The sequence below is a fragment of the Semicossyphus pulcher genome, unplaced genomic scaffold, assembly GCF_022749685.1.
Source record: "Semicossyphus pulcher isolate SPU_LCO1_2020_fin unplaced genomic scaffold, fSemPul1.0.p SCAF_22, whole genome shotgun sequence".
In the NCBI taxonomy this organism is placed as follows: Eukaryota; Metazoa; Chordata; class Actinopteri; order Labriformes; family Labridae; genus Semicossyphus; species Semicossyphus pulcher.
This window is the reverse complement of record NW_027211696.1, coordinates 18,475,095-18,547,012: the sequence shown is the minus strand read 5'-3', so window position 1 is coordinate 18,547,012 and position 71,918 is coordinate 18,475,095. Positions and strand designations below refer to the sequence as shown.

Sequence of the window (71,918 nt, the reverse complement as noted above, 5' to 3'; positions counted from 1 at the left end):
CATCATTGATCAATATTTGTAGTCTCTTCTTTAACTCTCACCCTGCGTTCTCATGCATCACCCCCCTGTCGCTCCTGGACGCTTAATCAAACATGAGTCCCTGTGAGGAGCGGTCAATACTTCACAGTGCTGCTGTCACTCTGCGCTCCATATTTCACCCTGAGGGGTGCGGCCTTCTTGACCGAGCTTTTGTGAATAATACCTTACGGTAAAATAGATCCTATTCAATTGTTGAGCAGTCATCGATATTCAGTCATTGTTACTGAAGCTCTTGTGATTGTGAAGTGAGTATGATCTGTGTACAGATGTGTGGTAAGGGAACAGCTACTATTTAAAGCTACAGTAACAACATTAAATTGAAATGATGTTGATTTCTGATCGGTGACTGTGAGCGCCCGCCCCCTTTGTATTTAGTTTGTTAAAAATGTGTCTGGTCTGAATCAAACAACCAATCAGGGTTTGCTTTTCCATAACCAGCCAATCACGGCGACTCCGTACAAACTAGCGCCATCCGGTTTCCACGTGAATTTCCTGCACCTCCTTTTCCGACAACAAAACTGCTAAAGAAGCAAAAAGAAGAAGGAAGAGCGGGGAGGAGAAAAAAGCTACAAAGAGAGTTTTAAAATAAAAAGAGGGATCAGACGAGTGGAAGTTAATGAGGCTGAAGAGTGAAGCGAATCAGAGGTCGCCCTGTTCCTTCTTGACAACTAACGGTAGCTCTTACGCTAACAGCTAACGGTAGCACTAAGCTCAAACATTAACACACATAACTATAATGATAACTTTAGTAGTTAATTAGAACAGATTGTTAGCTTTTAGCATACAGATGTCTGTTTATAGAGATTAATAATCGTCAGATGACGCTGATGGGAGCCGGTATGTCCTTACAGTGCATTACCCCTCGATTCCACAGGATCCGTCACCGGCGTGTTGCGTCTCCGGCGCGATCTCAGGAGTCGATCACGCCCATTCAAGTCAATGACTCCGCTCTGCTTCCTGTGGGCAAGGGCTTGCGCCGTTGACGGATCAGAAAGGCGCTGCAGACGGATCCTGTGGGATCGAGGGGTTACGTTCCGCCTCCTTTTGCTCCACACCTACTGTTTCTCCTGCATACGCTGCAGCATGCTGTTAGGTGATTGGTGAACATTACTCGGACTACAAACGGACTACAAACGGAGACCAGACAAAAAATGCAAATAGAGATTAGGGGGGGATTAAGATATTCTCTTATCACTCCTCAAGTTTCTGCATTTAAAAGAAATCTGCGAGGAGTGATGGGGTCGGAGCCTCGACGCCTGACTGTCTGACTGAACTTTGTTTAAATCACACAGGTTTAATTTCTCATCGCAGCTGCCGTAGTGGAGGCAAATTTGTATCAGGATATGGAAAGTAGCTCTCAGGAACACACTTGTTTTTTGGGGGGAAAGACTTAAGAAACGCTGACTCAGAGATTCCTTTGCGTTATAGAGGCTAATGGTACAAAGGCTAGTCTACCTGACTTTGCTCTCTATACAGCGGTGCCTACTGTGAAAGTGTAATCTGCTGTAGAAATGGGAAACAGTGACAATCTGTTTTCTAGGAACACAGAGAAGCCGAGCACATGATCAGTGATGGAACAATGCCTTCAGTAGCAAAGGCACCACACTGATGTCACTGGATTTTGCTGGCCAGGCACACCGAGACGCTGAACAAGAGAAAAGAAGAAAACATGCGACTGAGACTGGAAGAGTTAAGAAGTTTCTCTCTCTCTCCACCTCTGCTGCTGTCTCTTCACCCAACCTCTGGCTGACAAGGAGGGGAAAGTAATTAACATCACTGTCACTATCCATCTATTATCCTCCACCCTAATGGAAGATGACAAATTATGGAGTGCAATATGGGATGGCATTGCCCACCTCCTACACCCTGGTCTGTGTGTGTGTGTGTGCGAGTAGGTGGGTAACAAAGAGAGAGAGACGGAGAGACGTAGTTTCCAACATGCACCCTGAAAGTGGTCAAAGAAACTGTCCTGAAACTCGGGCTTTGTAGTTTATATTTAAGGCACAATAATCATAAGGATGTTATAATAGCTGGAGAGAGACTCTTGGCTGTCAGCGTGATGGTACTGGAAGATCTACATGATTAGACCACGTAGCCATACCTACTGTTAACGTAACACTTTTAATGGTTGGTTCATCAAATTAATGTGGATTTTAAAGTGCTACAAGGATATTAATTCTGGAAAAAAATAATTACCAATGATTTTTTACAAAATTAAAAAGCTGTTGGCAGCACAAACAAACGATTTAGCATCGTGGTATCAGGCTGGAGGCAGAGATCTCGTCTAACAGAACTACAAGCCTGCAGGTCGTTCCAGAGCTTCGGAGCCCTCACAGCAAAAGCTCTGTCCCCCTTAGTCTTCAGTCTGGCATTTAGTACCAGTGTTGCCAACTTCGCGACTTTCTCACTATATCTGGCGACTTTCCAAATCCTCTTGGCAACTTTTTTTTTCAAAAGCGACTAGCGACAAATCTAACGACTTTTTCTGGTGTTTTGGAGACTCTGACGTGAGCGCATATCGTTATCGTTCTGTCCTCAACAATCAGCAGGTGCTGCCGTGAGCCCCTCCCCCGTCCCAAAGCACTCACAGGCGTTCAGTCTCACAGTAGCCTCGCGCTGCAGTCCCAGCTGCAGTCAGAGCGGAGAGGAGACCCACACCACTCCGCGTCCACACTGCAAATGAATCGCGTGCGTTTTTTTGTAACATTTGTATAGCTCGCTATTTGAGTGAAAACCAAAAACGTTTACAATACAGTGTATTCCTCGGCAGTTTAAGAGACCGCCATCTTGTTGTAATTGGTGCGCAGTGAATCTCAGGATGCGTTGGGCCACGAAGGATGCACACGGTAGATTCTACATGTCCTCGGAAAAGGAGGACGCATTTGTCGACCGCATCTGAAAGAGCCTTTGAAATGGGACAGCCTTCAATCTGCCTTCAAATACGTCCTACGAAGGTCAATGTATGGGCAGTTATATGAGCTTTAGAGGTTTGCCAGGCAGATTTTACCAACACTTTCTTCTTGTTCCCAGCAGGCTGAGCTAATAAACACCTTGTTGTAGCTTTAAAGCTAATGCACACACATTGGAGTGGTGTGTATTTTCTCTCGTCACGATTGGCAACAAATTCATCTCCCTACATCGCTAACACAGTTCCTTTAACCGTCTGAAGCGCCGTCACTTCCTGCAGAACAGTTAGCTGTTTTTACTGAGCCCCTCACCACGTAGCAGTTTCTCCCCCCCCCCCACTTCTGGACACCAATGTTGGGTTATTTATCTCCACATACTGACATACGATGGGATGGTTCCTAACCTGAGGGGTAAACTGAGTCACTGCTCATTTCTCAAGCAAAAGAAAGGTCCACCTCTACCTTACCTGAGGCACACTGTGGTTCTTGTTGCGGACCACGAGCGTTGTTTCTCATCATAGGGACCATCGCCCTCCAGGCCTACACCCCCACCGTCCTCCCAGTTCCCCCTCTGAACGCTCTGCTCGCTCCATATTTAACATTCAGAGTCTCCATTGTTCCCCACTGAGTCGACTTTAATCCAGAAGATGTAGCACAGACTTTACTGAATGACCGTTTGTTGCTCTTGTCTGTTTTCACACACTCCCACCAGTCTATAGGTCAACTCAATAATTACATGTTGCTTTGACTGATGTGCCCTGGCTACTCTGCCGCCCACACATGCCTCATTGCATTAAGTTGCACATGACACTTACTCATGCGTGCCCTTGACAGCGTCTGTACACCCACACACACACAAACACAAAAAATAACCACAAACACACACAGATGTCTGTTCAGTCGTAGGAAGAAAGAGTCAAAGCAACAAAGCAAAGATGGACATTTTCAGACCTTCATTAGAGCATAAACAGTCGTAACCAGAATGACTTATAGAGGAGACAATGATCTAATTCACCAAGCAGACCACATGCAAATATGAGTCAACACTCGAGCTCTTTTCACACTGCTGACAAGTTACAGAACATTTCTGACATGTTCCAGAGTTGCCCGAACATGTACACTGCAGAAGTCAAGTCAGAGTAATGTTTACAACTTATCCAAGATAGTTGGCGATCAGTGCCCACCCTCACAGCCAGAAGCTCCTGACTCTCATCTTTGCTGTCGTCTTGTAAACGATCCTTCTTCTTCCACCTCGGATGTTTTTAATCGTCCTGTTATGTGTCGCTTTTCTGGTTTCACACCGGTCACATGATATAAACGCCAAAACCCCGCCCACTCGCTCGCGGTGAATGTTCCCGACTATTGGTGCGTTGCATTTACCTCAGAAGTCACATTCGCAACTGGGAATGACGTCACACCCAAGTTGATCGCGTTCCAGTACGAAAAGTCGGAAAACCAAGATATGGACCCCTCCAGTAAAACCGTTACTGTGCTTGCTCTCTCGGAATTACAGAACAAATATGAGGTCCACAACACGTCCACAGATAGAAGTTGGACAGCACTGTGCGTACGACTGATTTAATGAGACACAAGACAGAAGTGATGACAAACAGTTAGTGCTACAGCTTTCATTTACTGTTGATGCACGGAGCAGCCATCTTTGAATCCGACCTCAGGGGGCGTTCCAGTTGAAATTTCCGACTTGGAACATGGAAATTCCGACTTCCGAGTACCAATGGAACGCATCATATTACCTGCTGCGTTCACAAATCGGCTCACCCCGACTTCTTGCGGACATTTTACTCGTAGGCTGGCAGGAAAAAGTCTGCATAAAGCCGGGGTGAAAAATTGGTCTGTTTGTGTTCACACGTGTGTCAGGAGTGCAGAGCATGTGTGAAAGGAGCTTCAGATAGCCACAAGAAGCAAGTAGAGTGACAGAACCAAAGACTAAAGCTTATAAACTATTAGAATTAGAAATTAAAACAATGACAAAGATAAAAATATAAAAGTATAATTGAGGAAGGGACTAGGAGACGGTCGTCTCCTCAAATATTAAGCTGCATCAGTCGACTGTGGAAGCACCTTTTCGCATAATGATCCAGTTCTCAAGTGGCTTTTCTATCATGATGGGAACAAAGCAAGAAGAAGAAAAAGAAGAAGAAAAGGAAGAAGTAGAAAAAGAGGGAGAAGAAGAAGTAGAAGAGGTAGAAGAGGTAGAAGAAGAAGTAGAAGAAGAAAAAGTAGAAGAGGTAGAAGAAGACGTAGAAGAAGAAGAGGTAGTAAAAGAAGTAGAAGAAGACGTAGAAGAAGACGTAGAAGAAGAGGTAGAAGAAGAGGTAGAAGAAGATGTAGAAGAAGAAGTAGAAGAAGAAGTAGAAGAAGAGGTAGAAGAAGACGTAGAAGAAGACGTAGAAGAAGAGGTAGAAGAAGAAGAGGTAGAAGAAGAAGTAGAAGAAGAAGTAGTAGAAGAGGTAGAAGAAGAAGTAGAAGAAGAAGTAGAAGAAGAAGTAGTAGAAGAGGTAGAAGAAGACGTAGAAGAAGACGAAAAAGAAGAAGAAGACAGGTAGTTTAAAAGTGTTAAATCAGCAGAGGTTGGTGCAGGGTGGATGGATTGGTTTGACACTGATGTTCATCTCCCGTTTGGTGCTACACCAAAAGTCTAATTTCAGTGCTTCAGTAATGTCACATATTTAATGTTGTTCACTTACATGTGTTGCCATACTTACAGTAAGTCTTAGTAAAAGCAGTGAATGAGAACGGCCTTCACCTCCTCTGGAGAGACTCAATCTACTGTACATCTCAGTTACTGAATGGTTCCAATCTCCTGGTTAAATGCTGATTCTGTGCTGGGAAATCAAAGACTATAAAAGTGACACACAGATGCAGTGCTTGTACTTACTACAGAGGCCGTTTGTTAAGAGCAGAGAGCTTCAGAGATGGTGTTTTTCCTCTTTTCTAATCCTCTGGCTTTTATTTGTTTCTGTGATGGGAAAAGAAAGTGAAAGAAGAGAGGAGGGTTACAGCCCTGCAGCGTTTCCCAGCATCATCAGGTTCATGTCATACTGGGTAGCTTGGTCCTCTTAATGCTCAGAAAATAGTCTGTTTCTTTGTGGCTCTCTCTCTGAGCAGAGAGGAAACATTAATGCCTGAGACTGATAATGGAAAGATATTATAGTAGGATTATAATAGAAGGGGATTCTTATACTCGCAGAATGTTTGTCTGTTTGTTTTGTGCTTGCAGGTCATAAAAACACATTACACAGTCACATAAAAAGCCCAGTTTCATATCACATAAATATGGTGATGCAGTTTAAATGTTTTGCACCAAAGCTTCAGGTAATAAAAAGCTCCTCCGAAGAATAAAATGCACATTAGATGGTTTGGAAACAGACTGTTACATAAGCGACAGACGAACAGAATCTCAAACCTGCATGCTTCTTAAATAACCCGTTTGCGTCATTTGTTTCTCCGAGGAGCAAAATGACTCGACACTTTGGCATTTGCAGGTTTGTAGAGAAAAGGATCTGCTCTCTGTGGGGGCTCGGAGACGTAAGAGATCACAGGGCGAAGGAAAATCAGGCTGTTGTGATGAGACTTTCCAGGTTAGAGGGAAAAAGAAGGACGTCAAATATAGCATTTACCACTGCCTCATTGACTGCATGTTCTATTTTATCCCTCATAGTTTTCAATGCAGCTAATGGTGTTCATCCATTTCATTTGTAGATGCAGAAATAAACATATTAAAGTGTTGTACTGCAACACATTGTGGCTTCTATTTAAAGGATGATGTTTAAATAGCAGCCGGGACTGGAACATGAAGACAAAGATGCGTCAACTTACTTTTCACACAGTCAATAACAACTTAACAACTGAAACGAATAGTTTCACCTCTGGAACCTTGGGATCTATTTTAACATGGTGTGATGTGTAAATGACTAGTAGGTTTAAACAAATGACTGTATCTATAGATGGACGACGCGTCTCCATCTGCTCCCATTGTACGAAATTGATGCCAAAACAGCCCCCATGATAGGCACTGCCATCTTGTGATGGTGACGTCATTTGGAGCCAGAGTCTGCGCGGTAGAGATCGGTGGGTGGAGCCACCGTAGTCACTTCCGCTAACCAAAACACACACTTAACTTACCGAAAAAAAACCCCAGCAAGGATCCCACACGCCGGAGTGTTTAACAGCAGAACAGCTTCTTTGTGTTGGTCTGAGGTTCACAGGTTCACAGGTACGTCTCCTCTCGCCGTTCCTCCTCTACTCTGCTAATCCAGAACAGATCGGCTGCAGGAGCCGGATTTGTCAACAGAGCTGTCAATCATTGTTTTGACAGCATCAAATAACTAATTAAAAAGAAACTTGAACATAAATCAGCATGATAAGAACTAACTATAAGGACAGAAACCATGTTTGAGAAAAATGTATTGTGCTTTTATAGTTTGACTCATGTCCCATCTGTTAACATGGAGGAGGTGGGCTTTATGACCTATACTGCAGCCAGTCAGCAGGGGGCGATAGAGAGGGTTTGGATTAACTTTTAGGAAGCTGTCATGTCGGCCATCTTTTTATACAGTCTGTGGTTTAAACTGTTTGGAATTGGTCCAGTAGATTCAGCCAGGACATGTCTACAAAGACTGCAATGTAGCTCTTTGGGGCAATTACAGGCAACAACAACAGTCCAACAAAAAGGCTTGTTTTTGCCAAAATAGGCCCAGATTTTTTCAGATAAGTTTCTAACAACATTATTGAAAGGATACCTACATTGATTTACCTTTTTGTTAAAGATTAAATTACTTTTTAAGGCCAGAAACAGCTGCTACATCGCTCCAATCAAGGCCACCAGACTCCATTGACAAAAACAGTAATTTTATCTTACATAAAAATGAATTAGCTTGTCCACCGCTACCTACATTGGTTAGTTAGTTTGTTATTGTGTTAGACAAATATTGTGTTGAAGTTGAAGTTACTATATGAAACACCAAAGACACAGTACCACAAACTAACTGACCCATCCAGCAGCCGTAGACATGATTCCCATGTTCCGCTAAAATTAATGTTTTTGTCAATGGAGTCTGGTGACTTTTAAGAGAGTGATGTCTCTAGTTAATATAAAATTACTCTTCTCTCTTACTCTTCTGTAATGTTGTCAGACAGTTAGAATAACAATCTAAGCCTGCAGAAACAAGAACTTTTATTGGACGTAAGTTGATCACATCCATTCGTCTGCAAGGATTACATTGCAGCCTGTTTTACAGCTGCTGGCTGAAACATCTAATTCAGCAATTCCCAAACTCTTTCTACCCAAAATATGTAAAAAATAGGACCCAGGTTAAAAGTCCCACTTTAACTGCTCCTCTCTGACCTCATCTGTCTGCAGTCTCCGCCTGCTCTGAAACCCTTCACCCCTGTATGTTAAGACATGTAATTAACCTTGCTTTAACCTGCAGGGCTATTCATGAGGCCATTTGTCTTGTTACTTAGCCTGATATCTCAACCCTCACAAGCTCTGTTGTGTAAAGCTTTATGAGGACGGACGCAGAGACCAGATGAGTCCACTGTTGTCTTTCTGCCTGAATTGCCTGCATGTAAAGAGTTAAAATTATTGTAATTGAATCCCATTCCTTGTTAAACCTGGATCTTATTTTTACATATTCTGTTGTCTGAAGGATTGCTTCAGCCAGCAGCCACGAGACTGGCGGTGATAGCTGCAGTATATTCTGTGCAGGAATATGCACACAATCAAAGCACATCGACTAAACAGCTTGTTTATGTCACCGACAGGCTCAGATTGTTATAAGAGGTGTCTGACAACATTACAGAAAGGATCCCTACAGATACAGACCTCTTTTGTTTAGGTAAGAGCCTTTTTTATTAACCAGAGACAACCATTACATCACTCCCTTCAAAGCCACCAGACTCTATTGAGAAAAACATTAACTTTATCGTGAAGAACACAGACATGTCACGTCTACCACTGCTGGATAGGTTAGTTAGTTTATACTGTGTAACACACAATAACTAATTTACTAACCAATCTAGGTAGCATTGGGCGAGTACATTTTTCTGTAGGGTAAAATGACTGTTTTTGTCAAAGGAGTCTGGTGAAGTAATTCAATCTATAACAAAAACTATTTATATAGGGATCCTTTTTGTAATGCTGTAAGAATGTGCATTAAAAAAATCTGGGCCTGTTAGTGGCAAAAAAGCCCATTTGGTGGACTGTGGTTGTTGGCCGTGATTGCCCCAAAGGGTTACATTGCAGCCATGTCCTGGCTGAATCTACTGGACCAATTCCAAACAGTTTAAATACAGTATTTGGCAAGATCACAGAAAAAATCCCCACTTATAAAGAGCTTTTCATTAAAGAGTAAATGCCCTTTGAGATAACATAGTTTTTTTTTTCAACGCCACCAGACTCCATTTAAAAAAACAATAATTTAGCAAGAGTTGCTGTTCTGCAGCTGCCGAGATAGGTTAGTTTTTATGCAAATATTGTGTTAGATCTGAAGTGACAATTTTAAACACCAGACCAGTAACTCAAACAAATTTAATCATAAAGGGTATCTGGTGCCTCTAAAGAGAGTAATATAGCAAGTTTCTCTGCTTAAAGTAATAATCTCAAAGATTTTCAGGTAAATAAATGTCTGTTAATTCACTATCTATCACTGAATGAGGTAACACAATAGTGATTGAGGCTTTGGCCCGCTGATGAAAGCCTTTGCATTTGCAGTATTTAGTAGAATTATGGACTGGGTGTCTGTGGGGCCTTTCGCATAAAAAATCACAAGCGGCGCCCAGTTAGTGACACGCTTTCCATCAGCCAGCAGTGGTTGGTCTGCCAGAGAGGGTAGGCGGAGCTAAGCGGCTGCTTTTCCGCTCTCTGCAAGTGTTGCGGGTAAACAGTAATCTACTATGGCTGAACAAACAAAGAAAAGATGGATGACTACAGATACAACTTCAACAAGAAGTGAAAATACAACCGCGACAAAGGGAGCCAACCGTAGACATCTGGTTAAATCAGGGAGTGTCCTCCTATAATGATTGAATATTGCCATTAGGGGGCGCCCACGAGAATGAAAGTGGAATCTATGAAATTGTTAGCTTAAGAAAAAGGTCTTTTTTTTTGTAGGGAACATTTTGCTAATGTTGTCGGACACCTAACAGAAATTGGAAACAATAAGCAGAACAGATTTGCACCTAACGATTACATTGCAGCCATCAGAGCCCATTCGTGGCAGCAGGCTGGAACAAACTTCTGGAGCAGATATTAATCATTAAGACCCAAAAACAAGTAAAGACAGGGCCAAGGTGTGAAATTTAAAGGCTTCCCCCTTTAATATCATCCTGACAGAATCGGTGTAGCTGTCTTTTGTAACATGTCTTTGTGTAATGTTAATTCCCACCTTGAATAGAGTTTGTCCATCAGTTCTTTGCTCTCAGTGGTTTTGGAAGTTACGGCAAAAACAAGTAATTACCTTCCCCTCAAAGTACATCTTTCAGAGGTGTGCGTGTGTGTGTAAAGAACGAGCAGGAAGATGAGTGGAGTGTGTAATTACAGGGAAAACAAAGCAGGGCATCCCGATGCATTCTGAAGCAGACCTTGCTAACAACCTCCTTTGTTTCTCTACGCATGAAATTACGCACCCACCAGGGCGTATAATTAGAAATCAATTAAACTCCGTATCACACATCCAGCTAAATTCCTCATTACAGTTTTGCAGTATATTATCTAAGTGTACTCGGCAAAGGGCGAAGTATTGAGAGGTTTGGAGAAGATTGACAAAATGTCAAGTTCATTCATTAGTGCTGAAGAATGAGAGGACGGCTTGTGCAGGCGTTAGTTTTAAATTCTAAATTACAGCGCTTGATTGAATACTTGTCAGGCATGTGCTATAAATACACACACACCACTGTGTTCTCTACTTGGTGATTTAATTCAGTTATTAAAGTTACAGACATGTTGGATCCTAAAATAACTCAGAATGTTTGTTTCTTTTCTTTCGCTGTCTGATGGGAATCAGGTCCAACAGATATTTTGTACAGTTATATTTTATTTTATTTTATTATTGTAAATGTAACTGTAACATTTCTTATTTTACATGTATGTTTATTTCGTTCTGCATTACATGAAGTTATTATTATTGTATGCAAACTGTTGCCTTTGTTGGAATGAAGATTCCAATTTGCATCGGGGAAAAAATCCTCATTACTCACAAAGAGAAGTGAAAGTGATCACATGCAAGACTAACAAATGCTGCAAAATATTGTTGCAACCTTTTGCCATCCCTGCATACACATTACATACATATTGCTTTTGTGAGATGAGCACCTGAGCATGTGTACCTCATTATTTACGCCAACATTTAGTTACAATGAGTGATTTTTGACACGAAACGTTTAACTTTATGTGACTTTAAATTTGCAAGCGAAAGTGCATCAAATCTGCTTCTCTTATGATGCACAAGGGGCTTTGCAGAGGACTCAGGTTAACTTCTTAGGCTGGAGATATTCTTACCTTTTAACGTTTGCGTACACAACCAGCTGCGTCATACAACGCATACTTTGCTATGCACTACGCGTGTTAATGGGCGATACCTCTAGAGGGCGCACCACAGAGCTCAGGCCGTATGCAACTGCAGTATGTGCAGGATGTAAACATCAGACTTGTTTCCATTTAGTTTTGCAGGTTTCCACGTCGACTTCTAAAACAGAATCTGTCTCCAGCTGTTTGACAGGCATGTTTGTCTCTGTGACAATGACAATGACACATCGTACAGATAATTGAGGATTGGTCTGTCAGCTTGTTGACCCGGTCACATCCCCTCTGCCTCTACACTGCCCCTACTGTTCAGGAGCATTCTGCATCCCACTTAATATTTGAGGACGTGCACGGCCGACGCTCCAAACAGACGCAGGGCACTCGGGGCAGCCATCATGTGAACGCATAGTTAGAAGAAAGAATATCTGAGGTCTTACTCCGTGTTTGACTTGTTTTTGTCTGCAAACACTCTTGAGCTGAAGGACAGTAAGAGCCGCCGCCTAGCTAGAGACTCATTCAGTTAGTTTCACCTGTAGCACAAAGCACACAAAAAGTTGAATGTAAGACAGGTGTAATTAAAGTCCTATAGGTCTGTGTGTAGCTGAGATGAGGAGTACAGATAGCATTAACGAAGCCCACTAAGCTGTTTTTAAGCTCTGCTTGGTGGACACAAACACAGAACTTCATCTTTCCTCTCTTCCTTTTTTCCCTCCAGTCTTATTCTCTGCATCCGCCCACTCACCTGCTCGCATCCCGCAGAGTATTTCTGAATGATCAAAGACGGCGGGTGAAGGCTCATGAAAGAAAAAGAGACGATAATAGACGAAGAGAAAGATTTGCATGCCCAGATCATGATTTCTGACATGGAGAACTGAGCTCATGTTATGTTAATGCAGGAGAGAATTAGTGCCAGATGAGTACTTTTTTGCTGCGTGTGTGTGTGTGTGTGCGCGGGCATGTCCTGGTATGAATAATATGCGCGTGTGCTTGGTTTTATTCATTTCAGCCCTCAAATTAAACAACAGCTGCTGGATAGAAATGCAAATGTATCTGCATTTTTATGTGACTGAGAGAGAGGGACGTCCTCGCAGGCTTCCTTCCTCGCTCCTTGAGATTTCTCCTGTAATGGTTATTTCTGAGAGCCGAGGAGAGGAGAGCTCATTCACTCGAGTTCATAATGGCCTCTTCTTCAGCCATGCAGAATAGGATGGGCTTTTTGGGGATTGCTTACACTCTCTCTGCCCAGACGGCCTCATTGAACTCATTTAGCCTCAAACTTTTTAGGGAGTCGATTGGTGCTGCAAATCTACAAATACAAAGACGCATGTGCAGACATGCAAAGACACGAGCATACAGTACATAGGTTTAATCGTTACCTTATGTAATCGACATGTTAAGGCTTTGTAACCGTCACCTCCAAGTCTGAGGCCATGTTCTCTGCCGGTAAAGGTGGAATGCCCCCTCCTGGTGGGGAGTGAGTCTCTGCCTCAAGCGAAGGAGTTTAAGTATCTCGGAGTCTTGTTCACGAGTGAGGGTAAAATGGATTGAGAGATTGACATGCGGACGGTTGTTGTGAAGAGGGAGCTGAGCCTGAAGGCAAAGCTTTCGATTTACCAGTCGATCTACGTTCCAACCCTCACCTGTGGTCATGAGCTTTGGGTAGTGACCGAGAGAATGAGATCGCGGCTACAAGCGGCCGAAATGAGTTTCCTTCGGAGGGTGTCTGGGCTCAGCCTTAGAGACAGGGTAAGGAGCTCGGAGATCCAGGGGGAGCTTGGAGTAGAGCAGCTACTACTTTGCATCGAAAGAAGCCAGTTGAGGTGGTTCGGGCATCTGGTTAGGATGCCTCCTGGGCGCCTCCCTTTGGAGGTTTTCTGGGCACATCCAACTGGGAGACCAGACCCAGAGCTCGCTGGAGGGATTATATATCCCGTCTGGCCTGGGAACGCCTCGGAATCCCCCAGGAGGAACTGGAAAATGTTGCTGGGGAGAGGGACATCTGGGTCACCTTGCTGAGCCTGCTGCCACCGTGACCCGGCCCCGGATAAGCGGAAGATAACGGATGGATGGACCGTCATCTTGTATTTTTGGAGCCAGAAGTGGATCCATATTTGGATGAGAAGCTTTAGCTGAACGGGAGCGAGGGGTTGGCTTACGCTGAAAGTTATCAAAAATGTATGATCTATCCCAGTGGCTCACTAGCTGGGGAATAAGCTAGTTAACCACAGTTTTTCCCACAGAACAAGATCGGGAATTGTCTATAAGGCAAGAAAAGCTAAAAGAGTTTGTGGAACGAAGACAACTCACCGCTCACTCTCATAGCAGAGATGTTGGGTGAGCAGGCGAAGGATGAATGGCACTACCAGGTACGTTTAACGGACAGAACTGTTGCACGGTTAAAGTCCCAAAGTTAAGGATTGTCTGACGTTAAGGCGAAGTGGTGGAATTAATCAAAAATATAGTTTATACTGAAACTGTTTGTTTTTGTATGCTGGTCTTTATTTAAGTGGCTAAAGTAGGCCTTTATGTTCAGCAGGACATAACTTATCTTCCATGTTGGTACTATGGAGAGCTCCTCCAAACAGAGACCATGCTGACTGTTATCTACTGTATGTAATACACTCAACCCAACCCCCCTTTAAAAAATCGTGACTACAGTATCCCTTTAAAACGACCATAGCCAGCTCAGGCAACACACCAGCATGTTCCTCCTTGCACGGACATAACGGCCCCGGACTTGTTTCCATTTAGTTTTGCAGGTTTCCACGTCAACTTCTTAAACAGAATCTGTCTGCAGCTGTTTGACAGGCATGTTTGTCGCTGTGCAGTGGCGATGACACATCGTACAGATGTGGATAATTGCCAACTTGGTCTATCAACTTGTCTTCAGAGTTTTCTGCCATTGTTGTCCCTGCTGCTGTCACATCCCCTCTGCCTCTACACTGCCCCTACTGTTCATGTGCATACTGCATGTTGCTGCCGCGTAGCATTCATTTTTGAGGATGTGCACAGATGCAGGGCATGCGGGGCAGCCTTCATGCGCACACGAACACCTAGTTAAAAGCAAGTATATCTCTGGCCATGCTCACCCAACGCCCCCTTTAAAAAAATCATAACTATCCCTTTAAAATAACCAGACTTCTTGTCACTACAGCCTGCTGTCTTCTCTGGAGGGAAAGCCAACAACAAACCAGACTCATGCACAAGCCACTAAATAAGCTAACAAGCTAGCTATACACATATCTTAGATTTTAACTGACCTACAAAAATGGACAACTAAATTTGTTAGATATTTGCATGAATATTTCTATACAGGCACAGAGACCGAAAACACAGAGAGAGAGGTTAAGTTCAGGTGACTGAACTAGCCAAAGTGATGCCTAGCAGAGAGCTAGCAGCTCCCACCTGTCACTCAAAGCGACCACGCCTCTAATTGTGCACGAGTAACACGAGTAACAGGTGAGTTATATAATAATTGACCCCCGTACAGTTGTCATGAAAAGAGAAAAGAGCTGTAGAGACTTTTCCCTACCAGGCTGTGAAAGTTCGGCATCTTAATCTGGGGCCTGGATGGTGATTGACTCACTTTTGGAGCTGGCCTCCAGTGGCCACTCAAGGAACTGCAGTTTATGGCACTACTGTGTTTGCTTCATGTTTCAGCCCCAGATGTCGTCACTTCAGCGTGACAAAACTTTGCTTGCAGGTATAAGTGGTCTGATCTACTGTGCTTGTTTTAAAACTGTATGAAGAGAAATGAGACTCTGGTGGTTTTAAGTTGACGCTGCAGATCCATCCCTCGGTGAACTTCTTCCCAGGAGCCTCCTCTCAGCCCTCTCGCCTCCTCCTTTTTGTTCTCATCATCTCAGCAGTCTGTGGTTCTGCCAGCCTCCCTGCATCACTGCTGCTCTGTCCTATACGGAAATGCTCAGTGTTGTCCGTAGGATACAGGCCTATTGATTTCAGTCTGCCTATTACTCCTGCTATCCCCACCCTCCCCCTGCCTCTCCTCCCCCCTCTCTCCCATCACACTCACGCTTCCCACCTCCCCTCCTCTTGCCTCTCTCTCGTCTCTTCCTTGGACTGCAGCAGAGAAACCGCTGCATCGCACAAGACAAGAAAGAAGAGAAATCTCCGGCGCGATGCTTTTTCTCCCTGTTGCTGAGTGAAGAGAGAGGGGGAAGACTCACCGCGGGCTCGGCACGATGCATCATGGTCCTCTGTACATTGTGAGTATTTCTTTTTCTGTTTAAATGTGCGGACAAACTGGAACTTCATCTCCCTCCGCACTCCGCTGGAGTGAAACATAGATCTTTATCCGCCTCACAGGATCATTTAATATGCAAAATGGAAACAGCAGATGTCAGGTGATTTAAAGTGCTTCTTTTTGCGTGATGGCGATACAATTGTGAATGTGCGCGTGACTGACGTAAAAGTTAGAGAACTTTTTAAGAGTTTCCAGGCGTGAGCATCATTAGGAATGTTTGGAATACCAAAATCAGACCTTATATAAGTGGAAAGTTTATTGATTAGAATGTGTGCTGGTGCGTTTTAATCACATGATTCCACCTCACTGCAGTTTGTCTGAAGTTTCTTGTGCAAAATGCAGCAAATTAAGGGAAAAAATCTTTTTTTTGCGCAATTTATCGCGCAATTAATTTACTTTCCATATCCTCCATGTGTCTGTAGTGGTTGTAGTGATGGTGTTGGGTTGTTACCGTCCTGTCGTGCCCAAAAATCGTGTTTAAGATGAGTTGGCTCACGCGCACGGCGGAGGCAATCCCGAGTTTTCCTGTCCTCCGCGCGCGCGCATGCAGAGAAGCAGAGGAGTGAATCTGCAGTGAGCTCACACAGAACAGATCCATCCATTACTCAGGCTTTTAATGCACGCTGCATCATCTACCTGTACAGCGCGCCGTGCAGGCAGCACGAGGATTGATTCTCAGGCTGCAGGACGGACCGAAATCTAATTATGGGACGCGACTTGCGTCAAAAGACTCCGCGGTGATTGATGCTCCTTCCTGTACGTGGTCTGTGGGCTGAGCTCAGCCGGTGGAGCCGCTCTGTGTGTGTGGAAGCTGCAGCAGTGGAACAAAGAGGAGGAAAGTGACGGATGAGTTTTGCATAAAGCTGTCCCGCGAGGCTGAATGTGAAGTTTGATTGGATCAAACATGAAGAAATTCCGACCAGGTGTTTGCTTCCAGGCAGTTCGTTCACTCTGAATAGTCAGTAAATTAATGTTTGCCCGAGGCCCTGTATACTTCAGTGTTTGCTTTGGCTCAGCAGATGACAATCAATCTATTCGCTCTATTTAACCCTTTCTATTGTCGGTTATCTCGGCTTCATCTATATTTCATAAGACAGTAAACACACAGGAGGGTTTGGCTCATGTGCGTCTGCACCACGTGTAGCAATGAGGGCCAGGGCGCAATCTGTTATCCATCAGCAGCATGGACAGAGGAGAGAAACATCCTCAAGACATCCAAACATGCAACAACATGAGAGACGGACATTAACTTTCAGCAAAGGTGATGTTGTATGCCTATTCAGTGAACATTTGCAGGAATAGTTAAAGTATGAAAAATGTGTTTGACAAGATTAGACGATGGATAGGCCTACATGTCTTACATCCGGTGCTCCAGGAAGTAGCTTCTTCAGACAGAAGCAAGGCAACCTTTAGATGTGGCCCGATTGACTATACAGTTATTAGAAAGACTTGATGAGATGATTATTCAACTGAGGCTTTACAGAGAAGGGAAATATTTCAACTAGAGGGAAAAATGTACTCATGACGTAGCTTCATTAATGTTCAGAGACGAAAGTGATGAGGAGAGAGACAAAGGGAGGAGAAAGAAATCTGAGTTCAATCAGAAGGCCGAACAAAAACACGACCGTGGTTGGTGTAGCTGTTGCTAGCTAGCTTAAAGCTAAGGTAGAATGGTGCGCTTGTTGTTACGGATGAATAACTGATCTCACAAGACAAGAACAACGTACAGGCACCAACAAAACTCTGCCTATGCACCATGCAAATGGGAGAGGAAGAACACATGATTAGGTTACAAAGAAGATTGGTACTGAAGTATAAAAGAAAGCTGTGTAATGTGCTTGAGCATTTCTACATCGGAGATCTTGCATGTTCTCGTGAGGTCAGTTATGCAGGGGTAGGGGTGGCATGAAGTATGTCTGCACACATACATACTGTCACTGTTTAATTTTCAAACAAAAAAATAGATGCAGACTTGAGATATAAGGTTTAATAAACTAAAGGCAAAAAACAAGGCAGGACAACAAAGGCTTAGAAAGTGTCCAGGTAGAATAAATCCAAAGGAAAAAAGAACCAACAGGGAGCCGAAAGGAAACCGGTACATCCACAGAAAGACGACGGTCTCACAGGTCAGGATGACAAAAGTTCCACAGGTAACACGACGATGAAGCAGCACCGAGACAGGGGAGCACAAAGACTAAATAAACAAGGAGCTGAGGCTAATCAGACACAGGTGAGACAATCAAGAGGCAGGTGAAAACAATCAGGGCAGGGCACACAATCAAACAGGCGGGAAACACAAAGGCAGGAAGTGGACCAACACGAGAGACAAGGACAGGAACAGGAAATGATCGAACCAATAAAATACTAATTAAACAAGATTAAATCGAGACAAGAACGCAGAATAAACTAAATACAAACAACAACTCATGACAACAAGAGACAAAACAGGAAACACAAACCTAAAACTCCACAAAGCTAGAATAACTCACGACACAGACACACGAATGAAAAGCATTTACTTACCCTTTCTATCTCCACTCACCATATCTGCTTTGACTCATGACATTAAAGTATCTAACAGATGATTTCTTACTGTGTTTAGTTTTTATCTTTAAAAAGTAGTTGTGAGTGGTAACATATAAATCCTCCAAGCTTCATTCTTTAAGGACTCACAAAGAAGATGTAGGTCCAGAGTAACAATTCAAAGAAAACGTGACACGTTGAAATGCAAAGAAAGGTACGAGCAGCCCAAATAGTTGATTGTATCATAAGTCCCGCCTCTGACAAGGCACATAGCCAATCATAGATTAGGATTTAGGGGTGGCCAATCAGATTTCAAGGGGGGCCCAGTCCATCCCTCTGGATCCGCCCCTTTGTGAGGTACATGTATACACGCTTCCACACATGTATGAGCACTGAACACTCACTGAGGGTTTGAGAACTGCATCAAAATGAGGAATGGGACGCACGATCATGACATCACACGTTGCCTGGAAACCAGACGGGCCGTTAAATCTAACAAGTAAAGCCGACCTGCAGCATGTGCGTGTGAGACAGTGTTTACATATTTTAAGATCAGATCAGCTTTATTTAACAAACTAAAGTCAGAAAGGCATTCATGTGAATCATTTGTGAATATTTAATTTTCACTCACAGATAAACGTATTTGCGGTTCCCGTCACCGCCCACGCTCGCATTGTTTACATTTGTTCAAACTTTATTGAATACTACTTAATGTACTACATAAGGTACGGACATTTGTTCAGTGGGGGGGCTGGATTCATTATTCATTATTAATTTCTCTTATTAATTCTGAGCCATAAGGTCACATGACCTCGGTGACTTTATGCTACTTACGTGATGAACTTAAGCTCCCTGGGGCCTATGTCCTACGAAGCGAGTTCAGCATACCCAGGGGCTCTTTTCCTGACCTGGCTTCACTTAACCTGACAAAGGAGGTCGTGCTAAGCGGTCACATGACGCTGGTTATCAACTCGATAAGTCAGCCCAGGGTTTCTATGAGCGCGCTCACATTAAAGGCCTGTTGTTTGGAGCAAACGACCGATCTCAACACGGGCAAGTCTCCCGTCAGCTGATCGGCATATTTTAATATCACTGCTCCATCATTAGAGCACAGTATATTTATTATAACACTCATTACATTAGATTAATACGCTGCACAGCTGACAGATTCCACCTTATTCTCTCAATCGGACCCATGGAGCAAATAAAAAATAGTCTATAAAACCACAAGTCAAAGCTGTATGAATGTTTATTTTCATATCGTACGAGTACCAAAGCAGGCTACTGAAGGCGTTTTTATCAGTCTCTGTTGTAGCTGTAGGACTACATCAGTAAAGCACAATGAATAAAGAGGAAGCGTTTCGTCTCTCTCTCCCTCCTCCCTCTCACGATCAGCTCGCAGATATTTTGGTCAGTCGGTGGTGACGAGTTCAGGTTGATCTCTTATCTCAGACATTGTGTGTTCATCATAAGTTACCATGGTGATCTGCCCCGGTAAGAAGTGAGCCACCTTGGTAGTACTGAAATCTCTGAAGTTACCTCCATCGTAGTGTACCCCCCCCGGTCTCCACTTCACCACTCGTCATGCGACATCTTGACTTCCTTAAGTATTCGTGCATTCACCTCGTAAAAAGATTAAGAGGTTCAGGTCATTTCAGGTAGAAAGGTCTTCCTTTGTGTCTGAGGTTTTGTTACCTTCAAACCGACCGAGGCTAACGCGTTCCAGCTCTTTTTATTTTTGCTAAGCTAAGCTAAGCGGCTACGCTTCATGTTTACCAAACACACATGAGCTTCTTATAGGACTGTCTACAAGAAAGATGGAGTGAGTGACTGGTGATTTTTAAAGATGAATTTAATTTCTTTAAATATATAATGTGCGTCAGAATGACAGACTGACAATAAAGCACAGGAAAGGCAGACACACACACACACACACACTTTCCATCAAATTGCAGTTTGGGCATCCACACAGGGACCCCCTCAGCAGCTGGCCGGACTCCAGCAGTCGGTAAACCCTCACAGCCATCATTATATACAGGCAATCAGGCAGCTGTGTGTGTCCGTGTGTGCGCATCAGCAGGAGAACCCAAATGAAGGCCTGTGTGTGGCATCTCTCTTTGCAGCAGTGCATTTTGAATCTACGACTTTCTGTCTCAGCGTCTCTCTGAGCTGGAGGCACGAAGCTGCTTCGTAATGTGCTGCGTGTTCGTTACTTTAATCTAAACCTTAGATCCTCTCAGCCCCCGGCAGTCACGCTTCTTCTCCTTCGCCTCTTGGGGCTGCGTGTTGTAAGCGCTCGTTCGTCAGCCTGTTTTGTCGGCAAAGACTAAAAAAAAAGTTCTTCTGGAGACGTTTGGGAGGCTGATCGAGCTTTTCATCGCAGAAATATTCTAAACAGACCTGTAGTCAGTTGTAGAAAGCTGTCACTCTGCATCCTCTCAGATCCTCTCAACGTACATGGAAAGCTTTACTTTACTTCACTGTAGATTTGGGCAGCAGACAAAAGTCATGGCTCAAAGATCGGGAGTTGTTTGGCTCGTAAAAACTACAAAGTCAAAAGCTGTGTCTCAATTCAGCGGCTGCATCCGTTGGAGGACACGGTCTGTAGAGGATGAGTCACTCGCAGCCTGTGTAGACGCTGAGGCCGAACTGAAATGAGAGAGAAGATTTCCTGTTTGCAACTGTTTCCTCCCTGACCTTGCGTCACCAAACGCAGCTCCTGTCGCTTAGCAACAGGTAGCTATCGGGCTAACTAGCTATCATAAACTTTTACATTTAAAGTGTATTCCTCGGCCGTTAAAGAGGCCATCTTGTTTAAATTGGCGCAATGAATACATTGTGCCACGAAGGATGCACCCGATGGATCCTTCACAGTCCGGGAAAAGGAAGACATATTTGCCGGCCGCATCTGAAGGAGCCTACGAAATGGGACAGGCTTCAACGCACCGCTGTGACGCAGTCGGCCTTCAAATACGACCTCTTAAATTTTGTAGTGCATTAAACTAAATTTCTGCTTTGAAGGGACTGTTATTGCGCCTAATGTTTTATATGAAAATTTTAATGGAAAACTTATGAGCGTCCTCAAATCAATGTGAGTTAATGTTAATGTTACTTAATCTCTCTCTTGCAGTTATTAGAGGTACTCTGTGTTTTAAGGCTGCAGCTCAGAAGTCTGATGTTCTTCCAGCATCAGCACTTGAAGAACTGGAGGCTATTTTTGCCTTTGCTTGTATGGCAAACTAGCTGCAGAGGATGATATAGAAAATGATGCATTTCACAGTGTTGTAGCGGACTCTGATACTAATTTGAATTTAATCTAGCAAAAGTATATGTCCGAAGGAACGCTGAGCTTGCAGCTGCATGCGTGCAAAGCATCCTGGTACATGCTTGGGCCCTGCTCGGAGGATTGTATTGCTGTGTCTTGCTTGCACAGACTACATTGGCCAAAATGATGGACTTACTTATAAAGATGGCAAACATTTCCTTTCAATATGGCAGCCAGCGCATGCAGCGGTGCTCGCTCGTCTTATACATGGGGATTTGCTAAGCTACACTGTAGCTGTGTTATAAATGTTCATCTTTGAGCTCTCAGAGAAAAGTTGTTAAATGAAGGGAAAAAGCTGAAAGCTGCAGCACTTCTTTTTCTTTGTGTTCAGGTATTTGACCTGACGACGTCCCGTGTACAAACTCAGGTCAACGTTGATTAAATTAAAGAGCACCAAGAGAGTTAATTCAAGTGTGCGCTTTGAGCTCTTCCAGTATAGAAGTCATACTGCACATTAATCTGTACGAGTGCAGAGGGAGTCCTGAGCTATTTCTGTCCGAGCCACAACCTGACTTTATGTGGCATCTGCTGAGCTTGGCGTGGAGTTCCATTCACACGATGTGCATGAGCAAATGCTCACTGCAGCCATCTGTGGGCGCCGCAGAAAGCCTGCAGGGCTCTGCACACACCGCTTGCATTTACATATTGTCAACCAGTATGAGGTCCCATGCAGATACAGGAGCCTCTCTGTCCCACTTTCATTCCGCTGTTCCCTCCCTCCCACCCAAAAGCACAATTTGTACAGCGGCCATTTTTTGGAGTACAACAACGTCCTGCTGAAAACATTACTCCATTCCACCTCGGTCCCAGAGCATGCACCTGCAGAGTGTATGCGTGTGTGTGTGTGCATGCATTCGCTGTATGTGTGTGTGACTCTCTGAGTGATTAATGAACGCAGCCGGACGGCGTCAGCGGGCCATGACAGCACGACTGCGAGGAAATCATTTCTTCTCTCTCCGTGGACTGCTGATTCAGAGCTCGCAGGAATTTTTTGCTGATTGCTGAAATCACATCATAAGGGTGCCGTTATAATAACCCCGATCGCTGCATCGCAGCAGAAGGCGAGGCAGAGACGCCATCAAAACGGGAATAAAGGCGGCCGTAAACGATATTAGCTTGTGTGTTTATGGGGGGAAAGGTCGCGGTTGGGGGTGGAGATGTGATGGAAGCGTATGTATCCCCTACATCAGCAGTATATGTTGTGTGAAATCACCACATAGGTTGCTTCAACAAAGCAGCGGACGTTTGGTCGGGACTTTTATGAATTATCTCCGCAGCTCAAAGACTTTTAAATGTCAGCATTAATGACATCATTTGCACAAGGAGGAGAACGGTTAGCCCGTCATGAATAATGAAATGTCAACACGAGAGGGACATCTTTCATGTTCCGCTTCGCCGTCAAGACGATGACTTTGAAATCCACTCGGACGACATGAGAGAGAGCAGGAAGAGAGATTCAGCAGCAGACAGACCTGGCTGCCTGTGTTGCTCCATTATTCACTTTCCCTCTATTACAGAAAGTTCTCTCAGTGTTGCAGAGCAGCGAGTTGATTGGCTATTTTCTTCTTGGCCATTTGGTGCAGAAACTCTCAGAGCATATCATGAGGCCTGTACCGGAGTTCGACCTTTAGTCTCAGCCGTCAAGCTCTCGGCGCGAGGAGCTGCTTAGCTTGAAATGAGTTCTGGGAACTTTGCAAAGTGAGCTGTGCTCGGTTAATTTAGAAAACACGTCTCTCCCTGCTTTCGTCTGAAGATTTAGAAGAATCGAAAGCTTTAAATCAGATATCAGGGTTGTTGTTTGACGGTTCATTTACATATAGTAGCTACTTTGTAGGCCACACCTCTGCGAACTATCGGCTGATTGGTGTTAATTTCTGCCAATAAAGGTTTGGAATCACTTTATTGTTTAGGTGTACGTGTGTGCGGGCGAGGGGGGCTCTGCCTTTCTTCTGCCAGGGGGGCTCCAAGGAAAAAAGGTTGGAAACCACTGCCCTTCTCTTTGGGAATCCCTGCCTTAAACCATTGAGAGACCCAGGCTAGCTCTTCCCCCCTGCTTTCAGTCTTTATGCTAAGTGAAGCTATTCATCTCCGGCTCTGGCTCCATATATTTCCATATATTTCCCTCGGCACGAACGTTTCCCGATGTTTTCCAGCGGGGACAGTGCTGTATCTTCTTTAACATTATGCTTATTTGAATTTTAAAAACAGAGGTGATATAACAGGTAACATCTGAACACTGACGCAGCACTCACTTCTGCCTTCATGCTTTAAAAAAACTCCATTCTTATAGAAGTAAAGACGCTCTCTGAAGCTGCAGGACGGTGAGATGTTGCTCGTCGGTCCGGTGTTTTGATGCCTGCTCGGCCGGCGGCAGTCAGCGGCCGCGTTCAAAGTTAGTTAGAACTTCATTTCTCTGCTGCATTGCACCAAAATCTCTTGGGCTGCTTTAACGCGGCTGCGGAGCCTCGGTGCTTATGTCCGGATGACGGATTCAAACTGATGTTTTATCTAATCCCGCAGAGCAAAGGTGAGCAGAAACACCATACATCAACCTGCCACTGTCTATTTGGGCACTTAACCCAGTCCCAACACCTCAGTGTATGCGCTCCACTCCAGGGACTGCAGGCACTGAAAGAGGAGCAGGTTAATGTAGGCCCATGAAAGATGCATTTCTGTGTCTTTATTTGCAGACACAATCGTACACCAGGACTGCAGAGCTGCGTCGTCTCAGCTTACAGCTCCGGGAACCGAATAACGCTGAAATTAAACTCCTTCTGTCAAAGAGATGTTTGAGTAACTGAAACCAAGTGTGCAGAAGATGTCAGTCATCCGTCTGTGACTCATTCACACGTGGTTCGTGTGACGCATACGTGTTTTTGTTTTGAGGATCAGACGCCTCTGACTGATGTTTTCTGACGTAAGATGCATTAAACAGAAAACATGGAATGCTCCTGAGGGTCCTGCTTCCACACAATAAAGCTGATCGTTTTATATCATAGGTTTGATATGATTGAGGAGTCTGTCGCTCCTTTGCCACCTGCTTACTTGATTTGCCTAAAACAGAGCAAGTGATGCGTCTTTTACAGTCACGGCTCTCAGAGCACACACTAATGTCTATTAGGATATCTGCAGACTGCTTTTAGCTCAGGTGGTAGAGCAGGCGCTCCATGTGCAGACGCTACAGTCCAGTCCTGATCGCAGGCTCGACTCCCAGTCTGCTGGTCATTTGGTACATGTCATCCCCCCGCTCTCTCCTCCCCAAATGTTCCTGTCTATCTTCAGGTGTCCTGTCTAAGGCCCTGATCACACAGAGCGCTGGCTGTAAAACGTGAGCCGCTCTGCCTTTTCTGTTGAAGCAGTTTTTCTACTGTTGTTAAGGCAACCACCGAATCATAGCTGTCATTAACCTAACCGTTATTATATTGTAAACTGACAGAAGGCCCGCCTCTCCTTTCATCCGATTTGACAATGAGAAAAAACGCCCATGACGTCGGGCGCTTTTCTGCTTTGAGTTGAAGTTTTTTCAGCTCGAGGCGCTCGGAGCGTTTCCTCAAAAACGCGAGGTGCACAGAGCGGAAAAACGCGAGGCGCTCTGCAACGCAAACGCAGCGCGCAAAAAGCCTCTCATTGAAAACAACTACAAAAAAGCCCCCAGCTGCTAAAACATGTTCTGTCTGATCGGGCCCTAATAAAAGCAAAATATATGGTAAATGGACTGTACTTGTTTAGCCACCCACTCAAAGCTACTTTTATACTACATGTCACAATCACACACTGATGGCAGATGGCAAATTCACTCCAATCAGATCATTCCATTCATCCCTGATGGCTATGCTGCTGGGAGCACTTGGACATGTGACTGTAGCAGTCAGGGATTGAACCACCAACCTTCTGACTGAGAGACGACCAACTCTACCACTGAGCCACAGCCGATCTGCAGATCTCTGCAGAGTCAGCGGGCAAGTGACGAGAAATGTTGTTGTTTTAAAGGAGTAGAAGTGCTGCAGGATCACAGACAGGTTTGCTGTGCTTAGTTCCTCTGAGAAGCGGTCGTTGCATGGGTGAAAAATGTAATGCAAAGTGAATCAAAAATGTTAAATGCAACCGTCATTCAAAAAACAATCCAAGGCACTCTGTAGGATGTTTGTAGACACACGGGGCAAAATGTATTTAAAAAAAGCTGACACGGTGCAACCAACGCAGGTCTTCATCCGGGCCATGTGGTCTCTGTTTGCAGTCGTATTAACCAATCACCTTTGAGCTGGCTTTGCAGGAAAACTGTGGAAGGCAAAAGATGTGCAAACTGCTGATTAGCAATTAAGTTACTTTTTAGCACGATATAATCTCTCATGTTAGCTCAAATATGTTAATGCCAGACGTTACAAGAAGCTGCTGCAGAGTACATTACATCAGTCCTGAGAGGGCTCCTTCTCATGTGTTTGTATGGCATTTGTATGTGTTCTGTGCACGCTCTGTAATTGCCCCGTCAGTAACAGTGTAGCTTAGGGGCTTTAGAGCGGCCCAGAGCTTTCTGCTGTTCCTCCCGCAGCGCTCTTTGGGACCAGTGACCGCTGGCTGCAGGCTGGCAGACAGACGGCTCGGGCCTGACGTGTTGACAAGTCTTGTGAGAGGCCGGGCCGCAGAGGAGAGGGCCCTAAGGGGAATCAGTCATACATGCTGACATGTAATTCCAGCCTCAAAACACGGAGCACGTCAGAAGAGCCGAGTGTAAAACGTATGAATGCACGCCCAGAAATAGCCCTCAATTCCTAAACTTAAACATTTGAAAATCAGCTGATTAATGATACTTAAATGTGCACGACTGTCCGAGGGTTGTTCAGGACGTGATTGCAAACTTGTTCCTGAATTTGTGAGCTGAATCCATCGCCTTCTATCTGATCCTGAAGGTCACTGCTTCCATAACTTGTCTCACAGTAAATGTTTTGTAAGGTTGGAGCGAGAGGAGCCGGAGATGCGCTGATGCATTTTATCACTCTGTGAAAGCCACTGCGGTTAGAGAGCATGCAGTCCAGAGCAGCGTGGTGCAGGTGGAGGGTCGCTGCGACCTTCTCCTGCACAATGTGGAGATGTTTCAGAGCCTGAGAGCTCTTTATGGATGACTCTTGGTCCTTTTTTTCTGTCTGGCTGACTTCAGGCTTCAAGGTGATTTTTCCCCAACAGTCCATGATTAGACCTCCCGCTGTGCTGTCGTCAGAAAACTGATAATGGGAGAAAAAGCACATCAGTGGACTGAGTGTAAATCACGGGGGGACTGCCGGCGCCACACGCCTGGAAATACTCCAGAAAAACTTCAAGGACACGAGTAATTAAACGAGTCTGTTCTCCGAGTGCAGTTGTTAGTTTGCGAGCTTGACTGATGGCTAACAGAGCTATAATCATTACAGTGAACGGCTTTTTGGCGATCAATCACATTTATTTTGACTTACTTTCAATGTAATTGTTCAACGATGGCTTCAGAGTCGCTGTTTTTTCTGCCTTAGTTCAGCCAGACTGTGAATACAACCTGTTCTCTTGAGGAAGTCTGCAGCTCGATAAGAATCTGTTCTTCTCTGGTTCTTCTGTTCACAGGTTTGTGTTCATGAACTTTGGTTTTATTGTCAACAACATTTCTCCTACTTCCAAACAAATATCGTCATTGGGGTCTTTTATCTGCAGAAAATGACGACTGGTTAAGAAAACCAGCAGATGTTTTTCAGAGCTGGAATAAAGCAAAGAAAACAAGTTGAAACAACAGAATGTTTTAACTCGGGAAGAGTTCACAGATCAATGTTTGGTGGAATAACCTGGTTTATAGTCACAGCGTTCATGCATCTCTGCGGCTCTCCTGCAGTCGGCTTTGTGTGCTGACCTGTGAACCGTCCATCTTCCTCTTGATCACGTTCAGGTTTTCAGTGGTTCACATCTGGATTAGGCCGCCATGACATAAAGAGAGAGAGGTTACTTAAGGAACATTTGCAGTGGTGTCGACAAATCTGTACTCGTAGGTATCTGTACTTCTGTACTTTTACTCCCGACATTTGAACACAAAAATCTGTCCTTCCGACTCCTTACGTTCTCAAACAGGCTCGGTACTTTAGTTTTGCTGCACGTGAGGGGAATTATGGGTTGTCTTTATTCTGCTCTCTGCACGCTGCCGTCCCAACATCAAGACTGATTTTAAAGCTGTAAAAAATGATCCAGGTGCTCATTTTGGGACCTCAGTTCGCTCCAGTCTTTATTATTCTGTCCGGAGATAATAAACGAAGAAAACAATCTCAGTGTGCCGAGGACTGTTTTGGTTTTGCCCAGTTTTCCAGGTATCGTGCGTTGCTGAAGTTCTTTATTATTATTGGCAGTATTTTTCATTCATTCATCATCATTATTATTATTATTGTGAGGTTTAGTGAGCTTTGCACAGAAGTGGTCGGTAAAATGTCGTTCAGAGGAAAACTTCAGAGGCTGTACTTTCTTACTTTGACTTTGGTTTGACTCTCGTGTTGCACACAGGAAATATACATCCTGTTGAATTACATTTAGGCGAAATTGATGTTGGACTGGCTGAAGTTACGCCCTTACTCTTTGATTGAGGTTAACTGCAATTTGATCTGTTGGCTGATTCTAGCAGGAGAATGTAATCCTATGTTAAACCTGCTGATCGTGTTCCTTCTTTAGCTGCCTTTGGCTCGATTTGATGCAAACGTTTGAGGCTCATATCGATATTGGATTAAGATTTCAAAGAATGAAAGCATTCGCTAATTTTCAGTCTGAAATTACTCAATGACTTTGCCCAGTTCTCAGTGAATCATTTCCTTTTGTTACGTCCCTCTCTGTGAAGCCGTTCCTCTTCATTAGTAGTAGATAACAGTTTGTCTCGGCTTCAGAGGGAAACTTGGCCGTCTCAGTGTCCAAATGTTCTTTTGAAGTTCCTCTCAGCGTGCCAAGAAATCCTGCAGTCAAGTGTTTGTGACAGACAGCTTCAAATCAAGCTAAACCTGCTTTTCTCTTCTGTCCCCGCAGGCCGACGGTCTCTTCTGCTGAGCTCTGACAGGACTGAAGATCCGTCCGATCTGAGATCAACCGTCTGCATTTCAGCACTCCCATCCAATGGAATAAGACGTCATTACTTAATTATTATCTTCCAGGCAGCTGACTGACTTTTGAGCGCAGATACGCCGCCTTAAGTCTCGATCTGTCCTGGAATAGACGACCATAAAGGAAGATAAATAGGTAGCTTACATTTGTAGCCCCCTCGTGGAATAAAAGCTCAATAGAGTTGAATTAAAAGACTTTGAGTGTCGGATCTCTTCGTGCCAAGATGGATGAAACACATAACAACAGGACTTCCTTGGTTAAAGGTGCCAAGGACATCGCCAAAGAAGCCAAGAGGCACGCTTCCAAAAATTTAAGCAAAGCAGTTGACCGTGCCTCGGATGAATACTCGACTCATCGCAGCTACAACCGCTTCCAGAACGACGACGAAGAAGAGAACAACTACAATTCTTACACTCAGCAAGACGGTCACTACGCCGACAACGCAGCCAACGATGAGGATGGGGCCTCCAGCGACGCCACGGAGGGCCACGACGACGAGGATGAGATCTACGAAGGGGAGTACCAAGGAGTGCCGGCGTACAATGACGGGAAGCCGCGGGACGGTCAGGTGGCCCTGGGACAGCCGGTCTCTGACAGCCTGAAGAGCCACAAGGAGCTGGAGAACGAGAGGCAGGCCGACGAGGAGGAGCTGGCGCAGCAGTACGAGCTGATCATGCAGGAGTGTGGACACGGGAGGTTCCAGTGGCAGCTCTTCTTTGTGCTCGGGCTGGCGCTCATGTCGGACGGCGTGGAGGTGTTCGTGGTGGGCTTCGTCCTGCCCAGCGCTGAGACGGACATGTGTGTCCCCAACTCTGGAGCTGGATGGCTCGGTAAGGATTTACACTGGGTTATTAAGAGTGCACACTTTTCATCGTATGTTTGCATTCTAACGCAGATCTTACACACAACACTTTCCTCAACTGTTCATACTGATACCCCTCCACCACCACACAGGGACGTACAAACTGGAAGGCAGGGCAAATGCAGAAGCAAAGAGAGACACCCTAAAACCTCAGTGCACTATGACATCACCACTGGGTTGGTTACAGGTGCAGCAGTGCAAACTTTTGACCACACCAATCAGTGATACTAGACGTTATCAGATTCTTCATAAATGTGATTTGAAGATAGTACTACAAGAGGTTTTTGTGTCTGTTTTTGCTTTCCTCTCAGGTTTGAAATATGCACGGCTCAGCTGAAAAGTTGCACCAATCAGAGTTCTGTGACTTTTTAGTCAGCAAGACAAAAGTTGGGGTTCCTCCTGGCACTTTCTTGTGTCTTTCATGTGGCTTCAGAGTCTTCCAGAAGTGAAGCAACGTGCCTGCATGATTTGAATACCTTGCTTAAAGGGGTGTTCATTTTTTTAACTGCATAAATTGCAGTTTAAAAACACACTGGTGCTCTGTGCAGGCCCTCATACGGCCTCTGCCTGAAACAACTCAGTCAGCTCTGTCCCTTTAAGAAACCCCGCCCCTACAAGCCCACTTTCTTCTGATTGGCCAGCTCTTGGAGCCTGCTAAGGCTGCACTTTGTGACGTCACAGTCTGAATCCTGGCGTTCACAGCAGCCTGCAGCTCCAACATACTTTTACCTACAGATCTGAAACTTCACCCACGTTTAGTCTGAACATCCAACATTGTAACATTATATAAATGTCTTAAAATGTGAAACAGCGTAATACCCCTTCTTTAAGTCTTGTTTGGTTAACTGTCCATGAGTCCATGAGTTGTAGTATTTTACTCCGAGCACATTTCCAAGGGAGCAGAGTGGAGGATGTTGAGCCATGCTAGGTGCTCTGTTGGACTGTACGTATACTGCAGTTCTTTGAGCTACATGCTACCAGCTGCATGCTAACTAGCTTGAAGCATGAACTTTAAATTCAACCGTTACTAATTTAACGTACTTGATTTTAGATTGTTGTTGTGTCTGTAGAACTAAACATGAAGATTTCAGGCTTTAAGGAAGTAGGAGTAATTAAAGTGACAACAAAGCACAACATGAGGAGTGCTCGTCTTCATTGAGGGAAAGAGGACGCAGCCAGTATGTGAACTGATTCACGGATTTAAAGCTCCTCGTTTTTTTCAGGTTTGTTCTGAATCCGACTTTTTACGAGACAAAGAAATGTTTTATTTGAGTGTCACACAGTCAAGATGCTGCCTGTCCTACAGGTGAGTGACAGAGAGAAATGTTGACAGTTTGTTCGATAATGAGCCGCCTGAAATTCATCTGGTGCTTCCTGCAGAAGCCCGATATTCAGCTGAAGTTTGCAGGCATGGAAATGATCTGGAAACAGAACACACGAAGCTACAGATTGGCGATCATGTTTGGCTGTTGATTCGTTTGTTTCCCCGTTAACGATGCGTGGTGTTTGTGACATGCAGGGCCGTGCATGGAGCGTTCTGGTGGGTGACACTCGCAACAGTAATCTCGTTGCTTCAGGAGCTCGCCAGTGGGTTGTCATGGCACTAGGTATTTGGATACATGAGTGGGAGGTGTGTTGAGCTCGATGGATCTCTCCCACACCAGGGAAAGTTGTGTGTCTGGTCTGAATGTGTTGTGAGATTTGTTTGCTCCATCTTTCTCTCAACGTCTCATTCTGCTGCGTCCGTGTTTACAGTAAATTAAAGCATCAGTCACTTCCCAAACAAGGGTCTGCCTGTCTTCTCACAGGATGAATGTGCGGTTGTGCAACATAAAAACAAAACGCTAACCCTGTTTGTTTTTCGAGGAGCAGGACGGTTTTATTATTCACCCAGATTTCACCCGTTTTCTGACTCATTCTTTCTCTTCTGTCCCTGCCGTCTCCCACTGAGAGATGAGTCATTTTACCAGCTCACACACACACACACACACACACACACACACACGTATAAATAATGTATGTGCGTATACGCTCACTTGTGGATGTACTTAGAGGAATAAACCTTGAGCAGTAGACCTGATTAGCAGAGTTTCTCTGTGAAGGTTAAGTGACTTTTTAAAGCGGTCAATAAGAGACTCATCAGGGGACGTCTGGCCCCGCAGAGACACAGAGATCCTGCATGGTCAAATGTGCTTACGACCCAATCTTATAATCTAATCCTTCCATCATTACAATCATTAGAATGAGTGCATAATTACAGCTCATTAAAAAACATCTTTATAAGCAGCCGTCATGACTCTGTAGCAGCAGAGTGTCTTAAGGTTCACTCCGTACATGATGCTCTGTACGTTACATAAACAACTTGCACTGAAATAGATATTGATTGGTAGCAAAGGGCTTTTCCAGCCATGTGCAGCTGACTCATTGTGAGGTCAGGACTCCTGCCAGGAAGTGTAATGTTGCCTCTGTATAGACGAGGACCTGCAGGTGAACAGGAGGATGCTGTGTGCGTCTCTCAGGCTGCAGGAGAGCCGGGCACGCCAACAGGAAGTGAAGCAGTGTTTATTCCAGCTTCAGTTTTGTTGCCATCACGATTAACTGGCAGTTAATTTAGTTGTACATAAAAGCTGTGAAAATAAGAGCTGGACTCAGAGTCTGAGGCTATTTCTAGAAAGCAGTACGTTCTGCACACATGCAAACACATTTTGAAGCGTGGTCGGAAAGGCAGAACTATTCATGGCAGCAAACTTCAAACAGGAAAGCCTTCCAAAGTGCAGAGCGAAGTTTCCAGAGAGGAAAGGTGTTCATGTGGAGTTTGGGACAAATGCTGACTAAAGTCTCCCGAGGTTATAAGGAGTGCTGTTGAGCCAGCTCGAAAGGTGTCGCACTGAACGACGAGGCAGGAGGATCCATACACAATGGGGATATCAGATATTTTTCGAGAGTCTCTTCACACAGAAGTTGTATTTTGTAGGAGAAGAACTAGGACGCTCTGCAGGTTGAGCAACCTCGGATAAAACTCGTGTTTAAATAACAGGCGAATATTCGCCCTTTGCTTCCGGAATGGAGGAGAGGAGGCGGGGCTTATCTCCATGGTCACCAACAGTGTCAGGAGAATCTCGGTGTCGATAGGCTTTCACTACACCACGTGGCGCGAATTTGCACGAGGAAGTTAAATTTTTTCAACTCACGCTAATTCACGTCATGTAATTCGCGCCATCCGACTACTCACGTCATTGCATTGACTTTGTATGGAATCTCGCCACAGATTCGCCGTCCGTTAGGCACAGCTGTTTGCATGACAACAATACAACACAGGCTCTAAGTCCCACCAGTGTTGCGGAGCCGTGTTTAGTTGCACTACTTCAGCTCTTCCCAGCTGACGAGCACTCATCCTCCAGACACAGCTTACATTTCACCATCATGTTGGTCTCGTCCCTGTCAGCCAAACATTCAGAATAATGTGAATATTTCCACAAAGTAAACGCCGTCCTCTCTGACATCTCGCTAGCTGAGTTAGCTAGCTACACATGCGCACTGACACAGCTGTGTTTACCGTCTGCTGGTACGCAGCGACCTGCCAAGGAGGAGGAGAGAAACAGAAACAGAGCTTTCTGTTTTTGATGCGACAAACGAAACAGCAACTTATTCTCCAGTAATGCATTACTGTATAACGCGTACACTGATGGCCACTCTACAAACTCTAAATAATCTAAATGCAGCCTCCGTCTGTTTAAAAGCTGTTATTTATCTCCTCACTGTGACTGATCACTTTATGGACACAGCATTTTCTCGGATCCTGAATTTAACTAACCTAATAATTAATCACTCCTTTAATACAGTAAATGACCAGCACAATACGACACATGGAACTAGATAAAAAGGCTTTCAAAGTGAGGTCAACATGACACATTTACTTTTTCTTTTCTAGGATGAAAGATTCTTCATTTCCTCCAAATATAATTCATTCATGAGCAAGCATTTCTACTATTTCTCTGCTAATCCACCCGAGTTCTGAGCCTTTCCCCCAAAAAGTCTTTCCCTGCAGGCTAATACAAAAGGTGCGATGCTCTCCAGATACGGGATGTTCCTCTATTTTCCCTCCCTGCTCTCGCCTGTCCTCTGTGTTACCCTCCCGCTGTAATCCCTCTCTTACACCCTCTCTGTGTCTCATAGCCGCGCAGCCGATCTGAAGATATGTGCTGGAGTTAATCTCTGCAGCATTGTGCTTCGCTGCAGTTTAGCCATGGTAGACTGGCTCACGTAGCTCCCCGGAGAAAGAGGGGGAGCGCTGCTTTTATACACCTCCTATAAACGCCCCCCTCTTCCTCTCCTCTCTTCTACAACATATGGCGTTAAAATGTCTGCGGGTGTTCTCCTGCAGCAAAGTCACAGTTTCTAGGAGGATCTTTGTGTCGTTGATCTCTCTCTTGTTGTTGTGTTGCGGTTACTCTACATGTACAATCACTGACGCCATCGACAGCTGAAGTGAGTCAACACAAAGCCGTGATAAATAGCCTCTGCTGCAGCCCGAAGGTTAGCTAATTAAAACATCCAGGGACACCGGCCACCATCTCTTCATCCCCTGTCCTCCTCTCTTTCTCCTTCACAATAACAGCCCAAACCACAGGATCTATTCTCGCACTCGCTGTCCAGTAAAAGAGGTCGTAACTCAGGCTGCATTTGCAGTAAAATGTGAAGGAGTCGTCGTCTGGTTCGTGTAGTTTCCTGATTAGAAAGAGAGCCAAGAAACACATGAAGAGCACAGTATGTTGCAAAGTTTAGGTCTTAATTGTGTGTAATCCACATGATCGTTGGAAAATGTGGATCTATCTGTCAAAGCTGTCAAGAAAAGAAAGAAAGTAAGGTGACGAAGTACAGAGACAGATAGAGTCCAATGAGGGTGTGTGAAACAAGAAGTCAGTGTTCAGTTATGTTTTTAACCTTGCGGATGACGTGCTACTTGGACTATTTTATGTTAACCACGTCACAGAAAAGACGCCTCGAAACAGAGACTAAAGGGTAACTTGAAACAGGTGCCATAGGATGCCTTAAAAATTGCAGTTAAGCATCTGTATTAAAGTTCCCTTTAGCGCCTGTTTGAAGAACAGGTACTAAAAAGGTCCTGCAAACAGGCCTTTCAAGTTTGGACCCGTTTTTTAAAGCAGCTACACATGAGCCCTTTATACGCTGCGACACCGCCTCAGAGCTGTAACGAAGCCGTTTATATTGAACCAAGCAAGGCCGGACCGACGACAGACTGTACCTTCTGATTGGCCCGATAACTAGCCGATAATCATGTGCAGAACATCCGCACGCACGACATTCGTCCATGTAAAAAAAAAAAAAAACTTAAGAAAAAGGAGGCAACAACAGTCTGTCCTGTCAGCTCGTGTCTGGGCAGTGTGGAGCCGGCAGTTTGTTTGTTTCCGGAACATTCTCAAGACTGAAACCAGCGACTGCCAACTTTAGGAAGTTGAGGTGAGCCGGGCAGTCACCTTTAAGAGAGGCGGAGTAAGTTTGTACCTGTTTCTCTCTCTCGTCACTGTTGATTTGATTAGCCCATGTCAAATATACATATCAGAGGTTTCTCTGCACTATAAAAAACAACCTATAGAATGATTGTATAGGTTGTTTTTTATAGTGTAGTAAAACTGTCAGTAAAATATAGTCAGTAAAATTGAGGTTACAATTTGCACTTAATTGGATTGAGTAAATTTGACCCTTTACTTAACATTTGTCATTAGATTACACAACTAATTACTAAATAAAAATGAGTATCAATAATTCTTGACACATAGGGACAACTTTTCATGCTCACGGGCAATTTTAGAGTCACCAGTGAACCTAACGAGCATGTGTTCGGACTGTGGGAGGAAGCCGGAGTACCCGGAGAGAACCCACGCATGCACGGGGAGAACATGCAGACTCCACACAGGAAGGCCCACTGCAACCGATCCTGGGTTTGAACCAGGAACCTTATAGCTGTGAGGCGAAAGCGCTAACCACTATTCAGGAAAGTCAGCCAGTGTAACCGCCAGTACACGATGATACACAGCAACATGTTAAACAGGAATCTTAACCCCGATGGCACACAGCCTGTAGCAAAGAACAAACACTGACACATCACACTCTGCAGCACAGGCCCGATGTCTTTTTATTTATTAGGTTATTTTTTACAGTGTAGCAATGAGTAAAAGTTCTGAACACAAAGTTTTCAGTGAGTTTTTTTATTCCACAAAATGAGAAACTTTCTCTGAAAGTCTCTTTAGAAATATTTAAATCTTCAGTCTGCAGCTGAAGGCAAAATTCCTGACGGATCCTGAACTCATCCCGATCTGCTGACTGTAATGAAGAGTTAATCACTTTGCCTCGATGATAGTTTATTGCTTCTAACGCGTGTGTGTATGTGTGTATGTGTGCGTGTGTGTATGTGTGCGTGTGTGTGTGTGTGTGTGAGACTTGCTCTGAAGAATATTTTGTGTTAACTGCACCATTACAAAAACAAATCAGCAGGTGTTGGTGTAATTAATGCTGGAGGAGTGTGCCTCGCTCCCACGGGTGTATCCTCCTCCCCCTCCTCTGCTCTCCCTCCCCGCTGCAGCCCACCTGTCAATCACACGCCCTCCTCTGGGATTCCCCTCATCTGTTGAGATCCTGAAGCTCTCACATAATGTCCCGAACGTTCCCACTGAGGAAATTAGCGGCTGATTCTACCGACGGCTGTCCGTCTGCCGGAGCTCTCCGCTCAGCCGTGGCTGGACTGTGAGAAAACAGAGCAGAGAGACGTCAGCAGAGAATTACACTTACACATAAGAGCTAATTACTGCAGGAAGAGTTAGCGGAAATGATCCCTCTGGATGCAGAGAGGAGCTGCACAGTGTACCGTTAAAAGAGCACAGACTCCGCCTGCTGGGAGCGCCGGCTTCTGAGACAGATTAGCTCTTTAGCTCAGATACAACTTTACTGACTGACTGTGTTCTGGCATCAAATCACAGGGTTCCACTTGGTTTTAGACGTGTTTAACGGATGGTTTCAGCCTATTTTTATCCTGATCTCTTGTGGTATCCATCCTCAGACGGTTATGATGCTGTTTGTTCAAAGCTTTCCGCAGCAACCGCAAAACAACGGCTGTGAGATTAAATGTGGCTTCTGCAGCATTTAACACGTTTAAGAACGTCTGCAGTCACTTTGGATAATTCATAGGCGTCACAATCTGTCAACAGCTACTTAAGAATTAGTCTGCACCAGATACTGATCTGAAAAGCCCCTTTCACGCAACGCAAATGGGCGAATTTTTCACCCCGACTTTTTAAAAATGTCTGCAAGAAGTCAGGGTGAGCCGATGTGTGAACTCAGCAGGTAAAGGTCAGGAACATTCACATCGAGCGAGCAGGCGAGGTGATGGCGTTTATATCATGTGATTGGTGTGAATCCTGTTAACGCATAACAGGATGTTTAAAAACATCCGAGGTTGAAGAAGAAGGATCGTTTACATGACGACAGCAAAGATGTCTGCAGATTCAGGAGCTTCTGGCTGAGAGGGCCGAGGCCGACCGCAGCGTAGTTTTTACGTCATGTCCTGCCGCAGGAGAAAAAAATTATCAGAAGGTTTAGAGGAGCTGCACAATAATCTCCATGAATGTTAGCGGAGTGCTAAACCGGAAGTTAGCCTGATCGAGTCTTTAGTGCGCATGCTCTGTGGGCGCTCGGGCCGGTGGGGATTCAGCTCCGCGTAACTGACTTGAAAACAGACTCTCTTTGGTGAGTGACTCATACGAACTCAAGTTAAACTCCTTTCCCACCGAAATTAGCGCATTCATGCGGGACTTTGTTGGTCTCTTTTCTTCCTGTCGACAGGTTTTGTGCTCCCATCAATGCCAATCGGAGCCAAGGCGATAATTACCCGGGTCTACTGCGGAGTCATTTGCCGTCTGAATGCCGATTGTAACCTTTCCCATTAAGCAACAAAGCCGGCTGTTAGCAGGTTTTTTGACCGGACGGAAAGCGGCCTAAGTAAAAAGAGTCGAACCTCCCATCTGTGCTACTGTTTTACTTGCAAAGCTGAGATCCGAACATCTTTTAAAAGAAGCAGCTCGTTCCTGGAAAAAGACACTGTCAGTCAAAGCTCTGTAAGTCTCTGTAATCAATAGAAGCAATAATATATTTCACCCATTCTACATTCCTACAACACCCAGCATGCATTGCGTCCCTCACTCTGAAAGGAATGGCGGAGTGAAATACTACCGTTTCACTGCAGGCGATGGCTCAGAGCGGTACAGAATCAGAAATACGTCAGTTTACATTTCAAACCTGACGATTGTGAACGAGACATGACGTCGGAGGCGGCGTCCGAGATTGAGGAAGTGCAGGGTAGCGAGCTCCCTGGCCTCCGCCAGATGACGCTATTTGCGTCGTCTGGCGGAGGTTTTCCAGGGCCCGTTGGAGAAGCGGATTGCGTCCTCCAAAGGCACAGAGCCAAATACATTTTTTTCCGACCATAATGACGTTAGCTCCCCGTGATAGCATGATAGGACTGACGAAAATCGGCGAACTGGCCCTTTAAGAGGCTTACACACATAAATATGTAGTTTATGTGTGTTGCTTTCAGACAGCAGCACTGTGGCTGAACGCGTCGTGTGTAGACTGGAGCTGCTGCTCGGCCTGTGTGCACACAGTGTTCGGGATGTCCATCAGTTGGACCTTTAAGTACAGATGCAGCGGTGTTATTGATCGTATTGGCGGTGGACAGAAGATAATAAGTTGTAAGTGTGTTCCCCGCGTGAGGCCGAACACTTAAACACATCTATCGTCTCTGTGCTCGGCTGGTTTTACTGACCCTCTCATTTACATAAAAGCTTTGCAGTCCTGACGCTGGAGGAGGTTTAAAGGTCTGACCCGAGTTTGAACCCTGCAGGAAATCACAAATCCAATCTGTGTAAGATTCATACTGCGCCTCAGATGCCCCATCGCCCCCGCTGCCTCCCCTCCCCCTTTATTACCGATACAAACCCACAGTGCACGGGGAGCCATAAAACAAATGAGCCGCTGTTACCAAGATAGCATCTTCTTGCACACACGCGTTCACATGCAGAGTTTGTGTGGAGCTACAGCGATCTGAAGACGCTTCAGTTTGTGCAGAACGCAGCGCTTTTATTTTGATATTCACTTTGATATTTGCGAGCCACAGCGGGGCTGTTTGCTCTCCGTACCCTGCCGCCTATAGGAGAGCCTTCTCTGCAGCAGCTGTGCATAGATAGATCTAGTGGCTGTCACCTGTAATGAATCACTGGCTCTCAGCATCATGTCTGCGCTGCTTGATAAGACCCTCTACTTTCAGCGTATCTGTCCCATCACCTCAAACACGGAGCGAGAGAGAAAAGAAAGACCGGCTCTCCTCTGTCTGCGTTCTCTCTGCATCCTCGTCAAACAATCACATCTCCCCCTCCACACGCATTAGCATTTTTATTAGCACGTAGAGAGTAAAGTGAATTATTTACTGGCCTGACAACCCTCCACCCCTCCCTGCAAAGCCTTCCTTTATGCTGCATGGAGCCGGGGACAGGAAGAGAAATGACCCCGGACTTCCTGCGGGAGAGAAGCAGCAAGAAGAGACGAATGCTCGACTTTAAAGCAGAGCAGCGAGGTCAAACAAACTCCAACAGTCACTGAACACTGAAACTAACAGTATTTCTGATATACTATATATAATATACAATATAAAATTAAGAATAAATACATCTGTGATGTTGGGAGAGGTGATGCAAAGGCCTCAGAAAGGTTCAGAATAAACATCAGGATATAACGACAGTTAGTCCCCGTTTCCAACACTGTCCACCGTCCCATCTATAACCGCAGCAGACATGCAGACATGTCACATGACCAGATTAAAAAGCAGTCAGTGGAAGATGAAATACAAACATGAAGCTTCTGTTTAAGCTCATTATTATCCGTGCACAGTGAGCGATCTCACAGCAGCTGTTGAAGTTTCAGCATGTGTAACTGACCACGACTCTCTGACCGTCATAATTAGAGAGCTCCACCTGCAGTGAGGTGATGTACAGTGTGGCGTTAATCGATTCCTGCTCTGCCGTCTTTATGGACGTCGCTTTATGTGACCTCTCAGCGCTCTGTCGATAGCTGGGAAACAGCTCTATACGAGCTGTGTATTACTCCTGTGATGCTCCTGGAAGCAGCAGCTCCACGCTTCAGGTCAGGTTCGGTGTTTCCTCGTGTGCAATGCCAGATCATGATACCTGCAGAGTCACCAGGTGGAGAGCAAACCAACAAAAGACTCAATGCTTGATATGATGTCGTGTTTCATTCAGGTGTAATGAGCATGAAGCTTTTGTGTTCTGCACAATCGGGGATCAGGAATGGGCGAGGCAGCGGCTGAAACCTGCTTTTAAAAGTCAGATGTGTTTGTGCGATCGACCACAGAGTAACATGACCTGATATTCAGCTTTTTGGCAGCTTTACAATCTCAGATCCATCGGCTCGGATTAGCATCTTTCTAAGTCCTTGTTTTTTTAGCGCACATCTTCACTGTTCTGCTTCTTCCTTCCCGACTCTCAGTGTTGATTTTTTCAGTATTTGTCAGAGGAAAGGAAGTATTTCTTTAGGAGGCAGTGGTTCATTTAAATAATCGCTTGTACAGAAATTAAAGGGAATGAAATTAGGCACCGAGGTTAAAAAAGAGCGACAACAAAAAATAGATCAATAATAGAAACTAGAACAGCTCTTTGGTGCAAACAAGTGGAAACAAGTTAACAGCCTTTTGTTCCTGCTTTGCTCTAAATCCGCTCCCTTCACTTCACTCCAGTCCAGCTGGTGGCAGTATTGCACCTCTAAGCTGGTTTGCCAACTGCTAATAGATCACAAGAAGAAGAAGAAATCCACTCCCATTATGTGTACGTTTATGAAACCTCCCAATCATGAAACAGGGGGCTGGAGCCTAACCCAGCTGTCATTGGGCGAGAGGCGGGGTTACACCTGGACTGATCACCTGTCAATCACAGGGCTGACACATAGAAGCTGCAGCCTTCGGAGGCCGTATTTGAAGGCCGATTGCGTCACAGACTTTTAAACGGCCGAGGAATACACTTTAAAATGTTTTTGGTTTCACCTCAAACAGCTAGCGTTACACATGTATGAGAAAACGAAAGGGCCCTTGAAACAAATGATCTTTAAAATATTAGGTTATTAAGCAACGTTAGTTTTGCTAGCTACCTGTTGCTCGGCAACAGGAGGGGCGTTTGGTGACTTTGGCATTTCAGTTCGGCTTTAACGGGCAGGCTACGAATAGAGCATCCTCCGTGGACTGCCTCCTTCAAAGGCTGCAGGCCGTGGATTGGGACACAGCTAGAGACAGACAACCTGTCACGCTCACACTCACACCTACGGGCAATTTTAGAGTCACCAATGAACCTAACGAGCATGTCTTTGGACTGTAAGAGGAAGCCGAAGTACCCGGAGGGAACCCACGCATGCACAAGGAGAACATGCAAACTCCACACAGAAAGGCCCACTACGTCTGAACTGGGATTCAAACCAGGAACCTTCTAGCTTTGAGGCAACAGCGCTAACCACTGCACCACTGTGCACCTTCTAGGCTAATGTTAATAACCTGAGTCTTGTATTAGTCCCCGCCCCCTTTTCTGAAGTGGTGCCCCTGATATCACCATTACGTAATTTGTCCACCAGTGGGCGCTGTAAACAAAACGTTGCACTCAGTCAGAGGGTTCTTTGTCAAAAATATTGTTTGATAGTTAGAGACAAAAACTGGATGTCAGATCAATCAACCAGCCAGGTTCTGTGCAGAGCGCGCAGCTGTCTGCTTCTCACATGAGTTTGAATGATGCTTTATTATGCGTGTTTGGGGAGTGTGAATGCAAACCGTGTGTGTTTCGTCCACTCAGCAGTTTCTCTAACAAACATTTCACTCCAGATGGTTGAGATCGTTTGCATCCCTCTTCCTCTGTGTTTGCAGGCAGCATCGTGTATCTGGGGATGATGTTTGGAGCCTTCTTCTGGGGCGGCCTGTCGGACAAAGTGGGCCGTAAACAGTGCCTGCTGATCTCCATGTCCGTCAATGGCTTCTTCGCCTTCCTCTCCTCCTTCGTCCAAGGCTACAGCATGTTCCTCCTCTGCCGCATGGTGTCTGGCTTTGGGTGAGTCCGCTCTCTTTTATCTCCTGAATATTTTCCTACTTAACCCTCCTCTGCAGCCCCTCTGAGGTCCTCTCCCTCTCCAATCCAATCTGTCCTCCCACCGGCTCCTTCGCCGTCTCTCCTCCTCCAAAGTCAAAGCGCGTGACAGGAGGTTACTCCGACCGCCTGGCACCAGCCCGTCCTCGTCCCCCGAGTGGAGGAGGAGACGGGAAAAAAGCAGAAAGCAAAGCGTTTGCAGAAATGAGGCGAGCCCAGTAAATGAACATCTGTGTGTTTGAGTGCTGGTGTGGTCTGCATGGCTGCCCACATCCCTCCCATCTCTCTGACAGCTCTGCTCATATAAGACTTGTAAAGGTCACCTCCATATCAAACGTCAGGAGCCTCAGATGCATTAAAAAAAGACTCAAATGTAAATTAAACTCACATGTAAAGTTTTGGATCTTCTTGTTATCGGTTCAGAAAAACAGGACCGCTGCTGAGGCTGCACACGGCTCTTTAATCAGACTTAGCTGTTCAATACAAGCTTCAACTGCTTAATGTTCCTCATCAAGCTCCTCTGTCGGCTACATGAGACTCATATTCTACCTTTGAAGCCGGAGTTATTCGTCTGCACTGACTCTGCATGCAACTACAGCAGCTGCGTTTGGTTTAAGGGTGCAACAATTAGCTGACAAAATGTGTTAATTGTCAATAATTGGTCGGTTACGTCATCGTGCATGTTTTTCATGCTGTGCACGGACATAACATTGTTTTCCGGAGCTGAGTTTGCCGAGGAGTGAGCCATCTCGCATCCTTACTATCTCTGCTGAGAGCTGCACGTGCAAAACAGCGACCTGGAGGCGACCGGTAAACAAAATGCAGGCGGCGGCTGCGACACCATCGCGTCACTGTGGTTTTAAACCGACACAAACTTGATATTGGATTTTTTATTTATCTTTCGGAGACAAATCAGCAGCAAAGTTTATTAAAGAATGAGGAACTCATATCACGCAGAAGCCTTGTATCTCGTTTTTATTTTTTGTTGACTCAGACGACTTGCGTGTGTTCATATGTTTGAAAGTTAGCTGTTAAATATAAAATGAGCAGCGCAAACTGGGAATCATGACTGGACGACTCAAAAAGCTCCCTGTATGCGATTGTCATGATTGGAGGACTGGCTCTCAATCAAACTCCTGCTAACACCTTTTCTCTTTATAAAGAGCGGATACTACAGGTAAGAGTGCTGGATGTTGGGTGGAAAAAAGTAACTTGACTTGCCTTAACTAAGGACTCTTTACTTGCCTAAGAAAAAATGACTCGAGACTTGCTTGGGACTTGAGCAAAGACTTGGTCACAACACTGGTGATACAAGTCTTAATGTCTGTACAGTACACACCATGTGTGCATACTTTTTGAATTGCAGAAATGAATGTAAAAATTAGTTCACATTTATGAGCTCCGACTCCAACACGAGTGGCTCCGTTTCAGTTAAACGTTGATCGTTTGTAGACACCAAGAAGCTTAACACGACCAGCGTGTAGGCAGGGTTATCGCTTAGAGACGCAGACACAGCAAGTACTCACAATGGTGTAGGTCACACAAGGGCTACAGTGTAGACTGTGTTAAAGTTAATATCAGGCTTCATATGCCTGTTTATGAGGGTTAAAGTTTTACATCAATGCTGGCATTTCAAGTCGACTACCGAGCTGCTACAAGTGATATATAAGGACAATAAAAACTTTAGACTCTGAGTAGAAAGCTATAATAAACATTTAATAAAAACTAAACATTTATTTATATGAGTAAAATATGACTCTTAGTGTTTAAAGTCACAGCTCCATCATTTGTCTGGATCAGGCATTAAAGTCAGATCGAGAGCTAAAGTTAGCAGCAGCCCGGCAAACAGCTCCCAGAGCCCCGTCTGTCTGTCTGTCAGAGACTCAGATTGTTGGTGTGAACGTGCTTTAATGAGTGTTTTTAATGATCAGTTTGTTCTGGAGAGGAGGAGACCTGCAGGTGATTCAGCTCCGGGTTTAAACCTCTCTAATGATGAACTCTGAAGGAACATTTAAAGACTTGTTTGTAAAGTTTACAGCCGGCCATGCTGCTGCTGCTCCTGCACCGCTCTGTGTAACACAACCCTCACTTTAATCTTTTGATGTGTTCATATCTCCACATCAGACAAAGCGGCCTGTTGCGAGAACACTCGCTCCGTCCTGCAGAGACTCACCTGTTCGGCTCACTCGTGTTTGATCGCAGCTGTAGCTGCAGCGAGCTCTCGTATCTCAGGCTAATAAAACATCTCCCTCCTTCACGGCTCTGTGTTCAATTATTAATAAGTAGCTTTAGCTTTCATTTCATCACTTCATTCTCTCTCTACGTTGGTGCGTACTGATGGTGCTGAAGCAGATTTATGACTGCGTGTATAACTTCAGGAATGTGTGGCATCTTTGCTCCTCGGGGAAGTCTGAGTTTTCCGTCTTATTTACAGCTTTAATCTGAGAGAAGTACGACGACGTGTTGTTGGAAGTTTGATCACATTGTGCTTGTGTCATTAAGATTTTCTTTCCCTCATTAACTCGGCTTCCAGAAGCTGCCTCAATAAAAAAGAATAAAGGGAGAAACAGGAGATTAAAGCTGCTGATGTGTCACATTATTCAGAGGTCTTCGTCCAAACTACACGGGACTAAACGTCATTAAAGTCAAATTATTCTTGCATCTTGCATCGATATAGTGCAAGAAGTCAAACAAATACAAACAGCGGTGTATTTAAGGTTTAAGTTGCTCGGTCTCTGTGTGTCTGACGCTCTGAACGCTCGAGTTGAACGCTGACACAGAGCATGAAACATTTGATCTAACAGCAGCAGTTCAGATCACTACAGGCTGTCAGGAGCTGCTAGTGCGGACAAAGACCTGTTCACTTCCTGTGAAGTCTGCAGGTGCTCAGGTGCGTCCAGACCCAAAGGATTTTAAGCAGATTATTCTGCTCACATTCACTGTAAAACAGACGTGATGTTGTTTTTAAATGCCTAACTGAAAAACAGACACGATGATGGTGAAAACGCTGAACCTGTACGACTGAGCTCCAGAGAGAGGACAGCCACACTCTGCTCTTCCTCCTGAGCATTTCAGCATCTTTGAGCTGGTTCTTGTGAATAACTAGCACAGCTGTAATCGTCTTTATTTACGGCCAAATCAGGTGAAAGTGTTTCAGTAGAAAAAATGCTCTCGACACTGACAGGATGCTGAACCACCGTTCAGCAACGTCCTGGTGGACAAAGTCGCTGGATGTTTCTCCCCTGGACCTGGTCGAGACTGGCTTTTAGAGTCGTTTATAAACAGTCCTGAATAATGTCACATCAGGACACAGATATATGATCAGAAAAAAGAACTCTCAGCGATATACTCTCACTTCAGACAGAGGAATAAACCCAGACATTACTTCTCAGAGAAATATCGCTGATTAAAGAAACAAAGAAGCTGTTTTGTTCAGACAGTTGAATTGTGCTGCATCAGAGCCCCATCAGCTGAACACAAACAGAAACACTAAATCAGAGCGGATGTTCTTCACACATCCTCTGAGCCGAGCTCCACTTGGACACTGATCGCGTCTCGTTGTTTGTACTCACGTGTCAGCTGTGAAAGAGTCTCTGCACACAGACGGGCTCCTGCTGACTCCTCAGCGTTTACGCCTCAGCGACGGTCCGGTCCGGTCCAGAGCAGCCACTCAAATACTGGAACAGAATGACACGCTGTTATGTCGCTGTATTAACATGTGAGGATTGTATCAAAATCCAATCACGTAAAAAGGAAGTTTTTCTTTGCTCAACAACACCAAACAAGCTGAAGCTGCTTCCTGATTATACGAGTAAGAAAATATGCAAAAACAGCGTCTCTCAGTCAGAAACAAACTCAGTCTGCAAACGAGACACACAAGAAAACCATGTTAACTGATACGTTGAAATCTCATAAATTATTATCAGTTGTCTGCCAACTTATGAGATGGCTAATGGCCAAATACAGCTGCAGCTTTCCTTTTTCCACATGATCTTCTGTGACCATGAATAACTAATCTGTTTCTGCAGGATCGGCGGAGCCGTGCCGATCGTGTTCTCGTACTTCGCCGAGGTTTTGGCTCGGGAGAAGAGAGGAGAGCATCTGAGCTGGCTCTGCATGTTCTGGATGATCGGAGGAATCTACGCCTCAGCCATGGCCTGGGCCATCATCCCGCACTACGGTGAGCGACACCACACACACACACACACACACACACACACACACACACAGTGAGAACAGGACCACGGTGATGTGAGGGCCAGACAGCACATCCTCAGTGTAACAGTGATCCTCTCCTTTTCTTTTCAAATGGTCTTTAATGTGGGAGAATCTGGATCACAGAATGTTTGCAACATGAGACTATTAAAGCAACTACAGCTCATTTTAATTGGTTGCTGGGTGATGCTGCTTTAACCTGTGGGAAAGCCTGGTTTGACTTTTTAGCAGGACAACCTTTTGTTATTTTATTCTGAGCTCATTCAGATGAGTGAGGCTGCAGTCTGTGTGAGCACGAGCTGAGTCACAAGGACAGATTTTAGAATCAGACTCGTGCAGAGGAACAAGCCAGACAATAACCAGATCACAGATACATGCGGCTGCCTGATCATGCAAGACTCTAATAACCTGTTAGACATTTCTTATGAACTGTGAGCGTCAGTGTGGTGCTCCACTAAAGAGGACATTGGAGAACTGGACTGTGCAAGCTGGTTTTAATATTTACGTTTGCATGTAGCTGTACAAACTCCTGTTAACTCCGGACTTGCTAACTGTTAGTCAGGTGGTTCGTTTACACCACGCAGAGCTGAGCGTTAAAGTGCAACAGGCCTCGTGTAATATTCCAAACGTGCATGTCAGAAGAATTCTCCTCATACGGGAGAAATATCAGCATATCCCATACGTCACAAAATGCTACATTCAGAATAATTTGACTAAATATGGCCTTATAGATGAGAAATACATCTGTAAATTAACATGCATGGTAGCATATCATTTATACAATTGGAGGCTGGGACAATGCACATTCATCAACATCGATGTAAAAGTGCCGGTATTAGCCAAAAGGCTAATTGTCAACTGCTGTCCCGCGTCCTGATGTCAATTTCACCATTACAACAACAAATAAAACACACAACATATAAAAACATATAAAAAACGAAACAGGAAATGTAAAACGTGAACAGCTACACAGGCTAAAAGAGCTTGGGACAATAAGGCAGCATCGTGCAAAACAGGACATATAAGCAACAATTAATACAAGCCGATGTTCAGCAGACAATCAGCACATCACATTACATTACAAGAGACACGGCACAAGCAGACAGGCAGCGGAAATTATTAAAACGTGACACATCACATTGCGGAAGGACGTCACACAAGCAACCAATCAGCACAAATGATTCAGACGTCACAACAACAGATGTTGTGTGTTCATTGGCTGACGTCCCTGTTTGGGTTCAGATCTCAAACCCTTCTTATGGAGACGTGAAGCAGCAGGTCTGACAGGTTTGTTAACAACAGCCCAGGAACGTTTTTCAGAGCTCTGCTTAATCGTTGCTCATATCATGATCATTCACATACATAAAAAAACTAAACAAAAGAAACTCACACGCAGGGATCTCCAGCTGACAGACATGTAGGCCACACAGGCCAAACACATGGCTTTAAATACTTCCTGGTTGAACCACATTGCTGAAAGCAAGGGTGAAATTTAACAGCCTGTCAGAGCTATAAAGAATATCAGTCACATCCATCTTTCTATTGAGGCATCAAAGTGCACAATGATGCTACAACATGGAGTTCAAACTAGAGTCAAAATGTTCTTTTTGGTTGGACACTAAATACAAAAAGAGAAACAAACATCGTCCCCCGTCCCAAAGTCTCACTTGGTGCGGTCCACACTGCCAACACCTGGTGGGACAAGAGGCATTCATGTGCGCGTGTTCATGAGAGCTCTATCCTCAACCAGGAAGTGGACCACAAAGATTAGAAATCAAAGCAAACGAGAAAACAAATATTAACAAATTAAATAAAGCAAATGTATTAATCTACTAAAGATGATCTTTTTTTTAAGCTGAGAAAGTAATTTTAAATTACTGCAAAGAGGAAATGCCAGAATTTATTGGGACATAAAGTTTCTGATAAATAGATATAATCTGAGTAATCAGTAATCGTAACTTTGTCACCGTTTAAAGAAAGTTTTCAGAGAGGATTTAAAGCAGCTGTTTGTCTTATAGCAGAGAGTAAGTTTGGGCTAAAGCCCCCCCACTGTCAGGAAGCCCTCGCATCACCGCTTTAAACAGAAAGTGCAGGAACTCGACAGTGTGCTTCTGCTCTTTACGACGCTCCCTGCTGTACAGAAGCGTATACATCGCTACATCGCAAACAATTCCCTAAAGTCGTGGGGCTTAATTTAGAAAGAAGGAGCCTGCAGGGCGCTCACAAACACGGAGCAGGTGGCGATGTAGGTGGAGGATCTGACAACAGCAGCGGGAGAGAAAGCAACAAAGCATATGTCGGCCTACACGGGAGACAAGCACAGGAAGGGACGCAGGCTGATTATTTTACGCCTGGACTTTTTAGCGCTAAAGAAAATGTTGATTTCATGCAATTTTACACGACAAAGTTAAAAGCAAAAACATACGAGGAGGGGAAAATAAAAGGTTCTGATGGAGTAAATCTCATATTGAGGCAGAGCTGGAGGATAGCAGAGGACGGAGGAGGAGGTGTGTGTCGGAGGGATAAGAACAAAACGAGCAGAAATGAAATCAATCCCGTATGGAGGAGAGCGGACGAGGAGAAGAGGAGCAGAAGAAGAAGAAGAGATTAGGAGGACAAGGGGGGAAGGAGAGGTGCAGAGAGCACTTGATTTATGTGGCCTGTGTCGGGGATAATCGAAAGGTGAAAGGATACAGCTGAAGGGAGAAAGCAAAGAGAAAGGGACGGAGTGAAACAGTATTAAAGGGGAGGATGAGTGAAGAGGAAGGCTTTCTTTGTTTGGCGTTTTTAGGGCCACTTTGATCCGCGATAATGGACTGTGATCCCGGATCCTCTCGTCTCTGCAGGGGACGACTCCCTGAGTGTGTGTCTCTATAGCGCGCAGCCTTCAGGCTGATGAAGTACCTCGACCAGGTGGTGTGTTTATCTCGATTTCAGCCACAAGAGCTGAAAATCTTCACTGCAACATGTAAAGAGAATTTTATAATTGATGTTAAACACCTGCTTTATCTTTATCACTCTTTAAACTATGTCCACGTTTCCTGTAGTACTCAACACGGCCACAAGAGGTCGCCACCAAAGTATCCAGCTGAAGCACAAAGGGCCTCTGGGGTACTTCTGGTATCGATCATAGACTGTATAAAAAGATGGCCGACATGACAGCTCCTTAAAAGTGAAGCCAAACCCTCTCTATCGCCCCCTGCTGACTGGCAGCAGTACAGGTCATAAAGCCCGCCTCCTCCATGTTAACAGATGGGACATGAGTCAAACTATAAAATCAAAATTCACGTCAAATAACATGGTTTCTGTCATTATAGTTAGTTCTTATGCTGATTTATGTCAAGTGTTCACTTTTAATTAGTTATTTGATGCTATAAAAAGGGGGCGTGGCCTCATGATTGACAGCTCTGTGGACAAATGGGGCTCCTGCAGCGTTCTGTTCCCGAGTAGCAGAGTAGAGGAGGAACGGCGAGAGGAGACGTAACTAACACAAACACTACAGTCATTGAACTTTCCATAAGTGTGAATATCTGCTTCAGAGCGACACAGGAAGCTGCTCTGCTGTAGACTGAGCCCACCTGAGGGCTCCAACACGCCAAGGTAAAGGTGTGTTTGGGGTAGAGGAAGGGGCGGGACTTAAATGGGTCCACCAGCCAATCTGTACTTGGGCAAGATGGCAGCACCTGCTCCGAGGGTATTTTGGCTTCACATTTGTGCAATGAGAGGTGATGCAGACGTGTCCACAGACTATACTGTCGACAGATTTCATAGGGATGATTTCTTTGCCTTGCTCTGCCGCTTACATTAACTGTGACACCAAGTAGTCTTGATTTAATTACAATTTTTCTTTTTATTTAGCTTCAATAACTTCTGTATAAACACAAGTTATTGTTTTGTGAGTAAAAATAATCATGTGTGGACACGAAACTGTTTCTATAAAATTGCCTCTGAAGCATCTAAACACAGAAGTATCCCATTAAGGCTCCCTGCACAGATATATACGTGCGCCTCTGTGTCTCATCACAAACTTTCTCTCTGTGAGTGAGAGTGCGAGCGCCGGCTGAGGCTCATAATTGAGGTCAATTGATTAGACGCCAGTGTCTTAACACATTTTTTCTGCAGGGTGCAGTGGTGTGTGGGTAATAGGTTCCGCCGCAGTGCTCTTTGCATTGACTGGTGGACAAAGGCCAGAGAGTGTGTGCGTGTGTGTGTGTGTGCGTGTGCGTGTGTGCGTGTATGTGTGTGTGCGTGTGTGTGTGTGAGGTAAAAGAAGTGTTCATTCTATGAAAGAAAGTCGTGCAGGATGGTTTCTATGTCTGGTGTGTGTGTGTGTGTGTGTGTTTGTGTGTGTGTGTGTGTGTGTGTGTGTGTGTGTGTCGCAGTGTGAGGCTGATGTTCTGTATGTGAACGAGTTTCATTCACACACCTTTTATGATTTCACAGCATTGAACAGAAGCCAAGGACAGTGCATGCACGTGTGTATAATGTGTGTGTGTGTGTATGTGTGTGTGTGTCCCGGCCGTGCTCACTTACTGTAGAGTAGGAACATAAATCTTGCTGAGTATCTGAATCAGTCAGCCGTCCCCTCCAGTCCATTAAAGCTATAATCCCCCTAATGAGGTTTGTACTGGTACAGGCTGGAGCAGCCCCGCAGGCCGCACACACACACACACACACACACACACACACACACACACACACACACACACATATTCTCTCACAGTGATTCTCTGATACAGACTGTATGAATGAAATCCAGACTGCGTGGTTTCCACACACACCTCCAGCTCCGTCTGGTGTTGTGTTGATGGTGGGTGTGCTGTGACAAGCGATCAGAAATATAATAGATATTTGTGACAAAGCACGACTTGTCTTTCCACAGAGAACAATAGAAATGTGAAGAACACTGTCAGACAATCGTCAGTCTCTAAATAGGTGGCCATTGTTAAATGCACATGATGTGAATCTACGGGCCCGGGTTCGACTCCCACCCTCAGCCCTTTGCTGCCTGTCATCCCCCACTCTCTCTCCCCCTGTTTCCAACACCATCCACTGTCTTATCTCTCTCAGTAAAGGCAAAAAACATAAATTTAGAAGAACATTTTTAAGTGAAATTTACCAGAAACCAATGATCACACAGATTAGCACTCAATCTGTGGTCAAAACAGTCCAGAAGTGTTTCATGATTTAGCCTCAAAGATATCTCAACATCCCCCTTAAAACTTTGTTAAGTTTTTTAAAGAAAGTCTTCAGGAGGAAGAAATTCTGTTGACAAGGATTGTATTAATCAATGAGCCCAATTAAACCGAGTGTTTTTGGATCAATTGCTTTTTTATTGCCCTCAATGAATAATGCAAAGTGTCCAGACTCAGGATCTTGACCCTGAACTCAGCGTCTCTGTCCAAGGTGCTGAAAAGTTCAAACCCAATTTTCTGTCTGCATGTTGCTCTAGCGCCGTCGCCTCGCAGCTCGAAGGTTCCTAGTTTGAATCCCGGTTCAGACGTAGTGGGCCTTTCATGTTCTCCCCGGGCATGCGTGGGTTCTTCTCTGGGTACTCCGGCTTCCTCCCACAGTCCAAAGACATGCTCGTTAGTTTCATTGGTGACTCTAAATTGCATGTAAGTGTGAGCGTGAAAGGTTGTCTGTGTCCCCTTGGATCCTGAACAGGATAAGAGGTGTAGATAATGTAGGGATGCACGATATTATCGGGATGTTACCTGTATCTGCAGGCTTGAAAATTACATATCAGCATCGGCAGATGTGTCTTTTTTCTGCTGATATTTTCCGCCGATAAAACGCTTTAATTCTGCCTAAATGCTCGATGATTCCCTGAAAAAGCTTGACGTAATGCTGCGACATTAACTCTGCACAAATGTGCGCACGCTGCCTGCGCAAAGTTATCAACAATATACAAATAAAGACTAAAAAGTGACAGACACTCGAGCCAATGAAAGAAGTTAAACTCTTAACTAGCTAACAGTTAGCTCACATTTTACCGGACTTAAAAACATCAAACACGCCGAAAATACACTCGCAGACAAAGCCGACGCTAACAGAGAGTAACATAAACATCAGTGCAAAACTAGCTTACATATTCACGGACGCACACACGATAAAAAGAGTCCGTCAGCGATCACTGATGTTTCCGTTTTTGGGGGAATAAACAAGTCCGGGCATGTCTCACTGCCGTGTTTCAGGGGGAATGCTGCATTCAGGTGCGCTCAGAAACGTGAGTGATCAGACATTTTGTACAACAGCACTTCCGTCAAGCGTGAAGACGGGTGCAAGTTCTCTGCGGTATGGCAGTTTGTGGCCACTACAATAAGAGTAGGCATGATATCAATTCCACTACAGGGGAGACTTGATGTTCTCTGCTATTAGGCGGAAAAAAACGTGAGAAAATATCTGCATATCGGCAAAAAATCCAATATCGTGCATCCCTAAGATAATGGATGGATGGAGCACAAACATAGGGTTTGACTGCTTAATGTTTCCCCATGTATCAGGCAATATCTCAGTCATACTTTGTAAGAATTTTTAACTCCTGCAGTTAGAGAAATGTGGCTTTTTCTCTTTTATGTTGCAGCTAATAAAAAGATCCCAGTGAGAGAAGGACAGGGCGGAGTGCAGGGGGACAATAGCAGAGAGAGAGATTAAGGACTTTGTGTCTACAGATGCCACAGACTTTGCTCTGACACTGGGGAGGCAGCTGACCTGCAGGTTAATTAATTTCATTAGCTCGTGGCAGAGAAACGTCATGTGTGTTTGTCCACGAGCGCGCAGACATAAAACCTGCGGCAGAGACAACCTTGAGGGGAGGAACACGTTAATAAAGCTGAGCTATGAATGCGTTTCTTTCATGTTTTATGTGCTTTCATGTCATCGTGTTGAACTTTCTCTGTGCAGGTTGGAGCTTCAGCATGGGCTCAGCCTACCAGTTCCACAGCTGGAGAGTGTTTGTGGTGGTGTGCGCGCTGCCGTGCGTGTCTGCAGTGGTCGCTCTCACTTTTATGCCTGAGAGCCCGCGCTTCTACCTGGAGGTAAGAGAGAGTGTATTGTGTGTACTGTTAATGACTATGATGAGGATTCTGGGAGATATCAGAGGAGACCAAAACCTCTGTGGTATAAAGGTGTGATGCCAGGAGAGTTGTTGGTGTTTATACGTGTGAAGTGCACCTTTAAGCTCATGCAGAGGAGGGAGTTGGGAGGGAATAAATAAGTTCATCATACTCCTTTAACTGTTTGCTTTGTGTTGCATTTTACAGTAGAAATTGTTGGTTTAATTTGTGAGGTGTACCTTTCCAGGCAGGTGCATAGGGCCACACGTACGGCAAGAAAGAGACAAATGTGTAATATAATTTAAAAGACAAGATGAAGATTTTTTCTGCTCATAACTCTGACAGTTTTTGGAGACGGAGAAAGTTAAGGTACTTTAAATCTGCTCCGAACGTTTGCAGCTAAATGTGCGCTCCTTCTCAGGGTCACAACTCGGTCGAATCTGAACACACGTATATGATGAACGTATTTATAGCTTCAGTGTGAAACTGCCCATGGTACTACTAATACATACATCCGCAAAGAAAGAAATCACAAAGACAAGTGAAAGCAACAAAACTGCATTCTTAAAAAGACTTGGATCACTGCTGGAGGAAATTAAGAAACGGAACTAAATCTGCCTGATTGCTGAGTTTTAGGGCAAAGCTGCTCCTTCACCAAACACAGATAAATCATTCACATACTTTTAGACTCAGGTCGACCTACTCTGCCAAAGTATATTATTATTAGCGATGTGCATTTCATTTAGCAAACGTTTTTGTCCAAAGCGACGTACATGTGAGAGTTAATACACATTCTAAAATCACAATGAAGCTGTAGTTTGGTCTGACAGTCTTTGGAGAAATTTAAGGTGCTTTAAATCTGCCTGACTGCTGCACTTTTATACCAAAACTTGCACCTCTCAGGGTAATAACTCAACGGTATCATCCAATAAACATTTGCTTAGAAATAATAGGAACAAAACGTGCTCCTTATACACCTTATGATCGGAGCGGCTCTCAGTAGTTGGAGCTGAAGGAAATGACTGTACTTTAAATCTGGGTGCTGAACATATGATTCTGCCAAAGGATGTAATTATCTCTGATGTGCATTAAATAAACATTGATACATTGAAATGGGGAAAAAAACATCTTCTACATCCTGATCGTGACGGATGTAACACCATCACGTTCTTAAGATGAAGCTAGTTATTGTGCTTAAACTCCTGATTCAGTCTCAGTGATCACTCTGTCAGTGTGAGCTGAAGGAAATTAAGGAACTGAAGTAAATCTGTGATCGCTGATTTTTTGCGCCAAAATGTGCACATATTTCTTTAGATGGGTAAACACGACGAGGCCTGGATGGTGCTCAAGCAGATCCACGACACCAACATGCGCGCCCGAGGAGAGCCGGAGAGAGTCTTCACCGTGAGTACACACACGCCGGTCTTTACTCTTCCATCCTCCTCACTGCTGCAGTGGCCGTCAGCAGGTGACAGGCCGGTGTCTCCCCCTGCAGGTGAACCGGATCAAGATCCCCAAACAGCTGGACGAGCTGGTGGAGATGCAGAACGAGTCAGCCAACCCGGTTCTCAAGGTCCTCTTCAAGATCAAGGCCGAGCTCAGAGGAGTACGAGGCTCTTTTCTTTGTTTGTGTTGTACTGAGATTCTTTTGTTTTGAAGATTCAGACTGAGTTTACATCTTCTCCCTTTCTAACAGATCTGGACGACTTTCATGAAATGCTTCAACTACCCAGTGAGAGACAACACCATAAAGCTGGCTGCAGTGTGGTTCACACTGTCGTTCGGGTGAGAGACCCTCTGTGTGTTTATCGTTCACTTCCTGCATGTTAAATGTTAAACGACGCCCTCCGCGAGACTCCGCCCCGTCACCACTGCTTCCCGGCCTAATAACAGTTCCAGTGAAGTGTTTCGCAGCAGGGCAGATGCTCTCTCACTTACGTCCTCCTGATGAATGTTGACAGGTGAGATTGGAAAGAGAGAAGCGATTAGAGGGGAGGTGTCACTCGGCTTTTTTTTCAGCTGGCTGCTTTAATGAAATACAGTTCGTATGTGTCGGAAAGTTTTAGCCCAAAAGGGAAAGCTGTGTTTTTCTGCATGTTTGGTTTTATTGTGGTTTCATTTTTAAACTGTTCTTTGCTCTTAATTTGTGTTTTAGGAAACTGATATTTTTTTGTCTTGTCTGTTGATTCTTGGACTCTGTGTGACCTCTGTGTAACCTCTCTGTGACCTCTCTGTGTCCTACTTCTCATTCCAATACAAAAAAACAGGTTTCTTTTCCCACTTCCTGACTCCAAAATACAAATTATCTAGCTGCACCTCTGACTTAATGTTGCCCAGTTACAATTTAAACTAATAATCTCGAAGATCTTCATTTAGATAAATGTCTGTTAAGTCTTAGCAGACATTTATTTAAATGAAAATCCTCCAGATTATCATGAACACACACACACACACACACTGAGCCTCTATTTCACCAGAGTCAGATGATGCAAAGTGCAGGCAAAGTGTCGCTAGTTGAACCCGTTCAAACTCAGAAGTCATTACTGTTTCATGAATGTGTCAAACGTCTGCAGGCGTGTAAGATTCTGCAACCATTGCACCGCACGAGCCAGAGGAGGAATCAGCCACAAACAGCACGCTGCTGACTTCTGTTGACTTCTCCCCATCAGAAACTTTGAGCAGGAATACTTTAACTTAACACTTTACTTTAACTGACTGAGACTGAGAGATCATGTCAGAACATAGGGATGGATTTAAAGGTATCAGAACAGAATCAGCTGAGAGGAGGAGAATCTACACAGCAACGTATCTGAAGCGTATTTTTGTTGTTCAATGCTGCAATCTCCAGCAGTCGCGTATGCTGCACGGGAGGCAGGCGTAACACGGGAGTCATTTTCTGCTGCTCCGTTCGTTGCGTCATGACTACTTTTCCTCGTTGCTGCGCATCAGTGAAGCGTAGAAAGCCTTTGACAACACATGCACACAACCAAAGAATCCAGGTTAAATGATGTGATGTCTTCATTTTGGCCAACTTCAATTTCTGTTTCCTGTTGAAGTTATTGATGAGCAGGCGAGATTCATTGGATAGAGCGAAGAATGTAAACAGAACAAACAGAATGTGTGCACAATTAAGAAATAGTCTACAGGTCAGTTGCAGAGTTGTCTTCTTCTACTGTTTTCTACCTATTTACGGCTGGAATCACAACTACCATTGGCTCACTTTGAGACTCATCTTTGCTGTAGATGCTGCCATGACGCTCACGTGTCGCGCACGTTTGCCTGTCGCCACAGTGTCACTGACCGCATGTGAACCCCTTTAACAACGAGCTTTCTCTGTGTTCAGGTTCTACGGCCTCTCCGTCTGGTTCCCCGACGTCATCAAGCACCTTCAGGCCGACGAGTACGCCTCCAGAGTGAAGATCCACAACAACGAACGCATCGAGGACTTCACCTTCAACTTCACCCTGGAGAACCAGATCCACAGGAACGGAGCTTTTGTAAACGACAGGTGAATCAAAGCGACTGCATCTTAAAGGAAGTGATTCTTTATTGAGAGCAAACAGCTGCAGCGTCACACGTTAGGATCCACACCCGTGGGCCTCTCTCTGCTCGGTGCTTTAAAGCCTCTTGTCCTGTTGTAGGACAGCAGCACTATTCTTCATCCCCGTAAACAACACACGGCTGCCGGTAATATTAATCCTGCCGCCTTTATCTCCCGCACAGCCAGGAAATTAAAAGCCTTATCTCTCTCTCTCTTTCCTTCCTTCTTTCTCTCTCTCTCTCTCGCCCGTACACACACATCTTCTCCTGGTTATGATGCTCGCTCACACAAAGAGCGGAGAGAAGATGCATCGATATGCTGTTTTTGTTCTCTTCCATCCTCGCTGCCGACCAAAATACCTCTTTATTAAGAGATTAGATCAAGACCAAACGCACGATACTGTGTGCAGCAGCATGCAGCAGACCGTACTAATCAATAACAGACCTGTTAGACATGTGAAGTTCAGCTTTATTGTCATATACATTTGACATGCATGTGTCTTTGCTCTCTCAGCTCTTAAAGCAGAGTGCTGTTTGATTCGTACGTTGCCTTCAGAGGAGAACAGGGACGGACTTGTGTGTTTAATACATACAGTCTGTTTTTGCACAAACTGTTCGGCTCTTTTACGTCATAAAAAACACATTTTTTATGATTATTTTTCATGTCAATGTTTATTAATTCTTTAGAAATGTTTCTTGATTGTTTTCAGTACTTTTTTCTCTTTCTTATTTCCTCTATGTTTGAACTTATGCATCAAAATACAAAAGCAAATTCCTTGACTGAGAATTTGTTTCAAATTAAATCTGATTCTGAGGCAGAACTGTTGTAAAAACCTGGCGTTCACAGCAGCCTGCAGACTGGGCTGAGAAGCCTGGGGATTACTCCAACATACTTTTACCTACAGATTTGAAACTTCACCCACGTTTAGTCTGGACATCCAACATTCTTAAAATCGTCTTAAAATGTGAGACAGCATTACAGGTCTACTGGAGTACTCAATTTTCTTCCAGAAAGATCTGTGTGATGTCTGTTAAATTAAAGCTCCGGCACTCACTGAATTATGGATGACTCAGTTTAATGTGGGTAACGAAGGCATTCCGGCTCTATGCCATCTTCAGCATACTGAGGAGACAAAGGAAATTATTTATATGCCCAGGTGAGATAAGTGAAAGGACGGCCCAGCAAGAAGGAATGTGGGAGGTGTAGTCGAAATACAGACATGCATGATTTTCTACCGTGCACCCGAAACGCTATTTTGAAACAAAGTTTGGAGTTGTGCGCGCTACTAATGTTGTATTCATCTCTGTTAAATTGCCTTAAGTGATGTCATGTGAGGCAGTACTGTTTGGTTCTGAAACATAAAAATATGGGGGAGAAGAAGTGAGCTAAGCAGACTGCTCCTCATCTCTTCTTGAGGGTAGCAGCTTGAAGCTACATTGAACACAGCTAGCAGAGAGAGCCCAAATCTGTAGTTACACCATTTGCTGATGAATTACCTTGTAGGTAATGTAGGGTCCAGGATTTGACATGAGGGAAGTGTCTTGGTTCTGGTTCCTGGAATTTTATTCTGAAATTATTTAGTATTGAAGATACAATCTCCAACATTCCATTTATTTGCTCTTGAGCACCATCCACTGATGGTAATCTGTAATTAAGGAAGCACACTTCCCAATTTAACCAGACGTCCACGGCTGGCTCCCTTTGTCATGGTTCTAACGCTTGATTTCCTCGCTTTCCTTTTCAGACTGTTTGCTTCATCTGAGCGTCGAGTTTGTTTCTTCTTCTTTGGATTTTCACTTCTTGTTGAAGTTGTATCTGTAGTCATCCATCTTTTATTTGTTTGTTCAGCCATAGTAGATTACTGTTTACTCACAACACTTGCAGAGAGCGGAAAAGCAGCCGCTTAGCTCCGCCTACCCTCTCTGGCAGACCAACCACTGCTGGCTGATGGAAAACGTGTCACTAACTGGGCAGCGCTTGGGTTTTTTTTCCACCAAAGTCGCCACAGACACTCAGTCCATAATTCTGCAGATGCAAAGGCTTCCATCAGTGGGCCATAGACTCAATCACATTTATTTAAATGAAAAAGTTTGAGATGGTTACTTTAACATCTTAGCGGTGTGTTTCCTTATCTTAGGTTTGATCCCTTTTCCATATCTAAACTTCCTCCCCCGTCTCCCCTCTTCTCCTCTCTTCCAGGTTCATCAGTATGAAGTTCAAAGCAGTAAAATTCATCGACTCATCTTTCATCAACTGCTACTTCGAGGACGTCTCCTCCGTCGGATCCATCTTCCAAAACTGCACCTTCGTAGACTCCTTCTTCTACAACACGGGTGAGTCTCCAGCTGCACTCACATTCGCAGCGTTCCTCTCTTGTTCTGAGGTTTTTCCTTCCACCTCAGAAAATCCTATTATTGCTCACACATAAGTCTCACTCAGCGTCTGCGTCTCTGTCTGACACTTCATTTGGGGTGTAACGTCCGAGCTCCTGGCCGAGAGAGAATCGTGTTTGAGCATTTACGGCTTTGCTTTATGCCGATAAATGACTGCTTAACCTCTCTGCCCCTGCACAGATTGCCTTTCTGAACTCAGGCGACTGTATTTAACAAAGACAGAGCGAAGAAAACTGCAACTTAAAGCCACAAAATACAACAAACAATACTCGGAACAGCTACTTTCTTTGTGGAAGACATTGGAAGAAATGCATCTGCTTTGGAAACATACAATAGTACCTTTAATTCGAGCAGCCCTCGTGGTGTCTAAACGTTATGGTGCTCGAGCGGGAAGAGAAGGAGAGGCCGGATGTTCAGAGAGAAACTGCAGCTGATTCAGACCTTATGGGAGCGCCGGGTGGAAAAATGTTTCCCCACAGCACTCAGGAAAAGAGCTGAACATGGAAACAGTGAGGGCGCGTCAGGTTGCCGGTAATGCCCCCTGGGAAATGCAGTCTCTTTGCCCCCGGCGATGCGTCTCTAGAGAGCGGAGGATAAAGACAAACGAGGGGAGACAGACTGAGAGGGGGAGGGAGGGAGGGAGGGAGGGAGAGCAGAGGTGAGAGCCGACCAGCAGCTGCAGTTTATTAATAAAGCGTTTCAGCTTAGAGAGAGACATGAAAGACATTTAAATTATCCTGAATATACTGTTAGTATCACACGAGTGAGGTCCAGAAGAGTTGTTTTAATGGATTAAATAAGTGAGGAAATATAGTGCACGGGTTTATTTACAAGAAAGCCTCATTGAGATTAAAGGAACGTTTACGTATAACAAATGAAAGGTTACATGTGTGCATGTGGACAGATACAGAAACATATCTGTGTACAGTGGGTACGACTACATGTCACAGACGCCTCTACATGTGGAAGATGCCTTAAATTAGAATTACATAAAGGTTTATTGTTCATTCTTTTGTTATTGTCTTATGTTCAGATTTTAAAACAAGCTGTTAATTAAAATGTGTATGATTTTAAATTAAAGAGTGGTTCCAGAAAAAGGTTGCAGTCGAGAGCCAACCAGCTTAGCACAGACAAAAGCAAGCTGGAAATGTTTTGTTACATGCGATGTTCAGGTAATGTTTTGAGCGGGAAGTTTTTATTTGGTTCCCATAAATTTAATAGCAGAAGAACGTTCTCTGAAAACATTGTCAGAAAGTTGCAGTGAGAATGTTCAAATCACATTTCAGGAACGTTTTATAAATCACGTTCTGCTAGTTCAGGCCGAACAAACATCCTGAAAAGATCCTCAGGATGTTGCAGTCAGTATGTTCTACCTTTGTTTTTATGGAACTTTGAGCAAATGTTTTACAAAAGGCGTTCTGACGTCCAAGCCTCAATAACATCCTGAAAATATCTTCACAATGTTGACGTTAAAATGTTTGGTGCATCCTTCGCACCCCATCGTATCGCGAGATTCAGTGAGCACTAATTCAAACGGAAGTTTTTGGTGGCAACTCAATCAAATAGCTACTGTTACGCATATTTAAGAAAACGAAAGGGCCCTTGAAAGAAATTATCTTTAAAATAATAGGTTAAGTTAGGCGACGTTAGTTATGCCGCTAGCTACCTGTTGCTAGGCGACAGGAGCGGTGACGCAGGGGTAGACCAGACCGCCTCATTTCAGTTTGGCTTTAACGGTCTACGCAGGCTATGAATGGAGCATCCTCTGTGGACCGCTTCCTTCGAAGGCTGCACAGTCTAAGTTTTAACGTTACAAGAACTTTATTTGAAATGATAAACATCCTTAAAACGTTCTTTGAATATTAGATTAAAACGTTTTCTTTCAAACATCATTAGAACTTGTAGGTAATGTTAGCCGATGTTATGGGAACGTTCTGGATGAGGCGCTGCTGCGTAGCATAGCTTCCAATTTCCCCATATGCCACTTTTTGCAGTATTGCCGCAAACATGTCTTGTGCGCCACACAAAAGAAAGGAATTTTTTGATCCAAAGAGTTTTAGATTCATAAGTCCGTCCTCGAGCCAAAAAAAGCCTTTTACATGATCACAGTGTGAGCGGGGAACTCGTCGGGCAGACGCTTTTCCTTCAAGTACCCTTAAAGCTCCATCTTTGGCTCCTTTATCAAATTCTTTTCATCTTTTCGTGGTCGGAAGCAGTTTCTTCCTGGTCTCTTGTAACCATTTATGGGGTAGACAGTAGCTCAGTCTGTAGGGACTTGGCTTGGGGGCGGTTCAAGTCCCACTACGGACACAAGTACCTGGAGAGGTGCCAGCTCCGCCGAGGTGTCCTTGAGCAAGGCACCGAATCCCCCCACTGTTCGGGGTGCATTTCCATGTGCAGCCCCCTCCATGCACTAATGCACCTCTTTGTGCACTCTCTTTGTGTATTTCAGCTGCATTTGTGTGTTCATAAAAACATGTTTGTAAAAACATGCTACACAATTAATAAAGTATATGCTAAACTTGCTCCGTGCTCCCAACAAGATAATACAATAATACTTCCTTAAGACTTTCCACAAAGTTCTTTTTTAAGGGGATATGTGCCAGGGGAGAGGTACGGGTGGGGATGGGGGGTCTAATTGTTAATTGTTTATTTGTATGTATGTGTCTCTCATGTTCTTATTGTTAAAAAAAACCACATTCTGTACTGACATTATTGAATGGAACTATTATTAATACGTAAAAGCAATAAAGAAAGTCAATAAAATAAGACTTTCCACAAAGAAAAATGATCCCATCAACATTCTCTTTGGCTTTTACATTCAGAAAAAGTACATCTGAACCCAAACTGGCTCTTCGCTGAACTTGATGAACTTAATGATTTTGATTTATTGCATCAGCAGCAGCCAGAGCTGAAGTCAGAGCATGTCGTTGCTGCAGCAGTGATGGAGACTCACAGAGACCAGATGTTACTATTTTAAACTAAACTGTAGACGCGCTGCAGACAAAATGCATCATTCAAACATTAAACTGAACTCTTGTCTCCCACACTTACAGATATTGACGACGCCAAACTAACGAATTCGAGGGTGATCAACAGCTCCTTCCACCACAACAAGACGGGCTGTCAGATGACGTTCGACGACGACTACAGCGCCTACTGGGTCTACTTTGTCAACTTCCTGGGAACGCTGGCGGTGCTGCCTGGGAACATCGTCTCTGCCCTCCTCATGGACAAAATAGGACGACTCAGCATGTTGGGTAATATTATGTCTGGTTTATGATTATCTCCATGTGTATCTGTGTGAGCGAACTGTGGTGAAGTAAATGAGGCTACATGAAGATGCATGTTGTGTCCTGCAGGAGGCTCCATGGTGCTGTCGGGCATCAGCTGCTTCTTCCTCTGGTTTGGCACCAGTGAGTCCATGATGATCTTCATGCTCTGTCTCTATAACGGCCTCAGCATCTCCGCCTGGAACTCGCTGGACGTGGTCACTACAGAGCTCTACCCCACAGACAGGAGGTGAGTGCTAGACTTAAGACAGACACGGCTCTGATGACGTGTATTATTAGGCATTAATAAAACATTTGAAAGCTTAACACTGAGCAAAACAATAACTTTAAGCGACATATGAATGCAGCACCAATTAAGAACGATAAAGAAGTCAACTGCAAGACACAAGGAGAGAATAAAGATAAAGAAAATCCCATTTTTTAGGAACAGTAGAAGCTACTTTATGTGACCCAGACATCTCACCCTGTCCTCTGTGTCTTCTCTGCCTCTTTGTGTTTCAGGGGCACAGGCTTTGGCTTCTGTAACGCCATGTGTAAGCTGGCAGCGGTGCTGGGCAACCTGATCTTTGGCTCGCTGGTTGGCATCACCAAGGCCATCCCCATCCTGCTGGCATCGTCCGTGCTGGTTGGCGGCGGGCTGGTGGGGCTGCGGCTGCCAGACACACGAGCCAATGTCCTCATGTAAACCTGAACACAGAGCAGTATGTTGTTTACCAGGTATTCACTCAGTGTCCTGAACAATGAGTCAGTCACAGACTATGATTTAGGTAACAAGCATCGCAGGCGTCCTTCTTGTATTTATTGTTTGACAAATAATGTTGATTATGTTCACAAACTGTTCGGTTATGTCTGAGTGGATTACCTGGTAAATAATAAAGGATCATTAAATGCAGTTTAACTTAACGATGAGCTGCAGATATGACGAGTTTGTTAACTACAGTCAAAGGTAAAAAGTGTTGCAGAAGCCCTGGGCGTTCCTGCAGGAAGTACAGCTCAGAAACACGTCTGAACTATCAGTGGTGATAAAACTCTGCATATCAGCAGCTCATTGATCTCCTATAGGCTGTTTCACACATGCAGCCCTCAAATGCATGTGTCAAAGCAGCAAAAGGCTTAGACTTCAGACAACCTTCCCCAACCATCATGCTCAGCCTCGCTCAGATCAAAGGAACAGTTTGATTTACACTTCCTTCTACAACTGGTTAGCTTAGCGTATAGACTGGAATCAGGGGGAAAGAGCTAGCCTGGCTCGAGCATTTGATATCTTATAAATCACTTTGCAGAAAAAGTAGAGCCGACTGATATATCCTTTGGCCGATACTATCCGCCGATATGGGCTTAGCGCAGATATATCAGCATAAATGTTTCCTTACTGTGCAAGTGAACATAACATCCATTGACAGTACAATGATAAAACAAAGGATATACCACATTAGCTATCAACACATGTCAGCACAGGTTTTAATAAGGAGTTTGCTAACTAGCCAAAATGCTGATGAGTCAGCAGCTTCACAATCACGTTTAGCAACAACGTTCATCTTAGCAAAACACACAGGTAAGTATTACTAAGATTAATTACTCATCATTATAGATCGAAAGCAACACAAGATAACCTTAATATGCTGCAACAACAGCGTTTACATCATCTCTGACTGCTGCACAGGCGACTGACAGTGTGACAACACAACACGAGAGGCGCGGAAACGCTCAGAGATTTCTAGCGTCACTTTTGCGTAACTTATGTAACACGGTGTACGTAACTGACGTAGCCGCTATATATTTACAGGATTGCTCTGCACAGTCTCTGGAACGGGAGGAATTCACAACAAGTCGAAAACTTTAATTATGTTTTAAGACACATGAAAAGCTCTGCTTAAAATAATTTACTTAAAAACCCTCCCGAGGCGTCTGGTCCTTCTCCCTCATTAAAAATTATGAATCTGCAGAGGCCCCGCCCACTATGCACATTTCCAACCGCCCCCTCCGTCGTTTAGTGGCAACTTCCTGAAACTCAGCTAGCTTGAAATGTAGTAATTGGTAGCACTAACGTTAACGTCAGCAGTCAGTCGTGAGTTTGCCGTCCATTAACGGGATTGGCTCCTTTGGTTTGTGACGTCACAAGCCTGCCAATCTGAACACGTGTTGTTCAGCCTGTCCTTGGTACACTGCAGTTTAAAAGCAGACAGGCCCAGCCATGGAGATGGAAAAGCAGCCTTATAAGCACCTTTGAATATTTACATCAGTGCAAAATTGGTGCAATATTCAGTTAGAAAAGGTTTGTTTTCATTCCAGCTCAGTTATCCGTTACCTGATCCTCTAAAAATCTGTTTTAAATGTCCCTTTTCGGTGACACTGATTAAGAAGTGAAAAAACAAAAAGTTGTGGCTTCATGGAGGCTGGTATATTCACTCTAAGTTGTCTTCACACTTCTTCCTTGTTCAGATTAAACAAATGAGGTAAAACAAGCTCATTATTGAGCTTTCGAGGTACTCTTTTACCTATTCTGTTACCTTTGGACGGAGCCAGGCTGACTGTTTATCTTATTCCAGACTTTATGCTAAGCTAAATTAGCTTGCTGCTAGCAAGCATGAGGATGGTATCAATCTTCTCATCTAACTCTCAGCAAGACGGTGAATACTCCTCCGTTTCTTTTAGAACAATGATGATTCTCCTTTGTTTGTATATATATTTAGTTATTTATTATGTTTGTTATTTATTGATTCACCGGTTTGTTTTAATGTTTGTTGGGCCAGAAATTTTAACTCCTGCGATCTACGAAAGGTTGGTGACGTTCAAGCCTTTTGCTGCAATTTGCAAGAATGACAAGGCCATAGAAAAAAAATCAATAACGATGTAGTAGTTTAGTGAAAACCGGCAACTTCAGCAGCTACATTTCTAACGTGAAAAGAAGTTTACATTTTCTGCTTTTTACAGTCAGAGACTTTTGGGATTGGAAACCTTTTGTCTGAATGCTTCCTCTCTCCCTCTCTCGTGTCTGTGTCGTGTTCGTCTCGTGGCGCCGAGCTCACCATGAAGGGCTTCGCTCTCCGTTTGCAATCTGATCTGTCAAGAAGAATTTATACTCTGCTCTTATAATCTGCTCCTCTCCGTGTTTTTTTCTATCTGTATTGGTTTCTTTATGGTGTCTCTCATCCAGTCTTGTCCTCCTGCTCTGTTTATCTCCTCCTGCCTTGCTGCTGCTCCCTCTTAAACTCAAAGGCCTTTCTCAAATGTCGTGCCTCTCTCTCTGTCGAGCCCGTCTCTTCTTCCAAACCTTGCTGGAAGCTTTGCTGCTCTGTCCTGCTTTTTTTTTTGTTGTTGTCTCATCTCTGGATACGGCAGTGTGCATGAATGTGTGTGTTTGTGTGTGTTTGAGAGTGTGTGTCCAGACAAACCCTTCTAAATACAGCAACCATCTCTGAAAGTTTTGTTTAGTCTATACCAAGGAACTTGGAGGATTTGAAACCCGTGCATAAGTGAAATTAAAAGCCATGCTTAAAGGATCAGTTCACCCAAATCACAAAAGAACACATATGTGCTAGCCATGCAGACATCTCATCGTAGTCCCAGATTAAGGTCCCGACGTGGGCCTAACCTGGAGTAGGTGCCTAACGCATTAAGTGTGTTGGTGTTGGCGCCACCATGGGAAACCCAAAGCAATATTCATGGGATGGAAATGGGAATACCATTTCGACTGCAAAGTTCCACATTATCAGTTTGGAGCCCATTGAGGGCCCGTTGATTGCTCTTCATCAACACATCGAGGCTGATTGTTGGGAGACTTCCATGGAAACTGGGGACAAATTGAATGGAACCAAGTTGGATATCCCAGATGGTCCCACATATCAGCCAGGGTGCAATCTCTGAACCCATGGGCTATGATCTGATGGTTTAGACGGCCAAAAATATAGTAACTAATATGGAATAACCAGGCCCATTGTAGCCCCACTCGTAAGTGTTTGCTGGGCAAGCAACATTCCCATCCCCAGAACAAAGAAAGAAGATCACCCTGCCCACTCGCTCACGGTGAATGTTCCTGACTCACCCCGACTTCTTGCAGACATTTTACCAGGAGGCTGGCAGGAGAAAGTCTGCACAAAGTCGGGGTGAAAATCTGGGTAATATTGGGACATTTTCAGGAGTGCAGTGAATGTGTGAAAGGGGCTTCAGAATTGGGTACCTGGGCTTCTGCACGGCTCGATGTAACCGGAGCTGAAGAAGGAAATATGTGTTTTTGTGATGTGGGTAACGTGAGCCTTTAAAACCTCTGATGAACGCGACTCTTGCTGCTACGACGTCGGTGTTTTGCTGTTAAAATGCGTTAGGGAATCTGTAACATGTTCTCTTCTGGGTTCAGTCAGTCATATACAAATGTAACACTAAAGTGCAGTACTGCTTCATTCCAATCATTTGATGCTCTTATTCTGGAAAGCATATTTGTGCAGTACATGACCTCCTACACGCAGCTATTTCTGTGAAAGACTACTTTAGTTTGACTAACAGGAAGTGTTTGATGTTTGATACTTTATTTCTGCTGCTGAACGCTCTCCATCTTTCCAAACTGAACTCCTGCATGTTTGTTACTGAAGTCCTTCTGTTGTGTGTGCTTTTCCCATCTTGGTGTCTTCACTGTTCCTCCAGGGGGGGGGGACAGACATGTGATTCCCGGGTCAAAGGTGAATGTATCATTCTCGTGTGTCGTTTGTGGACAGGTGTTCATTATACTGAGTTGACTTTAAGGTTGTTGTGAAAGGGCATGCTGGTGGTGAGAAGGCTGTATGTGCTGCAGAATCAGAGGTGTTCAAATCTGCACGAGGAGGGAGTCCGGTTTTATTAAGGAGGAATAAAGTTGCCAAAAGCTCCAGATTTGAAAACCTCTGCTGTGAAACAATACGTGGAGGTGTGTGTAAAAACTCTTACCTGTCCTTGATATGATTTATTTTGATAAGAAAAGGCTCAAGTGAATGCAGGTGGATTCCTCTGGTGTACTGAATAAAGAGTTTCATTTGATCAGCTGTGGGGTTGTTTTTGTTCATATTTTACACCAACAGATGGCGCCATTTATATTAAATAAACCAAGACGGGCTTCTATAAAGTTTTATGAGTGAGGGTTCAGCAGCCTCATTTTATACCTCTGAATGACTTCATCGTCGCTCCCTGTTAAGTGTTTGTGTTTCGCAGTTTGAGGGGAAAGGTGAGGGGTCGTAAACAGGGCGTGTCTGGTGTAAAGGTCTGTCGTCAGTGTACATTACAGAAAATGAGTTACGTGACGAGGTGACCAAAGTAAAAGCTAAAAGTGAGGAATTATTAATGTTTATGTATATTATTTTTTACTCTGTGACATTTTCTTAAACACAGTTCTGATTTTTTAGTCCGACATTTTCTTTCCATTGGAATATTTCGACTTTAGATTTGTTTCCAAACAGATCAAGGGTGTTACAATTATCTCAGGAAACTCTTACATGTAGTTTCCAGATATTTGAGGTGGGTGGCGTCACCCTGCATCCTGTCACAGGCTGGGCAGGAAATGTCAGCTAAGTGAGGAAGGAGGGGTAATGGGGGCCAATTTAGTCTCCACTTCCTTATCTCTAAATTTAGAAACACTTAAATATAAGTCACTAATGTCGCTATTAAGCTCAGCGTTAGGAGGAGTCGACCTATAAAACATTGAGGTCAACAGAAGAGCTGAAAAAATAAAAAAAATCCCAGAGGAATGTTCCCCCCCAAACTCTACACACTTCAAATATTTATATACTTTCATCTTTTATATACATTACTATATACATTATTACATTGACCACCTGTTCACCAACACGTCCGTAAACAGCTTTTTTTATCATAAATACTTTCAAGTCTTTTTGCTTCTCTTTGGATTCCAGCCACAGAGAAAACCCGCCTCTTCAACATGTGCAGAATTAAAAGGCAGGTTTGAAGTGTTTCTCAGATAGAGATGGTCACAGTTTTGCTTTTAAAGGGCCTGAAGTAAAGACTGGATCCCGCAGACCTGGACATGATCAGAAAGAGGAAGGGGTCCAGGCAGGCGTGGACGCAGCACAGACACACTGCGGTTGTAAAGTGCATGTACAAACTTTCGGTCCCATTTGCAAATAGCTGCACATAATGGAGGAAGTGCAGAACTCCAGCGGGGGCGAAACAAACCAGGAAGATGGCAAACACCAGAGAGCTGGCTTTGATGTACATCGTCCAGTCGAGTTGTGACCGCTGGAGCTCGCGTATGATCCGGGTGAAGCAAACAGCCGTGACCACCAGGGGCGCCAGGAGGCCGAAAAGAGTTAAAAACAGGTTGTAGTAGAGCAGGAAGACATGGGATTTGTAGTCCAGAGGTAAAACATCGTGGCAGGTGATGCGGCCCAGCTCAGGGAGCCTGTAGCTCTGCTGCACGAGGAGCTCGGGGACGACAGCAGCGCCAAACACCGCCCACACGGCCACGCTGACGCACGCCGTGTACGTCCTCTTGGGGAGTTCTCTGTACATGAACGGGTGAACCACCGCCAGGTAGCGCTTGATGCTTATGCAGGCCAGCGTCTGGGCTGAGCAGTATAGGTTGCCATAGAAACAGGCCGTGACCACTCGGCAAGCAGCCTCCCCGAGCACCCAGTGGTTTCCATGGAAATGGTAGTGAGCCTTGAAGCAGAGGGAGAGGAGGAGGAGGAGGTCGGACATGGCCAGGCTGCAGTAGAGGATGACCGAGGACACTTTTCTGATCTTGGTGGCCAGAGTGCACAAGATGGCGACATTGGCCGGGATCCCAACAACGATGACCAGAACATAAATAACGGGGATGACCCGCGTGCTAAGGGAGCCGAGGAGGTACCCCACGGTGCTGTTGCTATGTAACCGCAGTACTGGAGGGGAATGGGATGAAATAGGAGCCTGTGTCCTGTCTGGGACGAGGATGAAAGGGGTCTCAGGGTCCGGGTGTCCTCTAAAAGTTCTGGGACCAGGGACAACAACCTCAGAGCCGTTCTTCTTCTGCCCATTCATTCTGTTAAGGGGGCTAAGGAGGTACCCCGCCGCGCTGTTGCTATGTAACCGCAGTGGTGGAAGGGAATGGGATGAAATAGGAGCTTGTGTCCTGTCTGGGACGAGGATGAAAGAGGTCTCAGGGTGTCCTATAAAAGTTCTGGGAACAGCAACCTCAGAGCTTTTCTTCTTCTGCCCCTTTGTTTTATTTTTTCCTGCAAGAAAAACAAGAAAATGCAAAAGTTCAGGATCATTTTATTCCTGAGAATCACAATACTCAAATAAATGTTAATCAAAAAGTGCTGGAAAGTAACTGAGTACATTTACTCAAAGACTGTGCAGTAGTTGGGTACATTTTCAGGTACCTGTACTTGCCTTGTCTTTCTTGATACTTGTACTCCACTACAGTTCAGAGGGCAGTATTGGACTTTTTACTGCACTATTTATTTATTTGAAAATTTCATTTACTTTGCAGACTCAGATTCATGATCCTAAATATAATCAACAAATAAATTATGACGCATTTTTATGGATAAAGTAAAGACTTAATTTGCAGGACAAACATTAAAAAACAAGCCCCATCTCTACCAGATGCAACATTTAAGTAATAGTAATGTATCAATAATTATAATTCGATCATGTCACACAGACTTAATAAATAGGCGGTCTTTAAAACGAGCTCTTTGTGTTCCTCTACAACATTTTGATGCTGAAGTGAAAGCAGAAGTACTTCAGCTCACCGCAGCGCCCGCAGCTGTTCCACAATAAATCAGTGACACTTTTTCCTGGAGATTTGAACACATCACTGTGGTTTCAATTTCAGTCACTGACTAACAGTCACTTTTAGGCCTCATGGTGTGACACCTTGTTACTTCACTGAGCTCCTGAACCTAGATGTGCCGGGTAACTGATGAGGGGCCTTTTGCCATTATGTCCCCCAGACTCTGTAACAGCCTGAGGACCACGTTAGCTTTAGCTTAGCAACAACTTCTGAATCTTTTTTTAAAAACACATTTTCATTAAAGGGAATTTTCCAAATCCTTAAGGCACCAACTTTTGTTCCCTGATACTGCCGTTTGTCAGATTTAGTCTCTTTTAGAGTTTTGTTTGTTTCTTCCTTTCACTGTATTTTCCTGCACAGGCACCTGTTCAGAAAGATGCTATACAAATAAAGATTATTATTAAGATATTATATTATTAAAACATATTAACACATATTTTAAAACAACCCACCTGGTCAGCCAATTAAGTTAGACTTTGTGAAGTCAGGTGATGTTTTCTGTTTCGATTGTGATCATTTTGGTAACAACAAACATTTCAATTTAATCAGTTCCCTTTTTTATGCAGTCTGTTATTATTATTATTATTATTAGTATTAGTATTATCATCATGTACACTTTATATTTAATCTTTATTTGAGTTTATATTTTTTACTAATGTTTTGTACTGTATTTTTGGAGCTATCTGACGCTATAATTTCCTTGAGGATTAATAAGATTCTATCTGATCCTATTGATATTAATATTGTTATTAATATTATTATTTTGAATTCTGGACGAGAAATACTTAAGTAAAGATTTAACCTACGTTTTAAAATAATTGGATTACAATATTACAATATACATATTTGACTGCAACTAATCCTCATTCTATCATGTATGAATATTTTAACGATGTCCTTTATGAAGCTGATAATAGTTCAGTGTTTGAAATGTTGTGAAAATAAAAAAGGGGAGGCGATGCCTTCAGATCACTCTGTTGTGTAATTAATCCTGTGGTTTAAACACTAATGATGAAGCATCTTGTGTCACATGTACAGAATGTGTTTGTAGAAATAGTGAATCATTGATGTGCACGTGTTGGCTCGTTATCGATACATCCGTTTGCATTAACTAAGAAACCAACTCAACCAGAGATCCACAACAACTGTCAGCAACGCTTTACACTGTTCACACATCATACAGGTACGTATATCAGAGTAAGTGAAAAGAAGAATGACATTAAAGTGTCTCTTACCTTTCTTTTGAAGAGTTCCACTCAGACAGAGGAGGAGAACCAGGAAACACAGGAGAAGTTTCCCCATGTTGTCTTCTCGTTGACAAGCAGTGAAATCAGGAGTCAGAGGCAAGTGTCACTTCTCTCTGTGCTTCGCTTCATTTCCTCGTCGCTCGGTGTCACCTCTGCGTGCTGCAGCTCTGTGGGAGGAAACTCGGAAGTCACACCCCGAACCTACACGGCACAAAAACCTTTCCTCTGATTCAAAAGGAATGTGGGTCGCTGTTTTAACATGCACACAGTGAGCCTGTGAACGCAACGCCCCCACACATTATCTCACTGTCACTCTGTTTTATGAGACTCAAAGGTGACCAAGTGAACAACACTGTTCTGTGCCACGACCTGTGTGCTGTTTATCTGAACTCTCGAAATGTGTACATGTCTAAATGTCCCTACATTGCCGCTCTGGGTGCGACGGATCACAACATTCAAAGCTCAGATCTAGTTTTGAGTCACAGATTGGATCATTTTTTTGATCAACAAAAAGAAGAAAAAATATATATTTATAATAACTTTCCTCCCCTCAGCCAGAAATTAGGGTATTTCATTATTAATTTCACAACGATTCATGATGCATCTTCATGCATCTCAGTGTATCGCCCCAATGTCCTCGATTT

General features: G+C 44.3%; 2 protein-coding genes across 3 annotated transcripts; one reads left to right on the top strand and one right to left on the bottom strand.

Moving 5' to 3' along the window:
• Positions 1-28,677: 28,677 nt before the first annotated feature.
• Positions 28,678-62,947, top strand: LOC138601972 (synaptic vesicle glycoprotein 2C-like). Of its 2 annotated transcripts, XM_069673318.1 has the most exons (12): positions 28,678-29,524; positions 41,546-41,726; positions 45,791-45,942; positions 52,884-53,017; positions 54,350-54,439; positions 54,531-54,641; positions 54,732-54,820; positions 56,379-56,543; positions 58,776-58,909; positions 62,026-62,229; positions 62,332-62,491; positions 62,764-62,947. In XM_069673318.1, the coding sequence occupies exons 1-12, from the start codon at positions 28,918-28,920 to the stop codon at positions 62,945-62,947; spliced, it is 2,211 nt and encodes a 736-aa protein (XP_069529419.1). In that variant the 5' UTR covers positions 28,678-28,917. The 2 variants fall into 2 exon arrangements, with proteins under 2 accessions (XP_069529419.1, XP_069529420.1); XM_069673319.1 differs by lacking the exon at positions 62,026-62,229.
• Positions 62,948-67,956: 5,009 nt separating this feature from the next.
• LOC138602171 (proteinase-activated receptor 3-like) lies at positions 67,957-71,412 on the bottom strand. Its single transcript, XM_069673588.1, has 2 exons — positions 71,263-71,412; positions 67,957-69,461 (listed from the first exon to the last, which is right to left on the bottom strand). The coding sequence occupies exons 1-2, from the start codon at positions 71,327-71,329 to the stop codon at positions 68,203-68,205; spliced, it is 1,326 nt and encodes a 441-aa protein (XP_069529689.1). The 5' UTR covers positions 71,330-71,412; the 3' UTR covers positions 67,957-68,202.
• Between the last annotated feature and the right edge of the window lie 506 nt (positions 71,413-71,918).

Excerpts from the sequence above, each read along its gene's own strand:
- LOC138601972 (XM_069673318.1), top strand. The coding sequence starts at position 28,918 with ATGGATGAAACACATAACAACAGGACTTCCTTGGTTAAAGGTGCCAAG. Across the intron at positions 54,642-54,731 it reads TCAAGGCCGAGCTCAGAGGA|ATCTGGACGACTTTCATGAA; the intron begins GTACGAGGCTCT and ends CCTTTCTAACAG. Across the intron at positions 54,821-56,378 it reads TGGTTCACACTGTCGTTCGG|GTTCTACGGCCTCTCCGTCT; the intron begins GTGAGAGACCCT and ends CTCTGTGTTCAG.
- LOC138602171 (XM_069673588.1), bottom strand. The coding sequence starts at position 71,329 with ATGGGGAAACTTCTCCTGTGTTTCCTGGTTCTCCTCCTCTGTCTGAGT. Across the intron at positions 69,462-71,262 it reads TGGAACTCTTCAAAAGAAAG|GAAAAAATAAAACAAAGGGG; the intron begins GTAAGAGACACT and ends TTTTTCTTGCAG.